This window comes from Poromitra crassiceps (assembly GCF_964638095.1).
Source record: "Poromitra crassiceps genome assembly, chromosome: 13".
NCBI classification, from domain to species: Eukaryota; Metazoa; Chordata; class Actinopteri; order Beryciformes; family Melamphaidae; genus Poromitra; species Poromitra crassiceps.
In genome coordinates this window covers 45,039,103-45,111,191 of record NC_139644.1, presented here as the reverse complement: position 1 = coordinate 45,111,191, position 72,089 = coordinate 45,039,103, and the positions used below count along the sequence as shown (strand labels likewise).

The following is a 72,089-nucleotide window of genomic DNA, read 5'->3' as shown; positions in this document are numbered from 1 at the left end:
CCGGAAAGCTAATGCTTTATTTCCTTAAAAACATAAAATAAATATATTTGACTAAGAGTACAGTACTCCCAACTATAATGTGATGCATACCACCAGTTAATATGGAAAGAAAAAAAGCAGGTAAACAAAGAGGGGAAAAGTATACACTTATGTACACATATACAGCCATATACATTATGCAGAATATCTGTGACAACAGTATGTGGTAATAGGTCTACCCCCCCACCGCCCATGCCCATACGACACACACATACCCACAACACAAACCGTATGGACCGTATTGATAATATGAGGAAGACGGGAAAAAAGGAGGGGAGAAAAAAAATCCCTCAGTGGAGTCCATATCAATCCAATCGTATACAAGGTCAAAGAGCCTAGATGTTGGCCTTATAGTTCAAGCAGGGCTTAAAATTTGCCGCAGGATTGCAGGAATCCCGCACATTTTCCCGAATTCCCGCATATTTTCAATTTATAAAGGGGGAGTAATCCCGCAATGGTTTGCGCTGACCGATCTATGTTTGTGCGGAACGGTGCTTAATGCATTAAAATCACTGGCCAGGAGCACAAAAAGCTTTTGAATGCAGAAAAAGCTTTTGACCGACTAGAGTGGTCTTATTTGTTTAAGGCTGTTGCCTATGCTCAGACTGCTGTCTTCCATGCATGAAGTGCAGCTGTGTGGTCAGTTTTGATTGATTGATTGAAAAGTGTATTTCTATAGGGACAGATACATAAACATAGAGCATTCACAGGAAACAGTCTTTGTTATAGGCTATATCCTGACATTTATAGCCTAAGCTAGTTTGCAATGTTTGTCCCTAGATGTTAAAAGGCAAATATAAAAACAGGGTACAGAATACAGACTATAGAATACAGCTGTTAGGTTACACAAAATATAAAACATAAAACAAATATACATCTGTTATGTACAGTATACAAGATATGTAGTAAATATACATTAGTGTGTTAATGTAATACATTAATAACATCAAGGAAAGCAACATAAGATTAGCAACTTAAAATGGGGAGTTTTATCCACACTCACACCCATCCACTCTCACACTTAATCAATTACACTGGCAACATCCATCTATCCTACATACACACACACACACACACACACACACACACACACACACACACACACACACACACACACATCTAAACAAGACACACGCACACACACTCACACACCCACCCCACACATGCACAGCAGATCAGTTACAAGTACATGACTGCTGGCTCTTCAAATACTGTTTCACATTGAGTTTAAAATTATCCCAGTTGTGGTCTTGTTTAAGATACTGTAATGAGTTCCAGTCCTTAACCCCCTGTACAGAAAAAGCTGTTTGTCCTAAGGAGTATTTTCGGAAAGGGACTTTGCAGTTCCCTGCCACAGCACCCCTAGTGGCTGTGCCAGAAACCCCAAGCAGTACCACCATATCGCCGAGAACACGTGGCGCCTGATTATGGATACATTTATGGATCAATTTTAAGTTAGCACATTTGATGAAATTTTCAAAATTCAAGATATCTAGTTTCTTGATAACCCGGCAATGGTGAAACCTGATTGGCTTTCTGTCCAAGATTTTTATTGCACGATTATAAATCAATTCAAGAGGTCTGGTTACTGCAACTCTGCTCACCCCCTGTATGTGTTTCTCAAATTTTAGATGAGTGTCTAACCTCAATCCGAGGTATTTTACCTCAGATACCTGGTCTATAGGTTGACCATTGACTTTTAGGTTGAGCCTATTTAATTCACTCATGCCATCTGGTGTGGACCGTCTCCTGGATGAGAAGCATATTGACACAGTTTTCTTGATATTCAATGTGAGACAGGAACATTCAAGCCATTCTGATACCGATTCCAAGTGTTCTGTCAGCTGCGCGGTAATTGAAGTAGTGGTCCGACCGGCCACATAAATGACAGTGTCGTCTGCGTACATTTGTAGACCAGCTCCTGGACAGGATGCTGGGAGATCATTTATATATAGACTAAAGAGAATTGGTCCAAGAATGGATCCCTGCGGAATACCTGTTCTACATTCTAGTGAGGTTGATTGTTTGTTATTGATGATGACGCATTGTTCACGGTTGCACAGATAGGATTTAAACCATTGTAATGTTGTGTCTGAGAAGTTATAGTTAGTGAGTTTGGAGATAAGTATGTCATGGTTGATGGTGTCAAAAGCTTTCTTAAGGTCCAGGAAGACGCGGCCCCCACCAGATTACCCTTGTCAATCATTATCTTAAGCTGATCCACAAAGAAACAGTTGGTGCTCTCAGTGGAGTACTTGGAGCGAAAACCAAACTGTAGTGGATGCAGGTAGTTATGTGACTCCAGATGTACCATGAGTTGAGATGCCACTATTTTCTCCAATACTTTGGAGAAAAGAGGAAGGATGCTAATTGGGCTGTAGTTACAGGTTTGGTCATGTGCTCCAGATTTAAAGATTGGTATGACTCTTGCTTTTTTCCACCCATCAGGAAACTTTCCTGTTTTTATAGATAGGTTAGTGAGATGAGTGAGAGGGTCAGCAAGCATTTCACTGTAATTTTTTAGGTGAGCGGTGTCCAAATTAAAGAGGTCTTTAGAGTGGCTATTGGTGAATTTATCTATTATTTTGAGGACTTCTGCACGATTTGTTGGTTGAAGCTCTAACAGAGGGATGGAATCATCACGCAGACTTGCTGGGTCAGGTGTTTTAATATGTTTGACGTTGTTTGCCAGTTCCTCAACTGATTTGATGAAGAACTTAAGTAGTTAGTTATGATACCTACACCACCCGCCTCTTGGAGAAAACGCAAAAATCGAGGGGGCGGAGTTTAGGGAACCTACGTCATCAAAGGGGCGTGGCTTCTTTTTGGGTAAAAGTCATTTTTTCACTAGTTCCTCAAAGGGCACTTCTCCATTTCGCCCTGTGCTTAAAGCCATTTTGAGCAAAAATGCTTTATTTCAGTAGTTCTCCAAAGGGCACTTCTCCATTTCCTCCATATCAGTTAGACCATCTTGTGGGTGTTGCAATGTTGTGCGCATCACACAGACAGCCTGACAGCGTGTATAAAGCCACCGTGTCAGCCAGAGCAAAGACAGCGCAGCCATTGGCAGATCACCGCTGCTGTATTTTAACCTGTGTTTAAAGCCATTTTGAGCAAAGGCTTTAATTCACTACTCTCCAAAAGGGCACTTCTGCATTTCCTCCATATCAGTTAGACCATCTGGTGTGGTGTTGTAATGTTGTGCGCATCACACAGACATCCTGACAGCGTGTATAAAGCCAACGTGTCAGCCAGAGCAAAGACAGCGCAGCCATTGTCAGATCACCGCTACATCAGTCAACTTCAGCATTCATGTGTGTTTGCATACGATGCCGCCATATTTGGGCACAGCCTAGCCCCTGATCCTGTTTTTTATTTTTTCCCACTTATAGCCTATATCCTTTAGACTAGCCATGTGGTGATTAGTCAGCATGTTAACGGATATATTTTACCCTAATACTGTTTGTTTTGTTAGAAATAGATTAATGGATATTTTCCATACATTTGATGATGATACTTTTAAAAATCATATGAATTTTGTACGTTCTAATGCCTGTTGGGATGAGATGCTTATACTGTGTAATAATACAAACATGTCTACAGATGTCATATTTGATTCGTTTTTCTCTGAGGAGGGTAAAGTGTTTGGCATAGGTAATTTAATTGTGATATTTACAATAATGCACGATGTATGCAACAGACATAACATAGATTTGGTTTCGGATTATTTGTGCGATAGACATTTACGTGTCTGTATGGCTTATTTGAGATTGATTGATGAGAAAAGAATGTTTACAATGTCTATGGAATTAAAAAACATTTTAGATAAAAAACGTTTGTTTGTCGGTGTTATAGTCTCGGCATGATATATAGGTGTGTATACTACACTTTCCAAACGTTAACACACATCAAACACAGCAACTCTTTCTCACTACACTTTCCAAACATTAACACACGCCAAACACAACTCTTTCTCACTACACTTTCCAAACATTAACACACATCAAACACAACAACTCTTTCTCACTACACTTTCCAAACATTAACACACATCAAACACAACAACTCTTTCCCACTACACTTTCCAAACATTAACACACGTCAAACACAGCAACTCTTTCTCACTACACTTTCCAAACATTAACACATGTCAAACACAACAACTCTTTCTCACTACACTTTCCAAACGTTAACACACATCAAACACAACAACTCTTTCTCACTACACTTTTCAAACATTAACACATGTCAAACACAACAACTCTTTCTCACTTCACTTTCCAAACGTTAACACACATCAAACACAACAACTCTTTCTCACTACACTTTTCAAACATTAACACATGTCAAACACAACAACTCTTTCTCACTACACTTTCCAAACGTTAACACGCGTCAAACACAACAACTCTTTCAAACATTAACACACGTCAAACACAACAACTCTTTCAAACATTAACACACGTCAAACACAACAACTCTTTCTCACTACACTTTCAAACATTAACACACATCAAACACAACAACTCTTTCTCACTACACTTTCCAAACGTTAACACACATCAAACACAACAACTCTTTCTCACTACACTTTTCAAACATTAACACATGTCAAACACAACAACTCTTTCTCACTTCACTTTCCAAACGTTAACACACATCAAACACAACAACTCTTTCTCACTACACTTTTCAAACATTAACACATGTCAAACACAACAACTCTTTCTCACTACACTTTCCAAACGTTAACACGCGTCAAACACAACAACTCTTTCAAACATTAACACACGTCAAACACAACAACTCTTTCAAACATTAATACACGTCAAACACAACAACTCTTTCTCACTACACTTTCCAAACGTTAACACACATCAAACACAACAACTCTTTCTCACTACACTTTCCAAACGTTAACACACATCAAACACAACAACTCTTTCTCACTACACTTTTCAAACATTAACACATGTCAAACACAACAACTCTTTCTCACTACACTTTCCAAACATTAACACATGTCAAACACAACAACTCTTTCTCACTACACTTTCCAAACGTTAACACACATCAAACACAACAACTCTTTCTCACTACACTTTTCAAACATTAACACATGTCAAACACAACAACTCTTTCTCACTACACTTTCCAAACGTTAACACGCGTCAAACACAACAACTCTTTCAAACATTAACACACGTCAAACACAACAACTCTTTCAAACATTAACACACATCAAACACAGCAACTCTTTCTCACTACACTATCCAAACGTTAACACACATCAAACACAACAACTCTTTCTCACTACACTTTTCAAACATTAACACATGTCAAACACAACAACTCTTTCTCACTTCACTTTCCAAACGTTAACACACATCAAACACAACAACTCTTTCTCACTACACTTTTCAAACATTAACACATGTCAAACACAACAACTCTTTCTCACTACACTTTCCAAACGTTAACACGCGTCAAACACAACAACTCTTTCAAACATTAACACACGTCAAACACAACAACTCTTTCAAACATTAACACACGTCAAACACAACAACTCTTTCTCACTACACTTTCAAACATTAACACATGTCAAACACAACAACTCTTTCTCACTACACTTTCCAAACGTTAACACACATCAAACACAACAACTCTTTCTCACTACACTTTCCAAACGTTAACACACATCAAACACAACAACTCTTTCTCACTACACTTTTCAAACATTAACACATGTCAAACACAACAACTCTTTCTCACTACACTTTCCAAACATTAACACATGTCAAACACAACAACTCTTTCTCACTACACTTTCCAAACGTTAACACGCGTCAAACACAACAACTCTTTCAAACATTAACACACGTCAAACACAACAACTCTTTCAAACATTAACACACGTCAAACACAACAACTCTTTCTCACTACACTTTCAAACATTAACACACATCAAACACAACAACTCTTTCTCACTACACTTTCCAAACGTTAACACACATCAAACACAACAACTCTTTCTCACTACACTTTTCAAACATTAACACATGTCAAACACAACAACTCTTTCTCACTTCACTTTCCAAACGTTAACACACATCAAACACAACAACTCTTTCTCACTACACTTTTCAAACATTAACACATGTCAAACACAACAACTCTTTCTCACTACACTTTCCAATCGTTAACACGCGTCAAACACAACAACTCTTTCAAACATTAACACACGTCAAACACAACAACTCTTTCAAACATTAATACACGTCAAACACAACAACTCTTTCTCACTACACTTTCCAAACGTTAACACACATCAAACACAACAACTCTTTCTCACTACACTTTCCAAACGTTAACACACATCAAACACAACAACTCTTTCTCACTACACTTTTCAAACATTAACACATGTCAAACACAACAACTCTTTCTCACTACACTTTCCAAACATTAACACATGTCAAACACAACAACTCTTTCTCACTACACTTTCCAAACGTTAACACACATCAAACACAACAACTCTTTCTCACTACACTTTTCAAACATTAACACATGTCAAACACAACAACTCTTTCTCACTACACTTTCCAAACGTTAACACGCGTCAAACACAACAACTCTTTCAAACATTAACACACGTCAAACACAACAACTCTTTCAAACATTAACACACATCAAACACAACAACTCTTTCCCACTACACTTTCCAAACATTAACACACGTCAAACACAGCAACTCTTTCTCACTACACTATCCAAACGTTAACACACATCAAACACAACAACTCTTTCTCACTACACTTTTCAAACATTAACACATGTCAAACACAACAACTCTTTCTCACTTCACTTTCCAAACGTTAACACACATCAAACACAACAACTCTTTCTCACTACACTTTTCAAACATTAACACATGTCAAACACAACAACTCTTTCTCACTACACTTTCCAAACGTTAACACGCGTCAAACACAACAACTCTTTCAAACATTAACACACGTCAAACACAACAACTCTTTCAAACATTAACACACGTCAAACACAACAACTCTTTCTCACTACACTTTCAAACATTAACACATGTCAAACACAACAACTCTTTCTCACTACACTTTCCAAACGTTAACACACATCAAACACAACAACTCTTTCTCACTACACTTTCCAAACGTTAACACACATCAAACACAACAACTCTTTCTCACTACACTTTTCAAACATTAACACATGTCAAACACAACAACTCTTTCTCACTACACTTTCCAAACATTAACACATGTCAAACACAACAACTCTTTCTCACTACACTTTCCAAACGTTAACACACATCAAACACAACAACTCTTTCTCACTACACTTTTCAAACATTAACACATGTCAAACACAACAACTCTTTCTCACTACACTTTCCAAAATTTAACACGCGTCAAACACAACAACTCTTTCAAACATTAACACACGTCAAACACAACAACTCTTTCAAACATTAACACACGTCAAACACAACAACTCTTTCTCACTACACTTTCAAACATTAACACATGTCAAACACAACAACTCTTTCTCACTACACTTTCCAAACATTAACACACGTCAAACACAACAACTCTTTCCCACTACACTTTCCAAATGTTAACACACATCAAACACAACAACTCTTTCTCACTACACTTTCCAAACATTAACACATGTCAAACACAACAACTCTTTCTCACTACACTTTCCAAACGTTAACACACATCAAACACAACAACTCTTTCCCACTACACTTTCCAAACATTAACACATGTCAAACACAACAACTCTTTCCCACTACACTTTCCAAACATTAACACACATCAAACACAACAACTCTTTCCCCCTTCACTTTTCAAACATTAGGCATTTTACCATTTCTAACAATTTCTAGACAGTGAATTTACACAAGCACTTGAGTGAAATTCATGTGAATTCAATGTGAACATGCATGAGCTGTGATTGAATAGCAGATTGTCAGATTTGTATACCAAACCCTTATCCTGGTGCCTGCAAGGGTCGTCTGTACCACTAATGTTAGCCACTATGTGTTACAATATTGGGCTGGTTTCATAGACCTGGCCCAAAAGTACATACATCACATATATGTGTGCTGCATATATCCATATATGCCTCCACCGTATGGGTTTATCATAATAGTCAAACATGGTTTTTCATGTTCTGACTTGCTGAAATGTGTGCTGCATATATACATGTTAGTTACTCATAATAGTCAAACATGTTTTTCATGTTCTGACGTGCTGAAATGTTTTACACGTCACGTAAAACAGTTTTTAAAACAGTTAATTAGCCTATACAATGTGTAATTTCAGGTTATTGTAAGTTATTGCGTAGTTGCAATCTTTCATACTTGCATACTTACAAGTGGGTTGTTTTTAATGGCATGTGATTTGCGGTACTAATTACCCAATGTGTAATTTCAGGTCATGCCTAGTGTGTCATACATACATGCAAGCCTACATATCAGTTGGCTGTGTCAATGATTTTCTGTACCTCTTGGTGCGTCATCATTGTCTTTGTCAGGCTTAGAAACAATGTCTAAACAGTAAACAGTTTATGACAAGTGGTGGCAGCATATTATGCTACTACTACACAAGACGTGTTATGGTACATAAATAATATGTAGTGTGTAATAATCTGTAGAACTCTGTCAGAACTCACTACACTTTCCAAACGTTAACACGCGTCAAACACAACAACTCTTTCAAACATTAACACACGTCAAACACAACAACTCTTTCTCACTACACTTTCCAAACATTAACACACGTCAAACACAACTCTTTCTCACTACACTTTCCAAACATTAACACATGTCAAACACAACAACTCTTTCTCACTACACTTTCCAAACATTAACACACGTCAAACACAACAACTCTTTCCCACTACACTTTCCAAACATTAACACACGTCAAACACAACTCTTTCTCACTACACTTTCCAAACATTAACACATGTCAAACACAACAACTCTTTCTCACTACACTTTCCAAACGTTAACACACATCAAACACAACAACTCTTTCCCACTACACTTTCCAAATGTTAACACACATCAAACACAACAACTCTTTCTCACTACACTTTCCAAACGTTAACACACATCAAACACAACAACTCTTTCTCACTACACTTTCCAAACGTTAACACACGTCAAACACAACAACTCTTTCTCACTACACTTTCCAAACATTAACACACGTCAATCACAACAACTCTTTCTCACTACACTTTCCAAACATTAACACACATCAAACACAACAACTCTTTCTCACTACACTTTCCAAATGTTAACACACATCAAACACAACAACTCTTTCTCACTACACTTTCCAAACGTTAACACACATCAAACACAACAACTCTTACCCACTACACTTTCCAAATGTTAACACACGTCAAACACAACAACTCTTTCTCACTACACTTTCCAAATGTTAACACACATCAAACACAACAACTCTTTCTCACTACACTTTCCAAACATTAACACACATCAAACACAACAACTCTTTCCCACTACACTTTCCAAATGTTAACACACGTCAAACACAGCAACTCTTTCTCACTACACTTTCCAAACATTAACACATGTCAAACACAACAACTCTTTCCCACTACACTTTCCAAACATTAACACACATCAAACACAACAACTCTTTCCCACTACACTTTCCAAACATTATGGATCCAGACCCAGTTCCAAATTCGAAAAATAATCAATAATGTAATGTTATGTCTCGAAAGACAAGAGCTATGTAGCCTACTTTAAATCAGATCACTCCGGTGCACAAACATACATTGGTTGTCTAATAAAGTTTTACAAATCAATTAATTTGGTTGTCAACCACCGTTAAACGAAACTTTTGGGAGTAGTCGATGACTACTAAAATGCAGAAGTAGTTGTATCGATAAAGACTCTGATCGTTAAGCAGTCTCGAAAGTGGGGTCAATATCAATCTAGAATCTAGATTGATTTGATTCACTAATTTGGCGTTCTCTTATGCAAAATATCCAACATCCAATATCCAGAAGTAGTGATTACTACACAGAAGTAACTTTAGGTCCACCATTTGCTATTTGCTTCAAACATAATTTGGATCAGTTGTAACTTTAACCATTTCTAACAATTTCTAGACAGTGAATTTACACAAGCACTTGAGTGAAATTCATGTGAATTCAATGTGAACATGCATGAACTGTGATTGAATGAACGCAGATTGTCAGATTTGTATACCAAACCCTTATCCTGGTGCCTGCAAGGGTCGTCTATAACACTAATGTCAGCCACTATGTGTTACAATATTGGGCTGGTCTCATAGACCTGGCACAAAAGTACATACATACATGCTAGTTAGTCATAATAGTCAAACATGTTTTTTCATGTTCTGACTTGCTGAAATGTGTGCTACATATATACATGTTAGTTACACATAATAGTCAAACAGGGGTTTTCATGTTCTGATGTGCTGAAATGTTTTACACGTCACGTAAAACAGTTTTTAAAACAGTTAATTAGCCTACACAATGTGTAATTTCAGGTTATTGTAAGTTATTGCATAGTTGCAATCTTTCATACTTGCATACTTACAAGTGGGTTGTTTTTAATGGCATGTGATTTGCGGTTCTAATTACCCAATGTGTAATTTCAGGTGATTGTAAGTGTGTCATACATACATACAAGCCTTCATATCAGTTGGCTGTGTCAATGATTTTCTGTACCTCTTGGTGCGTCATCATTGTCTTTGTCAGGCTTAGAAGCAATGTTTAAACAGTAAACAGTTTATGTTGTCGGCATGCTATGCTACTACACAAGACGTGTTATGGTACATAAATAATATGTAGCGTGTAATAATCTGTAGAACTCTGTCAGAGTTCTACTCTGTCATTATTTTTACATTTGACTTTGAGAACTATGATGAACTGTTAGTCAGTACTCTGTACTGATGTACAAAAGTAACAAGATTGAGTTTGTGAAATCTTCAACCGGAATAAAAAACTGGATATAATATAACTGAATCAGTTAGGCCAAACTATTATCAGTCAGGTCGGTAATGACCGGGGGAAATTATATGATTATTGTCCATTGTGTGTATGATACAACTTTGTTTATCATTCTGCCCCTCACACTATACAGTCTGTTTTTAACTCAACACACTGTACCTGCCCCTTGACCTCGGAGGGGAAGAATGATAAACAAAGTTGTATCATACACACAATGGACAATAATCATATAATTTCCCCCGGTCATTACCGACCTGACTGATAATAGTTTGGCCTAACTGATTCAGTTATATTATATCCAGTTTTTTATTCCGGTTGAAGATTTCACAAACTCAATCTTGTTACTTTTGTACATCAGTACAGAGTACTGACTAACAGTTCATCATAGTTCTCAAAGTCAAATGTAAAAATAATGACAGAGTAGAACTCTGACAGAGTTCTACAGATTATTACACGCTACATATTATTTATGTACCATAACACGTCTTGTGTAGTAGCATAGCATGCCGACAACATAAACTGTTTACTGTTTAAACATTGCTTCTAAGCCTGACAAAGACAATGATGACGCACCAAGAGGTACAGAAAATCATTGACACAGCCAACTGATATGAAGGCTTGTATGTATGTATGACACACTTACAATCACCTGAAATTACACATTGGGTAATTAGAACCGCAAATCACATGCCATTAAAAACAACCCACTTGTAAGTATGCAAGTATGAAAGATTGCAACTATGCAATAACTTACAATAACCTGAAATTACACATTGTGTAGGCTAATTAACTGTTTTAAAAACTGTTTTACGTGACGTGTAAAACATTTCAGCACATCAGAACATGAAAACCCCTGTTTGACTATTATGTGTAACTAACATGTATATATGTAGCACACATTTCAGCAAGTCAGAACATGAAAAACCATGTTTGACTATTATGACTAACTAGCATGTATGTATGTACTTTTGTGCCAGGTCTATGAGACCAGCCCAATATTGTAACACATAGTGGCTGACATTAGTGTTATAGACGACCCTTGCAGGCACCAGGATAAGGGTTTGGTATACAAATCTGACAATCTGCGTTCATTCAATCACAGTTCATGCATGTTCACATTGAATTCACATGAATTTCACTCAAGTGCTTGTGTAAATTCACTGTCTAGAAATTGTTAGAAATGGTTAAAGTTACAACTGATCCAAATTATGTTTGAAGCAAATAGCAAATGGTGGACCTAAAGTTACTTCTGTGTAGTAATCACTACTTCTGGATATTGGATGTTGGATATTTTGCATAAGAGAACGCCAAATTAGTGAATCAAATCAATCTAGATTCTAGATTGATATTGACCCCACTTTCGAGACTGCTTAACGATCAGAGTCTTTATCGATACAACTACTTCTGCATTTTAGTAGTCATCGACTACTCCCAAAAGTTTCGTTTAACGGTGGTTGACAACCAAATTAATTGATTTGTAAAACTTTATTAGACAACCAATGTATGTTTGTGCACCGGAGTGATCTGATTTAAAGTAGGCTACATAGCTCTTGTCTTTCGAGACATAACATTACATTATTGATTATTTTTCGAATTTGGAACTGGGTCTGGATCCATAATGTTTGGAAAGTGTAGTGGGAAAGAGTTGTTGTGTTTGATGTGTGTTAATGTTTGGAAAGTGTAGTGGGAAAGAGTTGTTGTGTTTGACATGTGTTAATGTTTGGAAAGTGTAGTGAGAAAGAGTTGCTGTGTTTGACGTGTGTTAACATTTGGAAAGTGTAGTGGGAAAGAGTTGTTGTGTTTGATGTGTGTTAATGTTTGGAAAGTGTAGTGAGAAAGAGTTGTTGTGTTTGATGTGTGTTAACATTTGGAAAGTGTAGTGAGAAAGAGTTGTTGTGTTTGACGTGTGTTAACATTTGGAAAGTGTAGTGGGTAAGAGTTGTTGTGTTTGATGTGTGTTAACGTTTGGAAAGTGTAGTGAGAAAGAGTTGTTGTGTTTGATGTGTGTTAACGTTTGGAAAGTGTAGTGAGAAAGAGTTGTTGTGTTTGATGTGTGTTAATGTTTGGAAAGTGTAGTGAGAAAGAGTTGTTGTGATTGACGTGTGTTAATGTTTGGAAAGTGTAGTGAGAAAGAGTTGTTGTGTTTGACGTGTGTTAACGTTTGGAAAGTGTAGTGAGAAAGAGTTGTTGTGTTTGATGTGTGTTAACGTTTGGAAAGTGTAGTGAGAAAGAGTTGTTGTGTTTGATGTGTGTTAACATTTGGAAAGTGTAGTGGGAAAGAGTTGTTGTGTTTGATGTGTGTTAACATTTGGAAAGTGTAGTGAGAAAGAGTTGTTGTGTTTGACATGTGTTAATGTTTGGAAAGTGTAGTGAGAAAGAGTTGTGTTTGACGTGTGTTAATGTTTGGAAAGTGTAGTGGGAAAGAGTTGTTGTGTTTGACGTGTGTTAATGTTTGGAAAGTGTAGTGAGAAAGAGTTGTTGTGTTTGACATGTGTTAATGTTTGGAAAGTGTAGTGAGAAAGAGTTGTGTTTGATGTGTGTTAATGTTTGGAAAGTGTAGTGAGAAAGAGTTGTTGTGTTTGACGTGTGTTAATGTTTGAAAGAGTTGTTGTGTTTGACGCGTGTTAACGTTTGGAAAGTGTAGTGAGTTCTGACAGAGTTCTACAGATTATTACACACTACATATTATTTATGTACCATAACACGTCTTGTGTAGTAGTAGCATAATATGCTGCCACCACTTGTCATAAACTGTTTACTGTTTAGACATTGTTTCTAAGCCTGACAAAGACAATGATGACGCACCAAGAGGTACAGAAAATCATTGACACAGCCAACTGATATGTAGGCTTGCATGTATGTATGACACACTAGGCATGACCTGAAATTACACATTGGGTAATTAGTACCGCAAATCACATGCCATTAAAAACAACCCACTTGTAAGTATGCAAGTATGAAAGATTGCAACTACGCAATAACTTACAATAACCTGAAATTACACATTGTATAGGCTAATTAACTGTTTTAAAAACTGTTTTACGTGACGTGTAAAACATTTCAGCACGTCAGAACATGAAAAACATGTTTGACTATTATGAGTAACTAACATGTATATATGCAGCACACATTTCAGCAAGTCAGAACATGAAAAACCATGTTTGACTATTATGATAAACCCATACGGTGGAGGCATATATGGATATATGCAGCACACATATATGTGATGTATGTACTTTTGGGCCAGGTCTATGAAACCAGCCCAATATTGTAACACATAGTGGCTAACATTAGTGGTACAGACGACCCTTGCAGGCACCAGGATAAGGGTTTGGTATACAAATCTGACAATCTGCGTTCATTCAATCACAGCTCATGCATGTTCACATTGAATTCACATGAATTTCACTCAAGTGCTTGTGTAAATTCACTGTCTAGAAATTGTTAGAAATGGTAAAACGCCTAATGTTTGAAAAGTGAAGGGGGAAAGAGTTGTTGTGTTTGATGTGTGTTAATGTTTGGAAAGTGTAGTGGGAAAGAGTTGTTGTGTTTGACATGTGTTAATGTTTGGAAAGTGTAGTGGGAAAGAGTTGTTGTGTTTGATGTGTGTTAACGTTTGGAAAGTGTAGTGAGAAAGAGTTGTTGTGTTTGACATGTGTTAATGTTTGGAAAGTGTAGTGAGAAAGAGTTGTTGTGTTTGATGTGTGTTAACATTTGGAAAGTGTAGTGGGAAAGAGTTGTTGTGTTTGACGTGTGTTAATGTTTGGAAAGTGTAGTGAGAAAGAGTTGTTGTGTTTGACATGTGTTAATGTTTGAAAGTGTAGTGAGAAAGAGTTGTTGTGTTTGACGTGTGTTAATGTTTGAAAGAGTTGTTGTGTTTGACGTGTGTTAATGTTTGAAAGAGTTGTTGTGTTTGACGCGTGTTAACGTTTGGAAAGTGTAGTGAGAAAGAGTTGTTGTGTTTGACATGTGTTAATGTTTGAAAAGTGTAGTGAGAAAGAGTTGTTGTGTTTGATGTGTGTTAACGTTTGGAAAGTGTAGTGAGAAAGAGTTGTTGTGTTTGACATGTGTTAATGTTTGGAAAGTGTAGTGAGAAAGAGTTGTTGTGTTTGACATGTGTTAATGTTTGAAAAGTGTAGTGAGAAAGAGTTGTTGTGTTTGATGTGTGTTAACGTTTGGAAAGTGTAGTGAGAAAGAGTTGTTGTGTTTGATGTGTGTTAACGTTTGGAAAGTGTAGTGAGAAAGAGTTGTTGTGTTTGACATGTGTTAATGTTTGAAAGTGTAGTGAGAAAGAGTTGTTGTGTTTGACGTGTGTTAATGTTTGAAAGAGTTGTTGTGTTTGACGTGTGTTAATGTTTGAAAGAGTTGTTGTGTTTGACGCGTGTTAACGTTTGGAAAGTGTAGTGAGAAAGAGTTGTTGTGTTTGACATGTGTTAATGTTTGAAAAGTGTAGTGAGAAAGAGTTGTTGTGTTTGATGTGTGTTAACGTTTGGATAGTGTAGTGAGAAAGAGTTGCTGTGTTTGACGTGTGTTAATGTTTGGAAAGTGTAGTGGGAAAGAGTTGTTGTGTTTGATGCGTGTTAATGTTTGAAAGAGTTGTTGTGTTTGATGTGTGTTAATGTTTGAAAGAGTTGTTGTGTTTGACGCGTGTTAACGTTTGGAAAGTGTAGTGAGAAAGAGTTGTTGTGTTTGACATGTGTTAATGTTTGAAAAGTGTAGTGAGAAAGAGTTGTTGTGTTTGATGTGTGTTAACGTTTGGAAAGTGTAGTGAGAAAGAGTTGTTGTGTTTGATGTGTGTTAACGTTTGGAAAGTGTAGTGAGAAAGAGTTGTTGTGTTTGACATGTGTTAATGTTTGAAAGTGTAGTGAGAAAGAGTTGTTGTGTTTGACGTGTGTTAATGTTTGAAAGAGTTGTTGTGTTTGACGTGTGTTAATGTTTGAAAGAGTTGTTGTGTTTGACGCGTGTTAACGTTTGGAAAGTGTAGTGAGAAAGAGTTGTTGTGTTTGACATGTGTTAATGTTTGAAAAGTGTAGTGAGAAAGAGTTGTTGTGTTTGATGTGTGTTAACGTTTGGAAAGTGAAGTGAGAAAGAGTTGTTGTGTTTGACATGTGTTAATGTTTGAAAAGTGTAGTGAGAAAGAGTTGTTGTGTTTGATGTGTGTTAACGTTTGGATAGTGTAGTGAGAAAGAGTTGCTGTGTTTGACGTGTGTTAATGTTTGGAAAGTGTAGTGGGAAAGAGTTGTTGTGTTTGATGCGTGTTAATGTTTGAAAGAGTTGTTGTGTTTGATGTGTGTTAATGTTTGAAAGAGTTGTTGTGTTTGACGCGTGTTAACGTTTGGAAAGTGTAGTGAGAAAGAGTTGTTGTGTTTGACATGTGTTAATGTTTGAAAAGTGTAGTGAGAAAGAGTTGTTGTGTTTGATGTGTGTTAACGTTTGGAAAGTGTAGTGAGAAAGAGTTGTTGTGTTTGACATGTGTTAATGTTTGGAAAGTGTAGTGAGAAAGAGTTGTTGTGTTTGACATGTGTTAATGTTTGAAAAGTGTAGTGAGAAAGAGTTGTTGTGTTTGATGTGTGTTAACGTTTGGAAAGTGTAGTGAGAAAGAGTTGTTGTGTTTGATGTGTGTTAACGTTTGGAAAGTGTAGTGAGAAAGAGTTGTTGTGTTTGACATGTGTTAATGTTTGAAAGTGTAGTGAGAAAGAGTTGTTGTGTTTGACGTGTGTTAATGTTTGAAAGAGTTGTTGTGTTTGACGTGTGTTAATGTTTGAAAGAGTTGTTGTGTTTGACGCGTGTTAACGTTTGGAAAGTGTAGTGAGAAAGAGTTGTTGTGTTTGACATGTGTTAATGTTTGAAAAGTGTAGTGAGAAAGAGTTGTTGTGTTTGATGTGTGTTAACGTTTGGAAAGTGAAGTGAGAAAGAGTTGTTGTGTTTGACATGTGTTAATGTTTGAAAAGTGTAGTGAGAAAGAGTTGTTGTGTTTGATGTGTGTTAACGTTTGGAAAGTGTAGTGAGAAAGAGTTGTTGTGTTTGACATGTGTTAATGTTTGGAAAGTGTAGTGAGAAAGAGTTGCTGTGTTTGACGTGTGTTAATGTTTGGAAAGTGTAGTGGGAAAGAGTTGTTGTGTTTGATGTGTGTTAATGTTTGGAAAGTGTAGTGAGAAAGAGTTGTTGTGTTTGATGTGTGTTAATGTTTGGAAAGTGTAGTGAGAAAGAGTTGTGTTTGGCGTGTGTTAATGTTTGGAAAGTGTAGTGAGAAAGAGTTGCTGTGTTTGATGTGTGTTAACGTTTGGAAAGTGTAGTATACACACCTATATATCATGCCGAGACTATAACACCGACAAACAAACGTTTTTTATCTAAAATGTTTTTTAATTCCATAGACATTGTAAACATTCTTTTCTCATCAATCAATCTCAAATAAGCCATACAGACACGTAAATGTCTATCGCACAAATAATCCAAAACCAAATCTATGTTATGTCTGTTGCATACATCGTGCATTATTGTAAATATCACAATTAAATTACCTATGCCAAACACTTTACCCTCCTCAGAGAAAAACGAATCAAATATGACATCTGTAGACATGTTTGTATTATTACACAGTATAAGCATCTCATCCCAACAGGCATTAGAACGTACAAAATTCATATGATTTTTAAAAGTATCATCATCAAATGTATGGAAAATATCCATTAATCTATTTCTAACAAAACAAACAGTATTAGGGTAAAATATATCCGTTAACATGCTGACTAATCACCAAATGGCTAGTCTAAAGGATATAGGCTATAAGTGGGAAAAAATAAAAAACAGGATCAGGGGCTAGGCTGTGCCCAAATATGGCGGCATCGTATGCAAACACACATGAATGCTGAAGTTGACTGATGTAGCGGTGATCTGACAATGGCTGCGCTGTCTTTGCTCTGGCTGACACGTTGGCTTTATACACGCTGTCAGGATGTCTGTGTGATGCGCACAACATTACAACACCACACCAGATGGTCTAACTGATATGGAGGAAATGCAGAAGTGCCCTTTTGGAGAGTAGTGAATTAAAGCCTTTGCTCAAAATGGCTTTAAACACAGGTTAAAATACAGCAGCGGTGATCTGCCAATGGCTGCGCTGTCTTTGCTCTGGCTGACACGGTGGCTTTATACACGCTGTCAGGCTGTCTGTGTGATGCGCACAACATTGCAACACCCACAAGATGGTCTAACTGATATGGAGGAAATGGAGAAGTGCCCTTTGGAGAACTACTGAAATAAAGCATTTTTGCTCAAAATGGCTTTAAGCACAGGGCGAAATGGAGAAGTGCCCTTTGAGGAACTAGTGAAAAAATGACTTTTACCCAAAAAGAAGCCACGCCCCTTTGATGACGTAGGTGCCCTAAACTCCGCCCCCTCGATTTTTGCGTTTTCTCCAAGAGGCGGGTGGTGTAGGTATCATAACTAACTACTAACTTATTAAATTCCTCTGCGATTTCTCCGCTATCTGTAATTAATTTCTTGTTCATTTTTAGTTAACTAATTATCTCTCTTTTACATGGTTTAAATAGACTATTGATTTGCTTCCAGATTGATGAGGTGTTGCCTCTCGCGTTGGTAATAGCCGAGATGTAGTATTCGGCTTTCGCGGTTCTCAATTCCTTGGTTACTCGATTTCTAAGTCCCTTATACAGGGCCATGTCAATGTTCCGCGAGCTTTTAAGGGCAGTTTTAAGAGCAAGGTCTCTTTGTTTCATGAGTTTTCGAATAGATGTATTTACCCAGGGTAGTGATTGTTTTCTATTGGAGCACTTGTGTTTTGAGGAATTTGCCCATAATGGCACCGATTATACGCATCAATTCATTACAGCATTCACTGAAATCATTGTCAGACAAAAGATTGTCCCACTGCACTCTACCTAGTTCGTGTTCCAGGTTTTCCAGCTCACACTTAGGAATTGTCAGGAGATCAGATTTTAGGTTGTTACGGTCAGGGAAACGGTTTTTCGTTAGTTTCCTCACAGCTAATGTTAGGTTGTGGTCGGACAGGCCTGTGATAAGATTAAACACCTTTGTTATTCTTTCTTCCTTATTTGAGAAAATTAAATCGAACTGGGATTTAGTGGATTTTGTAATCCGTGTATAGCACCTGTAACTTTCTGACTAAAATCAAATTTTCCCATTATCGTTTTGTTTCTTTCTCTTACATTTGTTTGACCAATCAATATTCCAATCACCAAAAATCAATACTTCCGATTTATAGGAGACAATTTCAAGCAATTTCTGAAGGTTTTCATAAAATGCATTGTCAAAGGAGGGGGGGTTGTATATAACCATAATCCTAAAGTGCATGCGTGTGGAAAGACTGATGTTAACGCATAGATGTTCTAATGGTGAGTCATAATCCGACTCCATTTCTGTGCACTTAAGTGAGTCCCTAATATAAATTACAAATCCTCCTCCCCTGCCAGTGCTCATATCCTTTCTAAAACATTTAAAACCAGCAGTGTTGGGAAGTAACGAGTTACTAGTTACTCGTTACTGTAATAATATTACTTTTTCCAAGTAACGAGTAGTGTAACGAATTACTATAGAATATAAGTAATAATATTACCGTTACTTCAAGATAAAACAACTCATTACATCTTTTGTTGAGTCCATTCTGTGATGCCGCTGCGCTGCAAAACGACATGCAGTCGGCATTCACTGATCACAAGCAGCATGGCTTTTAACGCTCCCAAAACAAGGTGACGTCACCGCAGAGCACATTCAGAGCACCCTCTCTGCCCTGCTGAGCCAAGGAGGAAAATCCGTGGCTGGATATATTCCGATGACTTTGTTTTTGTCAGGAAGAAAGGTGACACGGACATCAAAGTCAAATGTAAACGGTGTCCAGGACAGGTAGGCTACTAACACTCTTTCCATTGTGAAAAACATGAGCTCAAACTTCCTAACGTTAACGTTACGAGACGAGAGGACAGCACAACAGAAACCGGAAAACTGTTAAAATACAGAGATAACGTAAAAACCATTGACAGTAAATATATGGACCACCTTAGCTATATGTTTTTGACACGGCAAAATGAAGCTCATTTCCCGATATTGTTTGATTTCGTTTGATTGCATGAATGGATTTTCCTGTTGCATTGTGGGAAATCTGTTCAAACCTGGAGCCGGGAAAACAGGAAAGGGCGTGAGCGTGGACGGGACTCGGGAGAGGGTTTCCTCCGCCACGGCATCCATCTTGTTCATGTTATTTTCCCTGCTAGTCGTTAGCTTGGCTAACAAATGTTGCTAACGTTAGTTGCTATTGCTAGCCTTGCTCCATTGCTCTCACAGTGAATACAGTAGCCCGAAGAAAAACAAGAGTATTATTTCCTCCAGACCTCTCGCGGCGTCACCAGCCTGCCGCTTGCATCTTCCACAAAATCGAGGTAATCTTATTTTCTAACGTAACGCTAATTGCATAGCATGACATTAACGCTAGCTACATGTCCATTTGTCATTACAGGAGGATGTTAGACTAGAGTAGCATAAGTTAACGTTATACAACGTTAAACAGTATTGCATGCTGCACAGATTCGGACGTAGACAGAAAACAAACGCAGTTCTGTTTACCTAGGTTACCTCTTTGAGATGAGGCAGACTCAAAGCATACTCATATGATCTACCAGCTATAGCGTTATATATCTAGCTAACGTTAGATAACTATCAATCAATGAGGGGGAACAAGGGGGTTCAACTCCTCTGGATAGTTTATCCACCTCTGCATTTACAGTATTTACCAATCGCACGTAGTGTTGGGTAAGCAAACGTTAACGTTATACAGTGATTAACAGTGTCTAATTCGTTTCTTCCAGGGGTAGCTGCTGTCCAGTACCAGATGGGACACACAACAGAGGATCATGATTTGTGAAGATCAAAGCTATAATATTGTGATAAAACCTTTAACTAAGGCAGTGAAATGCTGCCGCCACCTGGATAAAACCAGTCTTTGGCTTAATGTCACAATCAAGAGGCTGAAAGAATCCCACACAGGAAACAGGGGGGCAATACAAAAAGGACACTTTATTAGCTAAAATAAGTTAAGGCATAGCAACCAGGTCATGATCAAACATGATCAAACAGGAGGAAAGCTGACACAGCCAATGGGCTAGGACGTTGTGGTTTAATAACACTGCACACTTTATAGCACGGCAAACACTAGGTAGGTAGGTAGGTAGGTAGATACTTTATTTATCCCGAAGGATAAAGGCTAGGCTAAAACTAGGCTAGATATACAACCGTCTAGCTTACACTGCACACTGGATAGCACTGCAAACACTAGGCTAGATATACAACCATCTAGCTCTGCACACTGGACAGTTAAGGCAACTGTAGAACACCCCACACATTAGAGCTAGATATAGAACGGACTAGCTTTAAGCACTGCAAGCACTGCACTGGAAACAGGCAGACACACGTGACGTCACTGCACACTTTGAGCCCGTGGGCTAATAAGAAGACCACACACCCCAATCCCACCAACAGGCTGGCCCTCCCCACTACTTCCAAATAGACAGCTGGCTGCGTATGCAATTCATAAAACCCTAAGAACGTAGCTAAGATGAAATAATACAGAGACAGGACATACACATCAACATTAAAACATGTAAGTTAAAGTGTGTGGGCTGCTACTCAACTCGCCGGGTGTGGCGAGACCCTCCCCGGGGTCTACGCTTGTGGCGCCGGCCGACTCCCCGGGGAACCACGGCTTACATTTGATTGTTTTAAGTGTTACACGTTATATTTTTAACTGAGCTTTGCGGAATTACCTCAACACAATTGTGTATCAGCTTTAAATGTCCAAAATATACAGCATTAAACAAACGACCAGCAGCATTCAAATGTGCAAAAACGTTATATTTATTGAAATGTGGTGATCATGTCCCAAGTCACATTACATAACGATATAGCGTTAGGTGTTCTTTTGATCAACAGACCTCATAACGGGGATCTATACTGTTACTACGTTGCTAGCTAGCTAGCCGCAGATCAGCTCTGAAGCCCCAACTTGTATGGTCGCTGCCCGTCCACTAAAACCCCATTTCGATATAGCGTTTAGGTGTTCTTTTGATCAACAGACCTCATAACGGGGATCTATACTGTTACGTGTGTCTACTAACATCATTAAAATATCATAAAGGTTTTACTTTTTTACTTTTAATCTCTGGCTACGTTGCTAGCTAGCTAGCTAGCCTGCCTTGGCAACTGGTTGGGATCATCTGGTTTCCTGTGGCTGGTGTCAATCAAAGAAAATCCCGCCCCCAAAGTTATCATTTTTATTGGCTCTTTTACTCGAAATGGGACCATAATTTAGAAAACGGAGCCCAGGAGAGCATGAAAAAGACTTGAAATTGTTTATTCAGACCATAAGCTTATTCGGAAAATGTTTATTTAAGACACAGAACGAGAGAGAAGTCGGCTCATTTTTACATTGGAGCCAATGTACGTGTCGTCACTTCCGGACCTGACGTGCGCCCCCCTGCGGACTTTTCGAATTAATGGAATTTCAGGACTGGCCTCATACATTCCCTAATTCTGTTGCCCACTGGTAAAAACTCACAAGCAGCCTGCTGGTGGACATCAAACATTGTTGTTATTATTGTCAGGTTAATGTTAATGTTGCAGAGCTAACGTTATTTGTGACACAAACTTGTTACGCAAAGATGTAGCCTATACATATTGAGTTTGCATTGGCAGTGCATACTGCATTCTATAAAACAGAAGCTGTTTAAAAGATTGTATCTTGTCATCACTTTGAGCCAGGTGTGCTCTTCATCAAGCATCTCTGTAGGAAGCTGTGCTCTGGCAAAGCGATTAGTTTAAATGGAACGGCACATAATAGACCTAGTTCACACATTCACACCGCAAAGTCTGCATTTTGATGAGAAAAACGCTATGGGCCTTTGTGGAGGAAAAAATCCACTGCAATGCTCTGCTGATTCATCAATAATTAGATATCCGTTTTAAATGTTCATAGGAGGTTTTTTATTTCCACAATCATCTCTCCGTGCACGGAGGTCTCCTCTCATCTACATTTGACGATACAAGAGCCCCGAATTATTGTTTACATCACATCATATACTGAAACTATCGATGCCCGCCCCTCTCCGTGGAGGGCAGTTCTTTCCATTCATCCATGTAGCTAATCTGATGTTCAGAAGAATACATAACAAGTCCAGTCTAGAGCCACAACAAGACACAGGTTCTCACAGAAACTCACATGTTCTCTAGACACTTCCCAAAACAAGACACAGGTTCCCACAGGAACTTACATGTTCTCACAGAAACTATTCTGTACAGCAATCTCCGGCAATGACTGAAGAACAGAGTTCACAAAATACATCTTAGAATTGTCATACTTAATAATTAATCAATCAATACACACTTGATCAATAATTTTCCATTACACCTTTTTCACAACGGTCATTTGTGTCTAGAAGACAGAGTATACACAGGTGCAACCAACTAACTAATTAGGGCTCCGGCACTGGAACACCTAAATGGACTGGAAGTTGGAAGCCCTAATTAACATATTGGTGCACCTGTGTTACCTCCTGCCTTTTAGACACAAAATCGCTGCAGTGAAAAAGGCCTATTGCCATTTGTGTGGAATGTAACGGAAAAGTAATATAACGAGTATGTAACAAATTACTTTTGGCATGGAGTAATAAGTAAAGTAATAATATTACTTTTGAAAATAGTAACGAGTAATACCGTATTTCCTCTATTAGTGGCCTCTATTCCATTACAGGCCTCTGCTCTAATATAGGACGGCGGCACGGCCTGCACAGACAAATAAAGGCCCCTCCCTCAATACAGGTCGGGTCCAAAAAAAATAAAACGAAGGAGCAAAAACTACGGTGATTACGGTACTGTAAATTTCCCATAACACAACGCACCGTGTGACGTAACCGGACGTAACGCAGACAAGAGAAATAAAAACAAACATGGCACCGACCAAACGAACCAGACGAAAGTTTGACGTTAAGTTTAAAGAGAGCGTTGTGCAATATGCAGCGGAAAATTCGGTACAGTGTGATGTGGAATCAGCCCTTCAAGCAGAGCCTGCACGATGCCTATGACCAGTGGATGGCTGGGGACGCAGATAAGCAGTACACAGCTGGAGGTGGAAACCTAAAAGCGCCTGCCCGACGCCTGCTTGTGGACTGGGTGATCGCCGCCTGGGACAAGCTGGACAAGGATCTGATCAAAAAGTCCTTCCAAGTTTGTGGACAGTCTGTGAAAACTGACGGGAGTGAAGACAACCTCATCCACTGCTTCAAGCAGGGACAGCCCTGCGCCGCTGGACGGGAGGCTCTCGCCCAGCTGCGTCAGCGGGACCAGGAGAACAGACAGGCAGCCGAGGATGAGGAAGATGAAGAGGAACTGGTCAACAATGAACTTGTTGTTCTGGATGATGTTGATGATGATGAGGACGCGGAGGATACCGACATACTAGATGAGGAGGAGGAGGATACTGAGTGAGTGAGTGACCACCAATATTTATTTGCGTTTGGTTTTATGCAATATTTTGCAATAAAAGTCATGCAAATAAAGGAGTATGTCCATGAGAGTTTAATATTAAGAAATAAAGGCCTCACTCGAATACAGGCCTGTGCTCTAATATAGGACGGGGGCTCTCTGCGGCTCAGTAAATAAAGGCCCCGGTTACTATTAGAGGAAATACGGTATGTAATATATTACTTTTTTTAAATAACGTGCCACACTGAAAACCAGGCACATCAATCAGACCAGACTGGATTATACTATGAAGCCAACTTTCAGTGAGGCAAAGATAGTCCAGATTTGAGTCCATCAGCAAGGCTTTGATTTCTTCATGTTTTGGCATTAGACTTCTGATGTTTAAGTGACATCATCATGGGGTTCAACGGTTCTGAACAGGAATTGAGAGCATTTACTGACTATATTAATAGTACCTACCCCACTTTACACTTCACTATTGAATTTAGTTGTGAAAAAAATCATTTCCTGGATCTTTTGATTTCTATTAACTCATTGAGTGCCAATGACGACAATCGTCGTCAATTGCTTTAGTGACGTAGAGTGCCAATGACGACGATTGTCGTCAATTGCGTTTTTTGACGGTGGGACGTGGATCAAAGCCTAATATATCTCCTGTAAAATTTTGGGGTATGTTGAATGTGTATAACCTATTTTACCGACCCATTAGGTGGCGACAGTGCTCTCCAGATTAGAGAAAGTTGAGTAAAAACAGCAGAAAAAGCCGTGATGAAACCATTCTCATGTCATGCTTTTCGCTGTCGCGCTGGGAGCCGGCGCACAACGGTGGGGGGCTCCGAAAATAGACTCTGGGTGCAGCACACTTTAAAACGTGCAGCAGAAAGCCCAGAAAGCCCAGAATCGGACGCAGCTTCATCCCAGCTCACAACCGAAACCCCAGAAACGAGCGAGCCTGATCCAGACTGCCCCGACGAGCGGCCGCCATCCAGGCAGCAGAGACTTGCCTGACACAAGCAGCACTCAGAGCGAGCAGACTCAGCAGAGCCACCAGAGACACACCCACGGAGGAGGAGTTTGCAGTAGAGAGGGGTGGGGGTGCTGTTATATTGAAGGAAATTACTGTTCAGATGTTTCAGGTCAGAAAATATTAGCTTCAGAGTCAGTGATTTGCTTGAAATGCTATATTTCACAAAAGGCTCAATATCTCAGCTTTCTAGATGGAAACCTGTATTTGCTGTTTTTGACCTTTCTTCTCCGACTGATAACTAAAGAACAGAAAATTATATCAATAAACTTTTTTTTGCTGCTGATACAATAGAGTCTCATCGTTCTTTGTGCGTGTTCGGTGTTTACATAGTAATATCACACAATATTCTGTGGGCCTCGAGAAATCACTGAAAACGCTCTGAAACTCTGGCACTGGGAGCGTCCGTTCTCCAAAAGTGGCTGGCACTCAATGAGTTAATGAAAGGAGACAATTGGAGACATCTATTTATAGAAAGGAAACCGATAGAAACACTCTTTTGCACTCCACCAGTTTCCATCCTGACCATATGATTAACAACATCCCTTATGGTCAGTTTGTGAGACTGAGGAGGATTTGCAGTAAGGAGGACGATTTTCAAATTAAGGCTAAAGAAATGGCTCAACGTTTCAGACAAAGAGGATATGACCAAACACTTATTGACAAAGCTATTGAAAAAGTGAATGGCAGAGATCGGGAGGAGCTCTTCAATCCCCCGCCCCAACACACTGAAAGCAGAACCACTTTTGTGTCTGAATACTGCACTGCCTCCAAGCAAGTCAAACACATTATAAACAAGCATTGGCATATCTTGGAATGTGACCCTGGCCTGAACCACCTGTCCTCTTCGAGACCCCGGTTCAGCTTTAGAAGGGGCAGAAATATAAGAGATGTTGTTGTTTCCTCCATGTATAAAGAGCCCATACAAACGAACTGGCTCGCTCAACAAGTGTATGGGAACTACTGTGGGAAATGTGCACACTGTTCAAATACATTTGATACAAAGAAATGTAATCATCCCCATTCAGGAAAGAAATATGTTATTAAGGATTTTATTAATTGCCTCTCAACCCATGTGATTTATGCCTTACTTTGCCCATGTGGATCTATGTACATAGGCCAGACAAAACGCCTTCTCAAGCTGAGAATACTAGCAGAACATAAAGCCGCCATTAGGAACGGCAACCTGGATTACTCCATCGCCAGGCATTACAAAGAAATAAATCATGGTTCAGCCTCCTCTCTCAAATTTATAGGAATTGAAAAAATACAACCCAATCCAAGATGGGGTAACATAGTCAACCAACTTCTCAGACGAGAGTCTTTCTGGATCCATGAACTCAATACAATTGAACCGTTTGGCCTGAACGAAACCCAGGATTTGAGTTGTTTTCTGTAACTGTATAACTTTGTGATTGTATATTAATTCCTGTCTCTCTTCAGATCGGTGTCCTAGGGAGAGATGAGCCACTGAGCCACTATGCCCCCTGACACTCACCCCCTCCCCTTTAGCAATTGAGGGAGATACAGGTCCTCTACTTCTATACTAAAGTGGAGCTTAACCTTCTTTATTGCCAATTGCTGTAATTCTTATTATTGTCCTTTTCTAAATAGAATTTGAACTTATCTTTGTAATTGTTTGCATTGCTGTAATGCTAAGATTAATGTTAGGTACTCCCTTTCTAAATAGAATTTGAGCTTAACCTTGTAACTGTTTGCATTGCTGTAACTCTTAGATTAATGTTGTGGGTCCTCATTTTCTAAATATAATTTGAGCTTAACCTTGCATTGCTGTAACTCTTATTGTATAGGTCCTCCTATTCTTTATAGATTTTGAGCTCAACCTTCGAATGTGCTCATTTCTGTAACTCTGACAGTGCTGCATATTAATGCTAGCTTATGTCCTTGCTTTTTAACTTGAACAATATTATTATATATCGCCATTCCTTTTGTGATATTGTATTTACTTTGTTGTCTATTATATTATGTATTTTTCTGCAACCTGTAAACTTAGGCTCACCTGGGCCCTCATGGTTGTATGAGCAAACCTGATGAAGCTGCTACAGCGAAACGCGTTGTTTGCTGAATAAATCACAGTAAAGCTATACTTCAGTGTGCGGTGGTACCTTCTTTTGTTTTGTAACTCTGAACCATATTTAAGTCCTACTCATTCAAGAAATGTATTACAACAGTGCAAACAACAATGTTACATATCAGTAGCGTAGCCAGACTTGGCTCATTGGGTGTGCCACAGAAAGCCAGGGTATGCCAGGGGGCGGACAATTTGGTGGCGGCCGCAAGCCCGCCGCCAAAAAAAATGTGGGTCTTTTCAAACCAGATTTAGAGGAATATTTTGTGTGTTGTTTGCTCCTTTTCGCACTCATTATTAGCAGGTAGAAGCAGTCAATTAAATTGTATTTTTTGGCAACATGTAAAACCACTTTGTTTGGTATCTCAAAAAAGTCTCACCTACTTTTTCCAATGAGTGTTCTAGTCGGGAAAGAAGCAAGTTTGGTTGGCATGCACGTTTGTCTACTGCAGAGAGATCTGTAGCGTTCTCAGTGTCCTCTGACTGCTGCTGCACAAACCATCAGTGTGTTTTTGGCTGTGTCCCCCCGCTGTTATTAAAGTCATTGTTTTGGCTGCATCATCTTCATCATCGTCTGTCTCTCCACTGTCCACCACCAAGCGTTCACCCCAAAGCGCTTTTTTCAGTCAGAACGCTATGAAAATCATGTTGAGAGCGCTTCCATTGTGCACAAACACAGCGCACAGAGTGTTTTTTTGTGCTCCGTTTGTTTTCCCCTGTAGTCGCGTGCAGTACAGATCAGAACACAACGACCACAAGGATGGTAGCCAGCTAGTTTTGTCTGTTTGATGTTGTTCACTGTCCACATGAAGCCAGATTATTGCTAATTCTGGCAGCAACAGAGGTTGAAAATCCCTCGGGAGGAGAAAAGGTAGGCTACAGTAGGAAGAGTGAAAAAGACGATCAGGGCGCTTTTCCTCAATGTTCAACTTTTTCAGCTTAAAAAGTAAACGCCCAGAGCGCTCCTCCAAAAACAACAGACGCCACCAGCTCTGAAATGCCAGGTGCGTTCAAGAGGAGCACGTCTAGCGCGTCCTTACATAGAGAATGAATTGCAGAAAGACGTTGGCAGCTCCAAAAACGCTATTGGTCTGAATGAACAAACACAACTTAATTTTTCCCCCTTTCCGTTTGGGTGCGCCAGCTGTCTGTGTGGGTGGCATTTGCACACCCCAGCGCACCCGTGCCTACGCGCATGTTACATATTGTAACGAATCAGGTATTCGTCCAGGAACCGGAGACTTATAGTTGGTACAGGCTTTTATTCTTGGCTCACACTCATAGATCCTAGCGGTAGCTGCACTGCTAGCTATACACACGTCTACTCCAGCTTCTCAAATATACAGACTGGCATCACAACGAGACAGGAAGTGCCACTTACACACTGTTCTCCCCAGGAACCACCCCACACATCAGTTCCTAGCTACACCCCCGAATCACCACATTACATGTAAAACCCCGGGTCGCTACATACTCCCCCCGAACAAAAAGCCAGCTCCCACACTGGCACCCACAACCCACACATCCCCCTCTACCAAAACACAACAATAACACCCCAACCTTTTTTCCCATCAACCCCCACAGACCTTTTCAATTTCCCCACAACATTCCCATTCAAATAATCCCTTCTTTTTTCAACACACCCCTTAATTTTGCATTCCATTCCACCACCACCATTTTGTTACTGACATTTCCCCCCTTTCCTTTTACACTCATTTTCACCCACATTTCAATTCAACACAAGCCCGTCCCCTTCACATTATTTCTCTTCTTTTTTTACACACATTTCAATTTAACAGTAACCCCCAAGATTTACATTATTTCTTTTCTCCTTTTACCTTTCCTTTAAACAACCACCATTTCCATCCCCCCTTTCAAAGCTTCTGTCCCACCTGAAGCACATTACACCCTCTCCCCAGTGGGGTCAGTCCTTCGCAGGGTGACTCTCTTCGGCCCCCCCTCTGTGCCCCACAGTCATCACACACCCTGCAGTATCTCCGCACATCCTCCTTTTTTTTTTTTTTTTTTTATACTTTATTGCAGGTATATCATTGACATTCAACATGTTTTCATTGTTCCATTCATCCTGCGGCATTTATAATTTGTATATATTTTGTGTACTTCACCAAAAATGTGAAAAAAGAAAGAGAAACTATAAAATAAAAAATAAAAAATAAAAAATAAAAAAATAAAAAAAATAAAGGAGGAAAATAACATAAAAGAAATAAACATTTAATTACCAACACACACGCACGCACACACACACACACACACACACACACACACACACACACACACACACACACACACACCAAAGTAAATATAGGGGCGGGGGGGAGGGGGGGGGGGGGAACCTGCAGCACTCATTACCCTAATCACCTTTCATCCACACTTGGTCTCCAAGCGCGACCAGCACCCAGAGAAGACCTCTGGATACTGGTCGCGCCCACAGGCCCAGCGTGAACGGGTGGAGGAATCCAGCCACCTCCAGACCCGAAATGAGCAACGTTTTGTTTTAATTTTCCACTCCTATTTCCTATTTCTTTCAAATTCATCTTCTCTATTCCTCAATTTGTATGTGATTTCTTCCATTTTTTTTATCTCTTCAACTGTTAGTTTCCATTTATTAATAGTTGGTGGTTTAGTTTCCAGCCAGTTCCGTGTAATTTGTTTTAGTGCTGCTATACGAATTATTGTATATAGGTACTTATCTCCTTCGATCTCTATCTCTAGTGGTATGATACCTAATATTATGTTGAGTGGTTGTAGCGGCTTCTTTAAGTGGAAGATATCTATGAGCTTTTCCTGAACTGTCCCCCAAAAGGTTCTCAACACTGGGCAGAAATAAAAGATGTGTGCATGATTTGCTTCCTGTTCCGTGCATTTCCTCCAGCACTCTGCACTACCTGATATACTATATTTTGAAGTAATTTTTGGTGTTAAGAAGAATCTCATAATAACTTTCCAAGCAAATTCTTTCCAATATTTTGATTGTGTTGTCTTAAATATTCTTTTACATGCATTTGTCCAATCATCCTCCAAAATTAGTATTGCCAATTCTGTTTCCCATTTCTCTTTGGTATTATCTTCATCTATCTTTGTTTCCTGTAAGATTTTATATAGTTTTGAAATTTTGCTACTTTTACTGATTCTATTTTTATTTATAAATTGTAATAGCTTGTGTATTATCTGACCCTGTGCTTGTCTGTGATGTTTCATGAGATACTTGTAGATACTTAAAAAAAATATTATTATCTATATTAAATTTTATTGTTAATATATCAAATGAGTCCATTATGTTATTTGTGATCAGCTGTGAATATATTTCTAAGCCTTTGCCTGCCCATACATCCAAAACATTATCCATTTTATTAGCCAAAAAATCTGGATCTTTCGCAATTTCTCTCAAATATATGCAATCTTTATCTAATTTATATGTTTTGCGAATATATTTCCAGTTTATTAATGTATTTTCTAAGCATATATTATTTCCACTGTATTTTTGCATTTCATTTCGATTTATGTAGGGTAGTGTTCCAATTGCTATTAATGCTGATTGTTCTTCGATTAATTTCCATTTAGTCGTTACTCCTTTATTCATCCATTTCATTATAATATCTACTTGAGTAGCTTGAAAATAAGTCTTTAAGTCTGGAAAACTGAGGCCGCCTTTTTCTTTAGGTTGGGTTAATAAGGTGATTTTTTTCCTTTTTCTTTTGTAGTTCCAGATATAATTTGAGAGCACTGTATTCCATATATTAAAGCTATTGTGTGGTATAGGTATTGGTAAAGTTTGAAATAGGAACAAAAATTGTGGAAGAATCATCATTTTGATGGTTTCTACTCTACTCAATATTGATTCAGGCATCATTTTCCATCGATTAAGATCATGTTTTATTTTATTTTCCAAAACTTGATAATTATCTTTATACAATGTGTGTATGTCTCCAGTAAGATATATTCCCAGATATTTAATCTTCTTTAGGTCCCATTTTAACTTATATCTATCTTTAAGTTCTGGTGGTATCTGTTTTTTAACTCATTCACCGCCAATGACGTCTTTGACGTGTTATCAGAAATAGCCCTCCCCGCCAATGACGTGTTTGACGTGTTTTTGTTTTTATTACTGCAGGGCGTAGTTTAAACACTTCCCCAGCCTGTCACATGGTATCAGGTCCCTATCATCTAAGACAACACGTGAACAAACACATACCGCAGCTGTTGTTTTGAAATTGAGCAGGAGGAAAAGCAGAAAACTGGTAACGCTTCCTTGTGCAGACAGGAGAAACGCCATTGAAACGCGCCTCGGCGCGCTGCACGAGCTGGAGTCGACTTCCTCTGTGCCAGCCGGGAGAAAGTAATCAAGAGATGTGTTTGATCATCGGAGGAATAAGGAAATGATCGATCAGTTTGCGAGGGCGGTGAGGACGTGTTGAATAGCCGAGGGGAAAACGGGAACGATCAGATAGCAGGGAAGATATGACAGGGAGACATGGACGAGGACGGGTGCAAAATAAACACACAACAGCAAGGCACAAGGCAGAAGCGGGAGTCAGAGCAGCCCGCTGTCCTTTCTCAAGAGCTATTCAGTTGGTTCATGTAATCGCTGGGCTGCGTGCCCTCCAGTGTTGCTCCTGGCCAATCCCAGCGCCACAGGGCGTGGTTATTGCTTATCCTATGGGGTTAGAAATCTAAAAGGGGGATCATGTGTGTGTGTGTGTGTGTGTGTGTGTGTGTCTGTTTGTCTGTCTGTCTGTCTGTCGGTGTGTCTGTCTGTCTGTCTGTCTGTCTGTCTGTCTGCACACTCACTCACACCGAGTAAACTGTATTGTTGAATGTAAAAAAAAAGCACTTCATGTGTATATATATATATATATATATTTTTTTTTTTTGTCATTTGTGTCCTAACAAATAATATTTACATGTCTGATGTCAATACAGTTCAAAATAAAATAATTGAGAGCGAGTTCTGCATGAGATTGTGTGCATAAATACATAAATGCCATTTTCTGCAATTTCTTTTCTCAGAGAGACATTTTGGGGGAAAACAGGGTGTATATAAATGGCTATAAGTAGAGTACAGAACATGCTAAAAGCTCACTTTTTTTTTTCCTGGTGAACCCAGAGACGTACATCTTCATTTTGAGGTATTGCAAATCACTCTGGTGCTAATAGATAATTTACTGTGGGTCTTGAAAGATGACCAACAATTATGAAAATCTTTGGCCTGTGCTAAATATTGGCAGTCCTAAACTGGCGGTGAATGAGTTAAGTGTTAGTGCTTCACATTTATTTTCATTTAATTTATAACCTGAATGCTTGCTGTATTCTGAGATTGATTCCATTAAGTTTGGCAGGGATTGATCTGGGGATGTTAAGTAAATGATCACATCATCTGCATACAATGCTAATTTGTGTTGTTGTTCTTTTATCTTCACGCCTTTAATATTATCATTTTTCCGTATACTTTCAGCAAGTGCTTCTATACAAATAGCAAATATAATAGGTGAGAGAGGATCTCCCTGTCTTGTCCCTTTATGGATTAAGAATCTCCTAGATAATGTGCCATTCACCTTTACTCTGGACATTGGGTTTTTCTACATTCCTTGGAGCCACATATTGAATTTTTCATGAAAGCCAAAATACCTTATAATTAAAAATAAAAAGGGCCACAAGACCCGGTCAAAGGCTTTCTCTGCGTCTAATGTTAAAAGTAAAAGATTCATGTCATTGTTCTGAGCATAATCTATTATATTTAAAGTCCTTCTAATATTGTCTGACAGCAGCCTACCTGATATGAAGCCACATTGATCATTATCTATTATATGAGGTACTATGTCCTTTAATCTATTGGCTATAATTGAAGTTATGATTTTATGATCAGTGTTCAATAATGATATTGGCCTGTAAGAGGAGCATTCTGTAGCGTCTTTGCCTTCCTTATAAATCACTGTTATTATAGATGAGTTCCACGTATTTGCCCATGTTCCAGTCTGTAGTGCGAAGTTATAAGCCCGTAAAAGTAATGGTGTCAACTGTTTTATAAATGTTTTGTAAAATTCATTGGTATACCCATCATCTCCCGGTGTTTTGCTAATTTTTAATTTCTTTATTTGTTGTAATATTTCCTCTGCTGTAATTTCTTTGAGTAATTCATCATTCATACTTTCAGTTACCTGTTTTAAATTAAGTTTATCAAGAAATATTTTCATTTGTTCTAAATTTAATTGGTTTGATTCATCTTTATAAAGTTTTTCATAGTATTTAGCAAATTCCTCTGCTATTTCTTCTTTTCCGGTCACTATTTCCGGGCTGTTTCCCATCTTTAATTTAGAAATACAGGTCCCTATCGTTGCATCGGCGCTGTTTCTAGGCCGAGCGGCTGGCGCAGCTCAAATCAGTGGGCGTGGACCAGTGCACTTGATATCGTCGTGCTGGCGCTAGACGCAGCCTCAACCATTACAACCACGCCTTTTAAGCGTAAAATTATGCACCGTCATGCTCATTGGATAACTGCAATAAACGAATCGCACGCTTGCCTTTTTAGCTCCAATTCCAGTGATCCCGCAAAACCAGACGAAAGCCAAACGCTCTGCCCCCCCCCCCTCCCTTCATCCAGTCTGTCTGTCTGCATTATAGGCTATTATTCCATATTATTATGCTTCTCAAACCAATCTAACTGCAGTTTCAATACTGCAAGCATGTAAATACGCTACACTATAGCAAGATCAATCAAATATAGCCTATTAGATTGGTGAAAGTTTGTCCAGAAAGATATCGTTTTCTCTCCCCTGCTGCAGGTAGAATGATGCACATAAATATACCCTACATTATGTAAAGTCATTGCATAAATGTGTTTTTATTGTAAAACTAAATGTCAAGTAGGGCCAAGTTATTGGAGCGGACATCACAGTATAGCACATCACAGAAGCGCGTTCCGCTGTCACTTATCTAAATCACGTTAAACCCACAAGGGGTATATATAGGCTCAAGAAGACATATATGTTTCACATAGGGTGGTGTTTCATTTCGATGTTTTATTTGGTCCAATATTGAAATGTTCTACAATTGCAGGTTGTCTTACCATTACACATTATTTTAGATCTACCTTTTATATCTATTTCGGCTCATTTTGTTGCTATTTAGTAGCGAAATAGAGGACCCAATTGCATGCTGGGAGTGGACATTCACAGGCAGTAAACTTACAACTGCTATTTCCTATGGGAAGCTGGGTGCTGCTATGTGTTGTGTATGTTTGAGCGAGGGAGTCAGAGAGAGAGAGAGAAGGGTGACTCAGAGGCAGAAGAGCACTGGCGCACTGAATAGGCCTGGTTTCAGAGAGAGACAGAGAAGGGTGACAGGGGAGAGGCACAAGTGCACTGGCGCACTGAATAGGCCTGGTTTTCAAAGGCGCAAAGCGCTAAATTTACGGCAGGTGCGAAGATAGCAGTACGCCGGTATTTAAGGCCGACACGCCCACTTTGGCCCATTCTGGGACTGCGCCACGCCCATTCGGCCTAAAGCGCATTTGGCAGCGTAAAGCCATATTGATATCGTCCCAAAACAGGCGCAAGGCACGTTTTTTTGCGTTTAAGGCCCGTTTTAGCGCCGAAGGCTTGTGGGAGAATAGGGCCCATAGGCTTTCTGACTTTGTTTCTTAAGTCTATATGCTAAAAGTTTTAATGAGTTTGGTCCTCCATCATAATATTTCTGTTTTGCATATGTCATTAGCTTTTCCACCTCCTCTGTCCGAATTCCATCCAACTCTTTGTATTTCTTTTTCAATTCAATTTTAACCTCTAATTCATCTGTCTTTTCATATTCTTCTTCCAAAAGCTGTATTTGTTGTTCCAGTATCTTCTGTTTTTGTTGTTTCAGTCTTTTCTTATATGAGGAATATGCTATTATGTGTCCCCGTAGCACTGCTTTGGCTCCCTCCCATGTAATGATCGGGTTAGTGTCCCCAGTATCATTCATTTCTATATATTCCTTAAGTGTATTGTTAATCTTTTCTACAAATGTTTTATCTCGTAAAAGCGAATTATTAAGCCTCCAGATTTTTTCTCCTTCCTTTATATCAAGATTAATTTTTATAGTCACTGTTGCATGATCTGATAGGTCCCTTGTGCCTATTTTACATGTTTCAATTAATTCTACATCTTTTTTGAACATAAAAAAATAGTCTAGTCTGTTATAAGTTGAAAATCTCCCTGAATAGTATGTATAGGCTTTTTTGGTTGGATTTAGCATCCGCCATACGTCTACTAATCCGAATTCTGAGATTGCCCCCCTTAAAATTGACGATGCTTTATCAGCTCTATGTGGTTTATTATTTGATGAGTCCAATCTGGAATTTAATGTGAGATTCATATCTCCTCCCATTATGATAATTCCTTTACATTTTGTCATTAACAGTTCAATTATTTTGGACATGAATTCTGGGCCTATTTCTGGTGGGTAATATATATTAAAAAAAGAAACCTTAATTGACTCTATTTTACCAACTACTAAAATGAACCTACCCTCTTTATCTACAATGTGACTTTCTTCTTCAAATGCTATGTGTGGTTGTATGATTATGGCTACTCCCCTCTTTTTTGAACCGTATGAACTGGAGTAAATTGGTCCCTTACCTAGTTTGTCATGCTCCTTTTTTTCCAGGTGGGTTTCTTGGAGGAACAGGACATCCGATTTAGCTTTCTTCATCTGGAGAATAATCTTCTTCCTCTTTATTTGATTATTTAGCCCATTAACATTCAATGAGATAATTTTCAACTTTGTCATATTTCCTGTCTGGAGGTTAGCTGGTTCTCATTTAGAATTTTCTTAGGGAATGAGTACATACCAGGTCGGGGAAGGGGTGGGAAGACATTAAGGAAGGCAAAAGGGGATAAAAAAACAAGAAGTAAAATTTCAATTTCAAAACCTTTAGTCACAAAAAAACATACATACCAGAATCTTCCTGTGCAAGAAAAGAAACCCAAACAACAAAAGACATACAGTGTTGGACTTCCAATTCCTGTAACCTCTATATTGTTACAGAGAGTATTCCACATTTTAACAGTTATGTGGAATAAGGGGTTATTATTTAACCCTTGCCACAAGATGGAAAACATGGCTATAATTATGGGATCAAAAGTTACCCATAATTGCATGGTGGACAGCGTGTGAGAGTGTATAGTACTCCCTACCAATATGTCTCTCTAGTTAATATATACACACATTCAACTTAATCTACTTCTCCTTATTATGTATTTATTCATTTATTTCCCCCTCTCTCCCACCTAATTTAAAGCTCTATTCAATTAAATCAGTTAGAAATATCTCTCTTGGAAATTAGTTTGTGAATTTGAAAACTATTAGTTATTAATCAACTCTGGGAGATTCAATAAAACCCTTAACCCCCCCTCATTCGAGCAGATTTCGAATAAAGTCACACAATTTAGGGTGAAATTAATTATAAGATGAGGAGGAGGGAGAGGGGAGATCAAATGTTAGATTTTGATACGCCCCTTCCCCAGCGACACAAAATTGCCACTGCGAAATGGGTCCACCACTCAAAAGAGAGAAAGAAAAAACAAAAAACAAAAACAAATATATATACACACATATATATATATACATATACGCGTACATATACATATATATACACACCCATGCAAATACATAAACATAACAACACCAGCCAATCTCCCCCCCCCCCAACATCATACAAGACTGATGGGGTGGTATAGTAACACTGATTACACACGCACATCCTCCTTGTGCTTGTCCCAGTAGTAAACTCTACGGATGCGGCTGAGTGTCTCTTCAGGCCCAAAATGACTGGATCCAGGGCCCTCGTGCGCCACCCTCAGTGCCAATTCTCGCAGGCAAATAGGTACAAGCCACTGGAACCCCGCGCTTCCGCACCCCTTTCTCTTCAAAATCCCCTCATCCAGACGCAGGTCCGAAAACATGTTCCACAGTCCCTTCGTGGCACCGGAACACTTGTGAATCTCCTCCACAGGGGGCCGGCTTCCGGCCGCCACCCATGCGAACACCGGACCGATATCCGCGTCCTCCTCCTGTCTGCGTATCCACTCACCCACGTTGACATCCCAGATGACCCTGTCGTCGTCCTCCAGCTCTTGCACTCGCTCGTCCTCCCGTCCCGCTCCCCCAGGGGGCGGCGTGTTCAGGACAGCAGGGCGAACACCACCAGCATCGATCGCCACCTCGGCTTCCTGCACAGCAACTGTGGGGGGTGTGGAGCAGCTAGGCTGGGTCGGCTACTCCGGCGTTAACCCCTCTCGCTCATCCGGAGACACGAGCGTCGCTCTCCCGACTGTAACAGCGTTGCAGATGATGTCTCTCTCTTCCCTCTGGCTGTTCAACACGATCCTCGCTCTCCTGATGGTCTCATCGCTGATGATGATGTCTCCCTCTACCGGCTGGTATGCAGAGCAGCTAGCCTGGGCCGGCTCCTCCGGCGTTAGCAACACCCGCCCATCTGGACACACAGCCCACACACTCCTGACCTGAATAACCGGCTCTGCACTGCTCCGCTGCTCTGCTGTTCCGCTGCCTGTGGCTCCGGCTGCTCCACTGCTCCACTGTTCCGCTGCCTGTTGCTCAGGCTGCTCCACTGCTCCGCTGTTCCACTGCTCCGCTCTGGCTGCTCCGCTGCTCCGCTCCGGCTGTGTGTCTCCTCCGTTCCCCAAAGTCTCAGTGCACTCTCTGGCTAAGTGCTCAGGCGAACGGCAAGTCAAACAGAGTCTCACCTGCCCGCCGCCTGCACGTCTCTCTTCTCCCGCTGTCCTCCGGTCTCCGACAGCCTCTCGACACTCCCTGGCTAGGTGTCCAAACTCAATGTTTATTCAGTGTGATATCCATGCAAATGTAATCAGATATGCTCTAAATAGAATTTCCCCACATTTTCTCCCTTAACGCCTTGGTGGACTGGTGGCTTCAGATGTTTGAGGTGTGGAGACTGTTCAGATGTTTGAGGTGTGGAGACTGTTCAGATGTTGGAGGTGTGGAGACTGTTCAGATGTTGGAGGTGTGGAGACTGTTCAGATGTTTGAGGTGTGGAGACTGTTCAGATGTTTGAGGTGTGGAGACTGTTCAGATGTTGGAGGTGTGGAGACTGTTCAGATGTTGGAGGTGTGGAGACTGTTCAGATGTTTGAGGTGTGGAGACTGTTCAGATGTTGGAGGTGTGGAGACTGTTCAGATGTTGGCAGGGCCGCGGGAAGTACACAAGCTTATTCAAACGCGAACCTGTGTTCAGCAGGATAATCTTCACACGTGAGGTCCACTTATTCGCGTTTGAATAAGACCCAATTTTAAGCATCGCGCCAAAAACCCATTCAAAAATCCCATAGGCAGAAACAGTGACTTCCGGGACTACAAAAATACGTCATCCATGCAGTACTCTATTGTGAATGAAAGTTTATGAGAAAAATGTTGCTCTTACTTTCGTCCTGACCCCGCCTCCTCTCTCTCTCTCCCTCCCTGTGTATTTCTTTAATGCAAAGTCAGTCAAACTCTGAGTCGGAAATAGTTATATATGATAACCCCCCCGACCGCCCCCCGCCCCCGGTCTCCCATGCAATCTCTCCAGTCCTCAGGAGAGATGAGACAGAAGCTGGAGGTTGACGTTTTGACTATGAAAATCAATCTAGACCACATAGCAAGCTTGTAGTGAAAACTATCTTTATTGCTGGCATGTCCTCCAACCCTGTGTGTGTGTGTGTGTGTGTGTGTGTGTGTGTGTGTGAGAGAGAGAGAGAGAGGGAGAGAGAGAGAAAGGGAGAGAGAGAGAGAGAGAGAGAGAGAGAGAGAGAGAGAGAGAGAGAGAGAGAGCCCTCTCTTTGGTGGGCAGGTAGGAGGATGAAAGCATCTTTTAGATGCAGGCAGCTAAGATTTTTCTGCAGGCGGCTCCCATACCTTTACCACCTCGCTTTGTAATATCACACACACGCACGCACGCACATACACACACAGACAGACACACACACGCACATACAAACAAACACACACACACACACACACACACACACATACACACACAGACACACACACGGACACACACACACACGCACATACAAACAAACAAACACACACACACATACACACACACACAGAGACACACACACACATACACACACACACACACACACACACACACACACACACACGCACATACATACAAACACACACACACACACACACCTCTGCAGCTCTCAGGGGTTAACCTCATAGCGGACTGTCTATGTCTTATCTCCCTTTCCTATCTACCAGCAGAAAGCTGAATTCAGGAAACAGACCTACAGCATAGAGACACTGCATGAAATAGGCCACGCCCATCACGGGGGAAAGCTCTCCATTCACTCCGATACAACAGCGTCATTTTCCTTGAATTAAACATAGCTAAAAGCTGTTGTGTGGTGGGCTGCACAGACAACAATTGTTTTTTTGTTTTGTTTTTGTACTCCCGAGCAAAACAAGGAAGCCATTGAGAATTGGCGAGAAGAAAAATGTGGATCTAGCTGTCAAGGAAGTAAGTTGGAGTGTTCATCTTCCGTATATATGATCTTTGTGTGCAACACGTGACATAGAGACACTGCATGAAATAGGCCACACCCATCACGGGGGAAATAGCTCCGTTCACTCCCATAGACCAGCATAATTTTCGTTGAATTAAACATAGCTAAAAGCTGTTGTGTGGTGGGCTGCGCACACAACAAATGTAAAAAATCACCAATTTAAGTTTTTTTGTACTCCCGAGCAAAACAAGGAAGCCATTGAGAAGAAAAATGTGGATCTAGCTGTCAATGAAGTAAGTTGGAGTGTTCATCTTCCGTGTATAAGATCTTTGTGTGCAGCACGCGACATATGAGAATGCCAGGATTGGGGGGGAGTTTCAGGAAGCACAAAGTCAGCAGACAAACGTTGTGATCAGCTCGTCTCCTTCGCAGTTCAAATGAATGAAGTAAACGCACACAACGTCTCATTATTTGACAGTAGCCAGTGCCTCCTAGATATCTGCAAAGCTATCTGTATCTAACGAGAGTTCCTTTGTTTGCCCGGTTAGCCACGGTTTGTTTTGCTAGAAGTTGGCATGATAGTTGGTGCCGTCTAGTCCTTTGTGCTTTCCCCCGTGTGGGGCGTGGTTTCTGAATGATGACGCACCCTGCAGTGTCTCTATGGTCTGTGTTTTTAGCCTCCCTGCTGACTTGGCTTTAAGCAGCTGTTTGCTGTCAAACACAAATCCCAAAACAAGAGTTTTCTCTTTCGACATGCCAACATCTATTTGATGGATATGTCATGTATTGCCTACTTTTGGGGGAAAACTCTAAATCATTCATAAACACATGGTGCTTATTATGAATGATTTAGATGCAGGCTGCCAGCTGATAAGACATACTGTACATTATGTTGTAACGGAGTCTACAGCACAAGAATTTCACACGTGATACTTGTACTACGGAGTGACAATAAAAATCTTGAATCTTGAATCTTGAAGATAGTCACTGGACAGGTTAGTCATGGTTTTAGTAGGGATTCTACACCAGGATTGGTAGATGAGACTGTGGCAGAGAACGCTGCTTTGGTGTTTCACTCCCTTGTTGTTTGTCCTCTCTTCAGATGCATTATTGAACACATCATCTGACTGTATTCATCTGCCTTGTACATCTGCCTGTATCATCTGCAGTGTTGGGACTAACGCGTTATTAAGTAACGCGTTACAGTAACTAAGTTACTTTTTGCGGTAACGAGTACTGTAACGAATTACTTCATCAGTAACGTAACGTACTTACAATTATTGCGGTTTAAACAGACTCGTTACTCGTTACTTCACGATTCTGTGCGGGACCTACAGCAGCGAGGGTAGAGAGGAAAATGCGAGTCTGACGGCGGTCTGATGAGGAAGTAGGCTAATCGTGCGGCACTTCTATACTTTCTAATGTTACTGGACCAAATTCTGATAGTGAAACGGGTAATTGTGCGTGAGCTGTATTGTGTACGGTAGCGGTGTTCACTTCACACCGCTCGGGCAGCTCGGCGAGTAAACAGCATGGAGCCCTCTCCTCCTCGCTCCTCGCTTCTCTCCCAGGCTCTCTGTCATCAGTGCCCTGCACCAGGCAAGCACGGGTCTCTCACTCACAGATTCCCCTCGCGTTGTGGCATTGGAGGGTGTTCACAGTGTGTTTCACGTTGTTTGGTCATGAAATGGGGAAACAAAATGCCTGCAAGTCTGTTGCCTTTTGGAGATTAACTATGGGGCAGCATAAGGGACAAAATTAAGACTACTGAGAAGCCGTCGGAGGCTATATCCTTGCCAAAGCCAGCTATGGATCTGGCCAATGATATGCCGGCACCGGCAACTGAGAGACCGTCGGTGAGAAATGAGAAGCCGACTATTCATTTGTCTTACCAAGCAATCCACTGGATCGGCTATTGGATCGGCTGGTCATTAGCTTGTCTAGGCTAGCTACTAGCTTGGAGAGGCTGGCAACCCACTGAATCAGCTATTGGATTGGCTGGTCATTAGCTTGTCTAGGCTAGCTACTAGCTTGGAGGGGCTGGCAACCCACTGGATCAGCTATTGGATCGGCTGGTCATTAGCTTGTCTAAGCTGGCTACTAGCTTGGAGAGGCTAGCAACCCACTGGATTAGTTATTGGATGGGCTGGTCATTCATTGGCTTTCCTAGGCTAGCTAACATTATATTAGCTTCTGAATTCTCTCATGTTTATTAGCAAACAAGCTGAGGTGGACAGTTGGATTTTTCTTTTCATTCCATCTTTCCTAGATTTCGTCTTCTATAGATGTGACCACTATGCTGCATATTGTATAAACTTTATTCCAGACTCAGGTCCATATAAAATACGTACAAAAACACAGACAGTACAATAAAAACAACACAACAAATAGGTTTAAAACACATACAGGCAGCTATTCCAGTGCTTCCAGAAGTGTGACATATATTTTGTGTCACTTTGTGCAGGCACCGCTAGGGCCATAATAACTCCATTCTTTGACTGGCTAAGTCGACACATAAAACTATAAATAAACTTTCTCAGAACAGCATGGAAAGTGGGCACATTACTGCTTACAAACATATGGCTAGCACTTGTCCATCTTGGATGCCTGAGTAAAATCCTAAATGCATCATTATATGCCACCTGGAGTTTTTTCATTTTTGCAACACTACTGTACCCACACCACAGTTGTGCTGTATACAATGAAGTACAATATGACCTAAACAAAGCAATCTTGACATCATCAGTACACTTATTCAATTTTCGTGCAAGCATGTTGGCTTGTGCATAGAGTTTACAGCATGTTGGCTTGTGCATAGAGTTTACAGCACTGACACAAGCATGTTGGCTTGTGCATAGAGTTTACAGCACTGACGCTGAATGTCATCATCATCACATAAATCATCTCTGATTATGTGGCCAAGATATCTGAATTTGTTCACAACACCAAGCACTTGGCCTGCTAGCACAAAAGAAGGAACCTTTGACTTCTTATCCTCCTTGGTTTTCACAATTAAAGTAACACTTTTTCAAATTAAACATATCATACTGCACACCGTAGCAGGAACAGATTCTAAGCAATTGCTGCAAACCAACACTAGAGAGGGACATGACCAGATCGTCCTATACCAGGTGATTAATTAGCCTCTCTCCCACCCTACATCCAGTTCTACACTGGTTTAACTGTCGAGACAGATCATGCAAATACAGATTAAGAAGTACAGGTGATAAAATTCCTCCTTGCTTCACCCCATACTTAGACAAAGTAAATTTCTTCGTATGTAATCGATTACTTACTGTGTAACTGTCAGTAGATGTCACCAACAAATAGCAGCACAGCTGCTGAGCTGAGAATTTAGTTTTCTTATTAGAATTTCCTCATTTCACTGGGCTGATTTACAACTGGTCATATCCCACCCATACATGTATTACATGGTCAATAAATACATAATTAACTATTTAAGTTGGCTCTGTATTTCCTTCTTTAATGCAACTGAAAAGATTGCATGACCTTCAGATTGATGACTGATTAGTATAGCCAAGTACAGGTGTTTTTCCTTCAGTGTAATTTTGTTACCTTTATAAAAATCTCACAATTCAATACCTTTACTTAATTGAGCACAGAACCTAAAAAACAACCTTTGGAAATGAGACTCGACTAGTCAACATGCTGGTGATACAATGAAAGCTAGGTCAGACTGTAAAACACAAGATGTGGTTTAAAATCATACAATACACTTCAGTACCATCTTGATTTGATGGCCCTTGAAGTTAAACTGCCTAATGTAGCTCTTCGCCGGCATAATTAGGTATGGAACCAAACAGCGTAGTAATACCTTGGTGTAACTGAGCGCTTTGCTGCAGTCATTCAGGTGACATTTCATGTTTCCAACTTGTCATGTCATTTTGAACTTCCACCTTAAAGGAGAATTTCGTTTTTTTTGAACCTGGACCCATCTCCTGCCATTAATTATGATTTGTCCACTCACCCGGCGATCCCCGTGGCGTATCTGGGCGTCCTAGCGTTGTTTTGAGATAAATAACGTCCAAGTCAGTCGTAAAGTGGAGTTGATTTGGGGCCAAGTGTGAGCCTGTATTTCCTGCATCTAAATAGCTATTTTTCTTCCCTTTTTCGCCAAATATCGCCATAATCTGATCCGTCAACATCCAGCAGAGTGTTATTTCCCCCCAGGCTGTTTCCTGAAGTCGCACAGGGATCAAATTACCTCAAACGTGATCTCTGTCACCAAGTCTCGTGAAGTCCCGCGATACTTTCCTGTCGACTGGCCAAATACAGGTACATGCTTTGCGGTGGTGGTTTTAGCGTAACCTATGTGGGGTTTGGCGTAACCTATGTGGGATTCGAAATAACGAAGGTTATGCCAAACCCCACATAGGTTATGCTAAAACCACCACCGCAAAGCGTGTACCTGTATTTGGCCAGTCGACAGGAAAGTATCGCGGGACTTCACGAGACTTGGTGACAGAGATCACGTTTGAGGTAATTTGATCCCTGTGCGACTTCAGGAAACAGCCTGGGGGGAAATAACACTCTGCTGGATGTTGACGGATCAGATTATGGTGAGATTTGGCGAAAAAGGGAAGAAAAATAGTTATTTAGATGCAGGAAATACAGGCTCACACTTGGCCCCAAATCAACTCCACTTTACGACTGACTTGGACGTTATTGATCTCAAAACAACGCTAGGATGCCCAGATACGCCGCGGGGATCGCCGGGTGAGTGGACAAATCATAATTAATGGCAGGAGATGGGTCCAGGTTAAAAAAAAACCGAAATTCTCCTTTAAAGTGTACCATCAGTGGCCTATATGAGACAATGGTAATTCCTTAGAGCAAATCTAGGGTGGGCAATGTAGGCTGAGGGTAATGAATGAGACCATACCAAGGTAGTTTTATTAAGTAGTCAGCATTCATAACCAGAGATGGGGAGTTGAATTGCATCTAAGTTGCACATGGTGACTTTTATACTTGACCACTTGTCCTCAAATAATTGATACATGACTTGAGGTCTTGGCCTTGATGAGCAATCTTTAATTTTCAATTTCATGTTTGGTATGACAATGAGATGTTGGATGCAGAGGAGATTGTGGTCCAGGTATTTGCTGCCTGGTAGTATCCATGGCAGCAGGACAAGTGCCACTTGGTAGTAGAGTGATGTGTGTGCTTGGCCACTTCCGGCTCACTGGGAACCTGAGAAAAGGCAAGAGAGGAGGGAGAAATGTGTTTTGAGGGTAGAAAAACATAGCTTGGGTGATGGTACAAGGAGGAATGCCTGGTGACCACTGGCTGTGAACCAAGAAAAAGGCATGAGGAAGGAATAAATCACATATCCCAAACTGAGAAAGGAACCTATTTGTGAAAATCGCCCACAGATCAGACAAATAAGAAGGGGGGTGGTGGGGGGGGGGGGGGGGGGGGGGGGGCATAATGTTTAGTACAAGACAAAAGCTAAATGGAACAAGGCTGTATAATATCTATTAGGGCTAACCCCAAAGCTTCAATCATTGCCATGGTAATTGCCTTTCAAATCAGTATTTGGATACCTTGTGTGTGTTTTTCAAAAAAATAATTATAATACATTATTTATTATGAATCAACATTCATTATTATTACTTTTTCTGTCTGACCTCACACAAGGACATTTAACATTAGTAATAGTTTTGTGCATCACAGCTGACATCTAACGTTACCCAATGTCACTGGAGGGGGGTGGGCTCTGCACCCTGGGAACTGAAGTGACAAGTAGAGAGGACAATGTAAATACTCATAGAGAATATACTGTAAGAATCAAACAAGCACAATGCTAAAAGAGCCATCCATTCAATCCTCATCCATTCATACCTGGCCCTGTTAACCTGCAGCTCCTGGTGGCACCCCAGTGTGAGAGCCTCTGGATCTGGAGGGGCAACAGCACCTGAGGGACAAACTGCAACACCTTCACCAGAGCTGGATACAGGTCTCTGAGGGAAGAAACCCACAAGTTGAGAGGATTAGAGGTTTACATAATGCCAGCTCATATTTTATATCTTGACTTGAAAATTGATAACTCTAGTAAATTAGTGGGTAACCCTTTATTTTACAGGTACCCTAGTTACATATGAACTATTTGTAATTACACATGAACACCAAATGTAATTACACAATTATAAATGATGTTCATATGTAGTTACATTGTAACAGACCTGTAAAATTGAGTGAGTCTGTTCAACTGTAGTTCATATGTAGTTACATTGTAACGGACCTGTAAAATGGAGTGAGTCTGTTCAACTGTAGTTCATATGTAGTTACATGATAACAGACCTGTAAAGTGGAGTGAGTATATTCAACTGTAGTTCATATGTAGTTACATTGTAATGGACCTGTAAAGTGGAGTGAGTCTATTCAACTGTAGTTCATATGTAGTTACATGGTAACGGACCTGTAAAGTGGAGTGAGTCTATTCAACTGTAGTTCATATGTAGTTACATGGTACCGGACCTGTAAAGTGGAGTGAGTCTATTCAACTGTAGTTCATATGTAGTTACATGGTAACGGACCTGTAAAGTGGAGTGAGTCTATTTAACTGTAGTTCATATGTAGTTACATGGCACTGGACCTGTAAAGAAGCTCTGGCCTGGGACAGAGATTGCTAAAAGCTAGTGGGGGATTTAAACCACTGAACTTCAGATTGCAAAGCAGGCGGTTTTAACCACTCAGCCACGAGGGCTTTCCAACTTTCTTAGTGGAGTTTGGGAGGATAACTGTATGTCAGTCAGATGTAGTTGTCACTTCCTAGCTTTGTTATTATAAGCATAGACTTGGGGAAAAATGTTGATACTTTGTTAGTTGTAGCTTGAAAGACAGGCAATATTGATTAATGTGAATGCATTTCTGCAGTGTGACTGTGCCAGCCCCCCCCATGAGCTGTAAATGGCTCATGGGACAATTTACACCACAATTCAGAAAATTATTAGAATGTATTTTTTTATTTAAAATCTTTAAATATAACTAAATGTTTCTAGAGCACAGTGCATACAATTTATTTAGCAAATAGGGGGAGTTCCCCCCTTATGCGGATTAGGGGATTTATAGACTTGGGGGGGGGGGGTATAGACTTTGAGGAGAGATGATTTGGGGGTCTGCTGACCAAAGGGGTCTTTGAGGGGCTTCGACTGGGTCCCCAACAAATTGAGAAATTGGGAAATTGATGGGGAAATGACTCATTTACAATAAGCTAACAATTAGAATGTAGAAGAATGGCTATTTTGATTATAGTTTCACTGTTACCTCTATACCTACAATACTTTTATTAGAATTTTTGTATTGGAATTCTGGACAAAATCATACCTACAACTAAATAAAGTATCAATATTTTCCCCCAAGTCTCTGTGTATAATAACAAAGCTATGAAGTGACAGCAACTACATCTGACTGACATACAGTTATCCTCTTAAACTCCACCATGAAATTTGGAAAGCCCTCGTGGCTGAGTGGTTAAAGCCGCTTGCTTTGCAATCAGAAGTTCAGTGGTTCGAATCCACCACTGGGTTTTAGCAATCTCTGTCCCAGCCGGGAGCTTCTTTACAGGTCCAGTACCATGTAACTACATATGACCTACAGTTGAAAAGACTCACTCCACTTTACAGGTCCGGTACCATGTAACTACATATGAAATACAGTTGAACAGACTCACTCCACTTTACAGGTCCGGTACCATGTAACTACATATGAACTACAGTTGAACAGTCTCACTCCACTTTACAGGTCCGGTACCATGTAACTACATATGAACTACAGTTGAACGGTCTCACTCCACTTTACAGGTCCGGTACCATGTAACTATGAACTACAGTTGAACGGTCTCACTCCATTTTACAGGTCTGTTACAATGTAACTACATATGAACTACAGTTGAACAGACTCACTCCATTTTACAGGTCTGTTACAATGTAACTACATATGAACGTAATTTAGAACAATTGGTAATAACTGTGTAATTACATTTGGTGTTCATGTGTAATTACAAATAGTTCATATGTAACTAGTGTACCTGTAAAATAAAGGGTTACTGTAGGGGCTTAGCCACAATCTCCAGGTGGCAGGAAGATCCTAGTCCTGCTCAACTAACCTACACTGTACTCCAAGCTAGTAGCCAGCTTAGACAATCTAATGACCAGCCAATCCAATAGCTGATCCAGTGGGTTGCCAGCCCCTCCAAGCTAGTAGCTAGTCTAGACAAGCTAATGACCAGCCGATCCAATAGCTGATTCAGTGGGTTGCCAGCCTCTCCAAGCTAGTAGCTAGCCTAGACAAGCTAATTACCAGCCGATCCAATAGCCGATCCAGTGGATTGCTTGGTAAGACAAATTAATAGTCGGCTTCTCATTTCTCACCGATGGTCTCTCAGTTGCCGGTGCCGGCATATCATTGGCCAGATCCATAGCTGGCTTTGGCAAAGATATAGCCTCCGACGGCTTCTCAGTAGTCTTAATTTTGTCCCTTATGCTGCCCCATAATTAACTGCTATTAAAGGCAGCCGCGACGAGCAGCTGCTTTGGGGCTCTGCTCTGTCCCTATAATATCTGCAGCGCTGGGCTCTGCTGCTCACTGTCACTCTGCTGTTACAAAGGGTAACCACAGTCAGTGTTTATGTTGTTCAGTCAGGATATTATAGACTACTACTGATACAGGTGTTAATTATACACTGCCAAAAGTGTACTGGCTACTTTTTGAAGGCAACAATAAATATGCCTCAATGCCTAAATGTTGTGTTTTCTTGTTCCACTACTTTTCGTCGTAGTGATAATGGGTACAATGATCAAATTTGACAGTTGTCTACACTGTGCTACAGCAACCCCAAAATAATGTGTGCATTATTAAGAGAATTGAGAGTTTAAAAAAAGTAACTCAAAAGTTACTTTCCTAGTAACTAGTTACCTGGAAAGTAACGAGTAACTTAAAGTAACTAAGTTACTTTTCAGAGCAGTAACTAGTAACTGTAACTAAGTTACTAATTTAAAGTAACTTGCCCAACACTGATCATCTGTCATGAGCATAACATCCTGTTTGTCCTGCAACATCAACATCAAGGGATTCAAACTTTTAATAAACCCCCTGGAAAGTTCCTCTGGTCTTCACTCTAATCGGTGTCCCACTTGCTGAGGCTAAAAGAGTTAACCACATTTAGTAGTTTTTAGAATTAGGCTATTGGGTGATTAACGTTCATGCATATAAATAATTTGTGCATATAAATTAATTAAACAACAAATCTCCCGGCCAGATGCATAGATTTCCTCAAGTGCAAAGTGCACATTTGAATGTTTTTTTTCCCTCCCGGTACCTGTCTGTTTTGTATTGTGAAAATGATTAGATAAAAATGATGAGGATGAGAGTGTTCTATTATATATTCAAGAGATTGTCAACCTGGCTGTAAATAGCCTTTCCCAGCGTTTAATATTACCTCGATCACAATTTGACAGATTACTTTTGTGTGATGTGCAAACAGGGCAGGCATTCACTATTTGGCACAGCGCCACCCCATGTTATAATGCTGTGATTTTTCAAGGAGTGGAGAATTGCTTTCTGAAATAATGTAGCCTGCCTTGCATGAACACTGTGGTTCCTGCTAGGGCATTCACAGACTAGTCGACTAGTCGACTAGTAAAACCACTAGTCGACACTGTGCTTAGTAGTCGACTAGTCGTTTTATTAAAAAAGAAAAAAAAAAAAAAAAAAATCTTTAAGAAAGAACATGAGGTATTTACATGATATACATGGACTATCATATCCGTATCCCATATCCCCCACAAAGAACATCAAAACACAACAAAACAAAACAAGAAAACTGCATAAGATACACAATAATCCAAGAACAAACAAGACTATTGGACAAACAACCCAACAAAAACAATTCACTAGTCGTGAATGCCCTCGTTCCTGCAGCACACTACAGCGTCAGCACACCACAACATATCCACCTCCCCCTCTCCCCCGTCACCCCCCACCACACACACGTGTGTCGGGTTGTCTGAAAGGGTACACTCCAGGTCATGTCTGTCCAGGGAATGCTTTGCCTCAACTACCCTGAGATAATAATGTCTGTCCGGGGAATGCTTTGCCTCAACTACCCTGAGATAATCCAGAGTTTGTGTCTGAAAGTGACTCATGATGCTCTCTTTCTCTGCCAGCAGCAGCCTTTAGGCTGGACTGTCTGCCTGGCAACAGGTGATGCAGGTCATGTGAGCAGTGTGTAGCTCCTACATTGTTCCTTTTCAGTTTAGTGTCTCGCAACCCAACAGAGGAACATGGCTTCATATTTTCTGCTCTTCTTCATCAGTCTGTATGGAGCAGGTAGGATTAATACATCAAAACCTGATCAAGATCATACGGGGGATTATATTCTTTAGTTTGAATGAAAATTTCAAATGCTATTATATTTACTGTATATCTGTGACACTTAGAACATTCATTTTGTATTTGATCTCCAGATGCATTTGAGGAATTGTGGGTGGACCGCTGTGTGTTCAACTCCTCTGAGTTGAAGGACATCGAGTATACAGCATCAACATATTACAACAAGGTTGAGCTCGCCAGGTTCAGCAGCAGTGTGGGGAAATTTGTTGGGTACAACAAGCAAGGGATGGAGATGGCAGAGTACTTTAACAACAATACTGAAAATCTGTTGCATTTGGCGATGGAAAAGTTCACCTTGTGCAAAACCAACATTGATGTTATATATGCTTATTATATGACAGGTGAGCTGCTCTTCTCTATAAATACACAATGCATTAAACCTAAATGCATTAATAAAAGACACATCACTAATTGAATCATTACCACAGAGCTCTGAGTCTTTGACTTTTAATTTCAAGATAAATTAATCCAATTGGAAATATATTCTGGCAGATTTTAATGTTTCTACTAAATCGAGTTTATGTATACGTAGATACATTTAGAATAGAGTGATTACTTATAGGTATGCTGTCAACCTGTTTCCTTCTATGAAATATCTACTGTATATTGATTGATACATCTGTTGATCAGTCAAATCATTCCATGTAAAAAAAAATATTGAGAACATTGTTAGTCAAGTATGTTAATAGTTTCTCACACATATTACTTCACCTAAAAAAAACTTTAAATACAATTGCAGGAAAATAACATTTACATGAAAGGTCTTTCATTATTATGTTATGTATTATGTATTATTATGATGATATTTTTCTCATTCAAATTTGTTGTCTATAAACTCTGAACCAGACTGAAGTAAGTGATGACATCTGGTGGCAAGACACTGATATTGCAACTAGTAGTACTATAATTACTGTAACCATAGACTGTACAGTGTAACCAGTGATGGGCAAGCTACTCGGAAAATGTAATACCAGTTACTCCAGTTTCAATCTGGGAACCCAGAGTCTATTTTTATTTGAAAAAAGAGCTCTACCGTTTTCCCCAGCTTCCTGTAAAGCGCGCCTCTCCTGCCACCATCACTTTCTTTTCTGCATCTGTGCTCCACTGTCTGTCAGTCAACAGACTAGAGCATTGCGGTTGTCGTTGTGGCATTATTTTCTCCTTTCTGTTCACTTGGCCCGCTTTATACTTGCAAAAGTTGCCATTCTCGTCTTTCCTTTTCCTCTCCTTGCAGACCCCGAGGTGACTGCCCAGTGCCCGGTCAATAGTTATTGTTATTTTTTTGTTTTTGCTCCAAGTGAAATGTTGTATGGTCACTCATGATTCAGTAGGTCACAGGTTTGGTTGGTCCCAGCCTTAAAACTTGTTATATAAGGATAATGTATATTAGTAATGCCTGGGAAAGAAGAAAAAATATGCAGTTTGTATAGGTTTGTAACGAATATGTTCTATTTTTCTATATGACACCGTGTGTCCTTTTGTTTGCTATCTTGCATTCTGAAATATGGAAGCTGAAGTTCTGTAAACCACAGTTTTGTATCTGTTTTTGTCGTGTCTCATAAGCCCATACGGGCTGGGCACCATTGGTGTGTGACACGTAAATAAAGAAATCAATCAATCAAAAATATAGAGGTGAGCCTGTGAAATTGCACACATTGAGACCTTTCAGAGAGGTAGTTTACAAACCAGCCCACAGATATACCAAATCAACGTATGTTTCAGAATAAGCTGGTCAACAGTATCAACATCAGATGTGGAACAACCAAAGGGATAAAGAGGAAGTTATTTTGATTCTAGGACATACAGATCAGAAGTTTTCAGCGTTGCTTGTTATAGTGCCAATACACATGGGTTTCGTACACTCAGTAGCGGATCAGATTTAAAAAAAAAGAGTTTCTGGAACCTAATTATAATAACACTGTGTCCTCCAGTGAAACCTTCCATCAGGCTGACCTCAGTGGCACCCTCTGGTGTGAAACACACGGCCATGTTGATGTGCAGCGCCTATGACTTCTACCCCAGACTGATCAATGTGACCTGGCTGAGAGATGGACAGGAAGTCACCTCTGATGTCACTTCCTCTGAGGAGATGTCGGATGGGGATTGGTTCTACCAGTTCCACTCCTACCTGGAGTACACGCCCAGGTGAGTCCAAATCACCTGGAGTACATGCCCAGTTAAGTCCAAATCCACCTGGAGTGCACACCCGTCAAGACCCACCTGGAGTACACACTCAGGTGAGTCCAGATCCACCTGGATTACACCAACCAGGTGAGTCCAGTTTCACCTGGAGTACACACCAACCAGGTGAGTCCAGTTTCACCTGGAGTACACCCCCAGGTGAGTTCTGATCCACCTGGAGTACACCCGCAGGTGAGTCCAGATTCATTTCAGTTCCCTTTATTTTACAATTAATTAAAATGAATTGAAACATTGTACATCATGATAAAACAACATCTATCTAAAATCAAGTTGACAATCAGATCCACCTGCACACACCTAGGTGACTCCGGATCCACACAGTTTAGTCCAGTCCTGAAATGTGACACTAAACAAAACTGTCTGTGTTGAACAGATATGGAGAAAATATCTCCTGCATGGTGGAGCATGCCAGCCTGTCCGCTCCTCTGATCGAGGACTGGGGTAACTACCTGTCTTCCTGTCTGTCTCCCTGTCTGTCTGCCTGCCTGCCTGCCTGCCTGTCTGTCTGTCTGTCTGTCTGTCTGTCTGTCTGCCCGTCTGTTGACATGTCTCTCTCAACAGATCCATCAATGCCTGAGTCTGAGAGAAACAAGATAGCCATCGGAGCCTCGGGGCTGGTTCTGGGTCTGATCTTTTTTCTGGCTGGATTCATCTACTACAGGAGGAAGGCCCAAGGTGAGTCTACTAGACCAGTTTAGAACAGTCTAAACCAGTTCAGACCAGTTCTGAACATTTCAGACCAGGGCTCCATCCGAATAGTCACTCCTCCTAACTCCTTTTCCTACCATTTCTTTGACCTTGTCGGAAGTAAAACACGCAGTAGTAGAATGCACAAGGTAGGTGTAGGTGCTGTAGGTAACACATTGACTATACATAAGTACCTCATACAACCATCTACTGTAGGTAATACACTGACTATCCATAAGTACCTCATACAACTACCTACTGTAGGTAATACACTGACTATCCATAAGTACCTCATATAACTATCTACTGCAGGTAATACACTGACTATCCATAAGTACCTCATACAACTACCTACTGTAGGTAACATATTGACTATCCATAAGTACCTCATATAACTATCTACTGCAGGTAATACACTGACTATCCATAAGTACCTCATACAACTACCTACTGTAGGTAACACATTGACTATCCATAAGTACCTCATATAACTATCTACTGTAGGTATAAGGCACTGAGTATCCATAAGTACCTCATACAACCATCTACTGTAGGTAAGGCACCGACTATCCATAATTATACCATGGTCTGGGTGAATACTCGATTCTGATTGGCTGCAGGGTGTCCATTAAAAAGTGATAATGTACAGTTGGTAAAGTCGTTCAGCCAAATGGTCTGCTCACCATTCATATCAATATTAAGTATTTATTATTAAGTATTTAAATCACCCCTGTGTGCTCAGTTTATCAAAAATAACTATTATTTACAATTTTGATTTTCGTTTCGGAGATTTCCCTCCTGACAGAATCTTCATTGCGAGCAGAGCGATCTATAATGGAGAGTTCCGACATATCCATTCACTCCAAGGACCCGTTTTTTTACCTCACAAAGTTACAAGAAGTAAGGTTCTGGATTAAGCAGGGCTATCAAGTTACAGCAAAATGGACCCTTTGTGATGTACTTTGAAAGGGTCAGACGTTTAAAAAATTCTAATTGTATATTATCAGCTTTATTTATGCATCCAAACGTAGCGCAAGCCCCCTTCCTGGCTAGTCATTTGGCTACATGGTTAATCATTTTCGACCTCCGCTGACGCAACTCTCCGACTTAATCGCTCTGCTCCCCCTGACTGCTTTCACTTCCTGAAATATCTTCGCCTGTAAATGTTAATATACTTGGCCAATACGTACGTAACATACAAAATAAAGCAAGCGCCCAAACAGCAAACAGTAATGTCTTAATTTAATGTAGAATGCAAAACACCCGCATTCCTGTGTCGGCTTTAAAAAGGAAGGTGCTGCCTGGTTCCCTGTTACCAGGAAGGTAGGAGGCACTATTTTATTTCGCGGAAGACTTTGACTTATGAATAAGCCATTTAAACAGCCATTTAGATTGCTTTATTTATTACACATGGAAATATAAATGACTGGTCTTGTTTTGTTGGCAAGTGACCATGGTATAAGCGGGTCAATGCCCTTCGAGGTGTCCATTATCACTTTTTAAGGGACTTCGCTGAAGCAACCGGTCCTCGGCTGTGCCTCGGCCCGGTTCTCGCTTCAGCGTCGTCCCTTAAATTAACCCGCTTATATCATGGTCACTTGCCAACAAAACAAGACCAGTCATTTATATTTCCAATGTACACCTCGTCGGGCATTAACCCTTATGTACCTCATACAACTATCTACTGTATAGAGGGTATGGATGTGATGTCACAGAGGCAGAAGTCACTGTGCCCACTGAGTCAGAGCAAGACTGAGCTTGAATGCAGTAATCAGCCTAGATAACTGACACCTGCTGCTCAGGGAGGAACTTGACACTCATTTTGACACTCATTCCCGATTGAGGGGGCGTGTTCCAGTGGGTGTGCATACCCTCTATAGGTAAGGCACTGACTATCCATAAGTACCTCATACAACTATCTACTGTAGGTAACACACTGACTATCCATAAGTACCTCATACAACCATCTACTGTAGTACAAACATAAAAGTCCAAAAGCATTGGAGTAAAAACAACACAACAAAAATAAATAAAAACAAACAAGTGAGTCAAGGCTCACTCAATATTCATGTCAATCAAATTAACAGTATCAACTCTTCTCATAAACAAAATAAATGTATCGGTCTTCCTGAGTAATTGCACCAGCAAAAACACTTATCCTGACCTTATTTTTACCATACTCACAATAAACCATCATATTATAATTGAAATACTTGATTACAATATATAATACATAATACATACCATAATACAAATTCCTTACATGTTGCACAATTAACAAATCAGTAAATCAAAGACCAAAATCTATCTTATTATTCATAACTGCAATTTTTAACTTTTTTTTAAACATACATTTTGTTCCTTACCATAGTTATATTTCTCTGTATTTTATTCCAGTAAGCAACTGCTCTATACATTACCGTCTTTTTCAGTGCATTTGTTTTTGGTAGAGGTAGAGTAAACCGTGAATCTAATGCTTGCCTTGTGGTATATCCATGTCTAGACTTAGTTGGGTCCAGTTGTGCGTACAAGCCCTCTGGTTTCCCAGTATTCCAGATGTTAAATAATACAGTTACAAGGCTACATGCTATCCTTCGTTCCACTGTCATCCAGGACAGAGCGGCATGCATCCCACCAACACCGCTCCTGCAGAGCAGCGTAGAGCGAGGCGTGCCGCCCTGTTCTGAGCGAGCTGGAGTCTGTTCAGGTCAAGCTTAGAGGCATTTGACCATATGGCTGGACAGTAGTCCAAGCGTGATAAGACCAAAGATTGTAGTACAAGCCTCGCTGTACTATTAGTCAACAGATTTCTACACCTTCTGATCATTGAGGTACAACAGCTCATTTTAGACACCATGTTATTGATGTGTTTCGACCAAGAAATTGTTTCTTGAATTACCACACCCAACAGCTTGGCCTCTCTGACCTGTTCGATATCTACACAGTTGAGAACGATTTAGTTTTGGATTTGATCTAGATGCATATCTGGAGACTATCATTATACTTTTAGTTTTTGTAACATTTCATTTTAATTTATTTTCACTTACCCAGTTGGAAACAAGCATCAATTCATCTTGCAGCAGTCTATTAACAGACTCTGATTTATCCGCAGCGACATACATGGTGGTGTCATCTGCAAAGATTTCCATTCATGCATTTTTAAGTACAAATGGCAAGTCATTAACAAAAATTGCATATAATAAAGGACCGAGGCAGCTTCCTTGGGGTACTCCCACGGAAGTCCCTCATTTCAGACATTGTGCCATTAAACATAACGCATTGTCGTCTGTTAACTAAATAGTTTTTTAACAGTTTAATTGAAGATTCTTTGAATTTATATGCCGATAGTTTCGTTAGTAGGAGATCATGATCTATAATATCAAATGCTGCGCTAAAATCCAGAATAAGAATAAGTACCTCATACAACCATCTACTTGTAAGGCACTGACTATCCATAGGTACCTCATACAACCATCTACTGTAGGTAATACACTGCCTATCCATAGGTACCTCATACAACCATCTAATAGGTAATACTGTACACTGGCTATCCATAAGTACCTCATACAACTATCTAGGTATAAGGCACTGACTATTCATAAGTACCAACCATCTACTGTAGGTAAGGCACCGACTATCCATAAGTACCTCATACAACTATATACTGTATAGGTAAGGCACTGACTATCCATAAGTACCTCATACAACTATCTCCACTCCGTCCCTAAAATAAAATAAAAATCAGCAGGTGCAGAGAGCTGGCTCCATTGAAATCTTCAAAACTAGACTCAAAACCCATTTATTTTCCCAATCATATGGTTGTGCTTGATGGTTGTGTTTGATGATGTCATTCTCTGGAAATATTTATTAGCTGTTGAGTATATACAATCCTGAATTGCTGAGCGTGCTGTCTCAAGCCAGCAATATCAGTATAAACTTAGGACTTGACCTAATTTAATAATATGGCATGAGTCGACCCAGGAGCTTAGATAGAAAATCTAATAGCTGGTGAATAAACTTAGTCCTGAACTGCTGAGGGGCCTATCACAAGCCAGCAGTATCAGTCTAAACTTAGACCTAGACTACCTAGACCTGAATTAGCAGTATAGTATTAGTCATCCTAGTACAGTGATCCTCACTATTTCTTCGATGAGAGCCGCACTGGCAGGACAAAGTCAATAGGAGAGCCACTTTTACCGCATAACACCAAAAGCCACCCCAACCAAGCACATCTGCCTACCATTTTTTTGTTTTATTGTTTTCCACACACACACACACACACACACACACACACACACACACACACACACACACACACACACACACACACACCTACACACACACACACACACACACACACACACACACACACACACACACACACACACACACACACACACACCAGTTTCCCCTAGAAAATCTTTCAGGCCTGGAGGGATTTCGAAACGTACCCCGACCACAACGGTGGGGGCCGTCGGTGGGGGCCGTCGCTGCGACGCTGAGTTTTAGCTAACCTGTTCACATCTATGTTCGCAATGGCATCCCAAGTATCATCATACTATTATGGGATGCGATGCGAACAGTTGTATTATGGGATGTGCGTTTCCCAGGCAACAGCACTGGTGGCGTTGCCTGGGAAACGCACATCCCATAATACAACTGTTCACATCGCATCCCATAATAGTATGATATAGTTTTGGAACAACACAGCTGGCACAATACTCCTAAAAGCAAAATGCTTATTGTTTTGAATGATTTGGCACCTTCTATTACTGTCAACACCAGTATTGTTGTATTGTAATAATATGCCATAAAGGTTTATTGAAATTTTGGGGAGAGCAGGGGAGATTTTTTTTTTTTTTTTTTTTTGCAATTTCTTAGAGCCGCCAACTAAAGCTTCGAGAGCCGCCAGCGTCTCGCGAGCCGCGCAATGAGGGACTAGGTCCTAGTAGCATGGACAGAATATCTATAATATCCGCTGAATAAACCTAGTCCTGAACTGCTGAGCGGGCTGTCACAAGCCAGCAGTATCAGTATAAATCTAGACTTGACCTTGTAGTATAGTATCAGTTGTCCCAGCAGTATAGACAGGAAATTATTAGCTGCCAAACTTAGTTCCACCTCTGCGCAGATTCCTCCGTACTGGCTCTCCCCTCTTCTCTCTCTCCGCCTCAGGTGTCCTTCATTGGCCTGACATACACCCCCGCCACCGCAGCCCTCGATCCGATCATCATCGTCCTGGCCACCTGTCGTCACTCTGGCCCATCTACCCACTACTCCTCCCCCCCTTCCTCATCATCACCACCGACCCCTATCCTCATGATCCTGGCCACCTGTCGTCACTCTGGCCCACCTACCCACTACTCCTTCGCCTGCCTGATGCCTTCCCGCCACTTCCCCGACCTCATCATCACCACCGACCCCTATCCTCTCTTCTTGGTCGATGCCACCAATGTGGACACATGATCCCTCAGATCACCCTTTTCACCTAGCTAATTAGCTAGTATCCCTTTGAACTTACAAACACTTACAGACTCACAGTCTCAGACTTACAGACTAAATTTTGGTCTCTACATTTTTACATTTTCAACTTTCTTCCCTGATCTTAGGATCATTTCAAGACACAATTATTGTATTCCTTTTGTTGGACTCCTACTTACATTTCCATTTTCTGTTCCTTTGTAAATTTTATCTCTATAATCTGAAACTCTGTAAATGGTTTAGCCCGGCATCTTCTTGGCCTATCCCGGAGGGGGGTCCCCAGATGGAGTCCGTAGTTGGGCCCCTACAGTATCGGCCCTCACAAGGTTCCTCCTCAGCCAACAAGTCACTGAGGCAATCCATGTGGTGGAAAGGTTTCCTTGCGCGCACTGGGGGTGGAGGGGGCTCCGCTGTGTCCCGGCCTGGCCTTCTCTCGGGGGCCGGGGTGGGGGGCATCGGTGCTCTCAACACTGGTCGAGGGATGCCGGTAGGTTAGAATAGCTTAGCGATCGATTAGCTATAGCCTAACTATAGGCTGTAGACCTGTAGTGTCCAGGCTAAAATCGGACTAGAGCAGAATAGGACAGGGCAGACTAGACTGTAGATTAGCTAGATTCCTAGTTCTAGTTCTAGATAGCTCCGATTAATGGCTAGAGTACCGTAAAATACCAATTAGAAGCCGACTTCCAAATTGCCGCGGGTCCCAATTTGACGCCCGGTTAGTTTTTTCAATGTTTTCTTTTTACCTTTGCGACATCCTGTTGAATGCATCTCCCAAACACAACGATGAAGAAAAATCGGATGAAGAAGACGAACAACGAGGAAACGGGAACAACGAGGAAAAAAAACACATGCACGAAACTTGCTGATCAAAATTCGTTTTCCGTCAACATCTGATGATTCTGAAAATTGTGTAGGCATTTCCTGAAGATTTTTATACACTAAAACCGACATCTCTGGTGTAATAATTATTTTGAGAAATGTGCCTATGGTATATTTCCCGCATGCAACAAATAATCTGCTCACATGATGATCATGTTCTCTCACCTTCAGCGGAGAAAGTTTAGTGGTAAATACCGGTAGGTCACAGTTCAGCTCAAATTTTATTTGATTTCATGTACAGGCCAGAACTGGCATGCAATGTGCTCTGCTGCGCTGAGAGGGGGGCGCGGCTCTCCCCATAGACAATTCAATCGTGTGGGGTGCTGTAGCCAACTCATTAAAATAAATGGTTTAAATAAACAATTTCATACTATTTACAATCTTTGCTGAGCAATATTTTTGTACAAAAATAATTAAAGCAGGTCCCAAACTGCCGCAGGTCCCATATTGACACGGGGTCTGGCTACATATTTTGTCAATTAACGCCCGGGCTAATAATTGGTATTTTACGGTAGTCAGATTTTCTGATTTGCTCCCCCCCTTTTTCCTGCTTTCTCCTCTCTCACACTCTAAAGCATGGCACTCATTCTACTCTAAAGCATGGCATCCCCTCCTTTCCTGTTCTCTCCTCTTACTCTCTCTCATACTCCCCCTGCTCTCCCTCCCCACCTCCTCCCCATTCTCTTTCTCTTTCCCCCTCCCCTGCTCCTTTCCCACCTCTCCTTCCCTGCTCTATCCTCCCCCACATTTCCCATTCCCTCCCCACCTCCTCCCTTTCCCTGCTCTCTCCTCCCCCACATCCCCACGCTCTCCCTCCCTTCTCCCTTCTCTTTCCCCCTTCCCCTGCTCCTTCCCCACCTCCCCCCCTTCCTGAACTCTCCTTCCCCACTATTCTAAAGCATGGCACCCATTATCTTTATCTTTCCCCACCTCTCCTTCCCTGCTCTCTCCTCGTCCACATTTCCCCTTCCCTCCCCACCTCCTCCCTTTCCCTGCTCTCTCCTCCCCCACACCCCCCCGCTCTCCCTCCCTCCTCCCTCATCCTCCTCCCTCTTTCCCCCTTCCCCTGCTCCTTCCCCACCTCCTTCCCTTCCCTGCTCTCTCCTCCCCCACATTCCCCATTCCCTCCCCACCTAATTACTTTCCTGCTCTCTCCTCTCTCACATTCCCCCTGCTCTCCCGCCCTGCTCCCTCCCCACCTCCTCCCTTTCCTGTTCTCCTCCCCCACTATTCTAAAGCATGGCACCCATTCTACCCTAAAGCATGGCACCCATTATATTCTATATTTCTATATTTTCTATATTTCTTTATCATTGTTCAATGTATTATTATTACTACTGTAATTGCGACTGTTCTGTCAGCTATAATTAGCTAGACATATTTTCTGTGAAGTCCTCTGAGACATGCTTGTGAATTAGGGCTATACAAATAAACTTGACTTGATCTGCTGGCCACTGAGCAGCTCCATTTTAGGCAACAATGCGGTTAATTTACAACTTTTTCAGGGGAGGTTTTGCTAGCATAGAAAGGTTAGCAGAGTAGCCAGCGAGCGTTTTCCGGTCACGTCATGCTAAATGGTGAAATTATTGAAATTACCCAAAATTATTTTTAGGTTTTTGCCTGGAACAGCTGTGAGATCCATAATAATCAGTGTTGGGGGTAACTTATTACAAAAGTAACATATTACATGTAATATATTACTTTTAGCAGTAACTCACCCACATGGAAAGAATCTATATGTACCCTATATGTTTTAATATAGGGCCACATATAGTTTTCCCATATATGGTGCATACATAAAATTGGCCGTTTTCCTATATTATATGTACATATAGGTACCTATATGTATAGGTACATATATGTACCTATATGTACATATAATATAGGAAATCGGCCAATTTTATGTATGCACCATATATGGGAAACCTATATGTACATATATGTACCTATATGTAGGATTAAAAAAAATAAAAATAGCAGCGCACACAGAATTCGAACCCCGTTCTCCAAGGTTCAAGCCGTGCGCTCTAGTGCTGAGCTATACATTTTCTTATACTAACCAGAGAGCCGGGCACATTATATACTCTCTCGCACACAACGTAGACCACAATTGTCAGCGATCGGGAAGTTATTTTATGTGATGCGTACGATCGTAACAGACTAAAATTATGTTGTGTGTGTGTGTGCATCTATAGTCTGTAGGCTGTACGGCTTCAGAGGTTAACTTCATTTAACACCAGAGACTCAGGAGGTAGGCCTACACAGAGCCTCGTATAGTCTGTTACAATAACATAGTGTGCCCAGAGCACCTCGTTCCGCACTTGGTGCAGACCGGTGCAGACTTGCTTTGGTCTAGTCAGTCACAGCTAGTAAGTACTTGCGCATGCTCGTTGCTGCAGGAACTGAATTCATTATTTTATAGTATTGCGCTAAACTATTAACCATAGTTGTGTCCTGGAAGCTTTTTGCTGGCACCACATAGCCTATAGTCCCATATTTATGATATTTCATGTGACATAAAATGCGTTGAAATGTAGTTTTCGTGTAGATCAGATTTCAACTCTCAGTTACACAATAAAAGACAATAAAATGCCAATTCACACACTATCAATATTGTCTCTATTCCAAACTACAACAAATGTTTTAACAATATGATGAACCAAATTGTGTTTTTTTACACGTTTACGTTGTAACCGCATTTTAGCCGGTTGAAAAGAGGGTGAAATTAGGTCTTAGACGTTCAAACCCAATATCACCCAGATTTAAACTAAAAATCAACGTTGAAAAAACGTTTTGTGCTCGCTGGGTATATATGGATTATGACACAGTGTATACAAACAGATTTGTAAATGACCTATATAGGAGGCATATACCTTGTATTGTGTACATATATGGCCTATATGTGGATATAAAGAAGTGAGACCTATATGACCTGTATTATGAACATATAGGGCCTTTATGTGTATATAAAGAAGCTATATAGGAGACATATATGCCCTGTATGTGCACATATAGTACCTATATGTTGATATAAAGAAGCTATTGGAGACCTATATGCCCGGTATATGCACTTATATGCACCTGAATCTGGCCTATATGCAACCTATATGCGGCATAAATGTGGCCTATATGCGCATATATGCACCTAAATCTGGCCTATATGCAACCTATATGCGGCATATATATGGCCTATATGCTCCTATATGCGCATATATGCACCTAAATCTGGCCTATATGCAACCTATATGCGGCATATATATGGCCTATATGCTCCTATATGCGCATATATGCACCTAAATCTGGCCTATATGCAACCTATATGCGGCATATATATGGCCTATATGCTCCTATATGCGCATATATGCACCTAAATCTGGCCTATATGCAACCTATATGCAGCATATATATGGCCTATATGCTCATATATGCTGCATATAGGTTGCATATAGGTTGCATATAGTTGCATATATGTTCATATAGATTATTTCCATGTGGGCAGTAATATCAATTATTACTTATAGGAGTTACTTTGTCAAGTAACTCAAGTTACAAATTGAGCCATTTTTTTTTAATCAAAGCACATATTGAAATAATTTCCTAATCAAACTGTGTTTTGAAAAGGATAACATTTCGAATTTTGGATTGTTTACACTAACTTTAAGACGGTTTATGTCATTCTGCTACTGCTGTTATTACAGTGAAAGTAATGCAAAAGTAGTGCAATAAGTAATGAGTTACTCTACACAGACAGTGATATTGGAAAGTAACTTATTACTAGGTAACTAGTAATATGTAGTATATTACATTTTGAAAGTAACTTGGCCAACACTGATAATAATACATGAATAACAACAGTTTCTTCTTCTTTTGTATTTATATGAGTAAATAACAGCAATGTCTTCTTCTCTTGTGTTAAATTAGGTATTCTGGTTCCTGCTAACTGAGGTAAGAATCCTAAACATTGTCTGTCTGTTGTCTGTCTGTCTTCTGGAAGGAAGCATTATTAAGGAACCCACCGCGGTTCCGGCAAAACCACGCCCTGTGCCCGCCTACGCAGCAGTCAAGTGCCGGGATTGGTCAGAAACAAGTATTTTGTTCCCCTTTTGACAGCTCTTGCCTCTTGACAGCTTGAATCTGCCACACCACAAACACTGAGCCCAGCCCAGCGATTTCATTGACCAACTGAATTGCTCTTGATAGCGGACATTGAAATAAATTATGGTCACATATGTTCCTTAGTTTAATAATTAATGCTAATGAAAACGTAACACACAAGCTTTTAACACACAATAGCTTTTTAAACTCGTTTATTTTTAAACATGATTTTAAATGTCATGGGCTTTAGCCAAAGTTTCAACAATAGAGCAGACATATTTTATTATTATTCAAATGTTTTTATTGGTTTTTCACAGCACTCCGTTCTCCAAATTAACACAGACAGAACAAGACAAAACAAAAACAAACCCACAGCAATACCAACACTACTCAATAAATCAAAACCAATACAATAAATTAAATTAAACCGGTCAGGACAAGAACACAAATACATACACAAGATACACTTGACGAATAAACAAAACAAAACAAAATGTAGGATAGGATGGGGGGGGGGAGCAGCTACGCTTCTGTAACCTGTGGGAACTCCGTCTCGAAGTAGGACAGAAACGGTTGCCAGATCTTAAGGTACTTCTGGGTGGAGCCTCGGGCAGTGTGTTAAGCTGTTCTAGTTTGAGATGGGACATTACCTCTTCTACCCAGTGCTTGTGGGATGGTGCCCTAACCTTCTTCCAGCTGAAGAGTATTAGACATCTAGCCAGTAATGTAGAGAATGCTATAGCTTCAGCTTGGTGAGTTGGAATTGATGTCTTCTGTGGGACTACACCAAACAGAGCGGTCAATGGATCGGGATCAATGACTCTGTCGCACATTAACGAAAATGTGTTAAATACACCTGTCCAGAGTGGGGTACAGTTTGGGGCACAGCCAGAACATGTGACTGAGGGTAGCTGGGTCTCGACTGCACCTAATACAGTTTGGGTCCAAACCAGGATATAACTTGGCCAGCTTGCTCGCCGATAAGTGAAGCCTATGTAGAACTTTAAACTGTACCAACCCGTGCCTAATACATATTGATGATGAGTGCACCAGTGAGACCGCCTCTTGCCAATCTGTTTCCGACAACTCAATTCCCAACTCTTCTTTCCATTTCTCTGTCAGGTGTGTGAGTGATGGGGAGGCGACGCTCTGGATAATATCATACAGTCTAGACACCACGCGAGCAGACATATTTTAACTTGCTCTACAATGAAAAATAGAAAATTAAAAATAGTCCGAACAAAAAACTGCAATCTACAAAAATGTGCAATGATAGAACATCATAGAAGTTGAATCACACACAATCACACATCACAACCAATAAAACCAAAAGTAAAATATATAATTATAAATACTCATAAAACCCAAATGGAATAGTTAAACATGCAACTGTTGGGATCAGGTGAATATAAACACTGGCTGGTACTGCAGGCTGTATGAATTTGAAAGCTGCATAAAACATTTTAAAATAATCTAAAGAGAAAATAATAAGTAAACAGAATAAAGAACCATGGTTGGCATTCAACAGTTGCTTGCTTCTCAAAGTTGGCTTCACCTCTGAAGCCAAACCTCTCGACAAGGGTCAGATCAGAGCAATTTAGAGAGAGGGGGGCGTCAGCGGAGGACTAAAATGCGCAACTCATTAGCCAATGAACAGTCAGGAACAGCTACGGTGGCGCAGTCGGTAGCGCTGCCGCCTCACAGCTAGAAGGTCCCGAGTTCGATTCTCGCCTGGGATGCTGTGGGCGCTGGGGTCAGAGTCCTGCGCGGGTCTGATTTTCAAGACCCGGTTCCGCCCGGCCCCGCGACGTGCAGTACCGACCCCGCTCCGCGAACCCGCTCATATGATCAATCAGTACCGCAACCCACCCCGCCCCGCAGACATGAGACCCGCGCCCCGCTCTGCTTCCGCATAATATAATTTTTTTTGAAGTGAACATAACCAAAGTAACTGCGATCGTTTCACAATTCACACAGGAAGCGAATATCCGTCTTTTCTGGCCGAGTCACTGACGAGAGCCAACAACGGTGGTCGGTGCAGTCGGACTCGGCAGGCATTGCATAACGTTATTTACAATTAAGCACATTGACGGTGTTTTGTCACTGGTGCCACTGTGCCAGCAGGCCAGCCAGGGCCAGGCAGCAGCTAAACTGGAAACATGCTAGCCTTGCTGGCGCTAGCTGTCATGCAATGCAACAAGCTAGCTAGCATAGGTCTAGGTCATTTCTGTTTATACCTGACCGGAGCGAGGGAGAGCTGACCCGGAAGGAAAGGACCAGCGGAAATGATTGAGGTCAGACTCAGACAAAGTTACACACTGACTGAATTATTATCGTTATATAAAAAGTAAATAAAAATACATATATTATACAACACCCGCGACCCGGGCCGCATGTTGTTTATTCTACCCAGATCCGAACCCGCAAATAAAATACCCGGCGGGGCCCCGTCATCGTCATCCGACCAGTGACGACAACATCCGAAGTTGGTCCCCGGGCGCTGGAAAGAAAAAGCGACCACTGCTCTTGGCCTGCCCCCCGGAGGAAAGGACAAGCCTGGATGGGTTAAATGCAGAGGACAAATTTCACCGGCCACCGTTAGCATGAGTGTGTGTTTGTGGCCGCATGCATGTGTTGGGTGTGTTCGTGTGACAATAAAAGACGGGCTTGTCCGTCTATTAACTGTTTAACTGTCTCACGCTACTTTTGAATGCTAAAATAAAGCTGATAATGTACAATTTGATAAAAAACAAAAAAAAACAAACTTACAACACAAACTGTCCATTTTGCTGCAACTCGACAGTGCTGCTTAATCCAGGACCTTACTTCCTGGAACTCTTGAGAGTAAAAAACTGGTCCATTGGAGTGAATGGAGATGTCGCGACTCTTCTATATACACGACTCTGGGTCAGATCAGCGAAATATTCATCCCATTGGCTCACGTGAGCATGGGTGCCTGGCCAATCCCAGCGCTTGACTGCTGCGTTAGGCGGGCACAGGGTGTGTTTTTTCCGGAACTCGGTGGGTTCCATAAAAAAAAGGGGGAAAAAGAACGCTGGAAGGAAAAGTCAGCAGTAATTAAACATGCTTTCTTGTGTTTGCAGTGCTGCCACCTGCTGCTGGAGAGGAGGAGCTGCTGTGTCTGCTTCAACACTGCTGTGATACACATGTTGCACATGTGCTCTGATATCAGTGATGTATGGCGGAGATATCATCATCATGATCATTTTTTGCAAGTCCAAGTCAAGTCTCAAGTATTTGTCCAAGCAAAGTCTCAAGTATCGTATGTCTAATGTTACTCGGGTAAACAGGAAAATAGATTAACTACCAAGTAACAAAACTTCTCCAGTCAAATGATACCGGCATTCGATCATTTTTGTGCACAAATCTAGAAACAAGTGTATTTTAACTTGTATGGTTTTGCTCGCAGCCAATCACCACAATTGTTCTTCAATTTAAAGTGATTGGCCGACTACCACAGCAGCTACAAACATGTGGGTCCCTATCGTTGCATCGGCGCTGTTTCTAGGCCGAACGCCTGGCGCAGCGCAAATCAGTGGGCGTGGACCAGCGCACTTGATATCGTCGTGCTGGCGCTAGACGCAGCCTCAACCATTACAACCACGCCTTTTAAGCGTAAAATTATGCACCGTCATGCTCATTGGATAACTGCAATAAACGAATCCCACGCTTGCCTTTTTAGCTCCAATTCCAGTGATCCCGCAAAACCAGACTAAAGCCCTTCATCCAGTCTGTCTGTCATTATAGGCTATTATTCTGCAGTTTAAATACTGCAAGCATGTAAATACGCTACACTATAGCAAGATCAAAGTGAAAAGAATGTTCTAAATGCATCAGCTAGAAAAATATAGCCTATCCCTATATGATGAGATTCATTTTATATTGGTGAAAGTTTGTCCAGAACGATATCGTTTTCTCTCCCCTGCTGCAGGTAGAATGATGTACATAAATATACCCTACATTATGTAAAGTCATTGCATAAATGTGTTTTTATTGTAAAACTAAATGTGAGGTTGGGCCAAGTTATTGGAGCGGACATCACAGTATAGCACATGTTCCGCTGTCACTTATCTAAATCACGTTAAATCCACACAGGGTATATATAGGCTCAAGAGGACATATATGTTTCACATAGGGTGGTGTTTCATTTCGATGTTTTATTTGGTCCAATATTGAAATGTGTACAATTGCAGGTTGTGTTACCATTACACATTAATTTAGATCGACCTTTTATATCTATTTCGCCTCATTTGGTTGCTATTTAGTAGCGAAATATAGAAGCACAATGCATGCTGGGACAGGCCAGACAACTTACAATTTATTTTTCCTATATGGGAAGTGTGTTGTGCCTGTCTAAGCTAGGGAGTCAGAGAGAGAGAGAGAAGGGTGACAGAGAAGAGGAAGAAGAGCACTGGCGCACTGAATAGGCCTGGTTTCAGAGAGAGACAGAGAAGGGTGACAGGGGAGAGGCAGCAGAAGAGCACTGGCGCACTGAATAGGCCTGGTTTTCAAAGGCGCAAAGCGCTAAATTTAAGGCAGGTGCCAAGATATCAGTACGCCGAGATTTAAGGCCGACACGCCCACTTTGGCCCATTCTGGGACTGCGCCACGCCCATTCGGCCTAAAGCGCATTTGGCAGCGTAAAGCCATATTGATATCGTCCCAAAACAGGCGCAAGGCACGTTTTTTTGCGGTTAAGGCCCGTTTTAGTGCCGAAGGCCTGTGGGAGAATAGGGCCCACAGTCTGTGGGGGTGAAGTGGGGGTGAAGTGGTATATGTGACGGAGGGTTAACCCGTTCAGTGTGCCGAGATGAACAAAAATGTATAGAATGATGTACTCTATTGTTTGTTCTATTGCTATCACTTTAAGGGTACTGCTTTTGGCATTGTGCTACCCCCAGGGCAACTTTTAAGGTGGAATGTTTTCTTGCACGTCTTCAATGCATGAGTTGACGCCGTGAATCAATCAACTCACCTTAAATGTCGCTATGACAACTTAATCCATTCCATTAGCTTATTGGCTCATTTGCATGCGCTAGGCCTATGCTTTAGTGATGATTGGCTCTCCAAACGTTTAATAACGAGCAGGAATTTTGGGAAGAAAAGACAAAACTTGGAGAAAGTCTGGCTGATCCGTGGCTCTTGCCCTAGTCTCGCTGGACAGCCTCCCCTCCCTTCCGCGAGAGTCGTCTGGCTGCACGGAAACAGGCAACTGGGATAAGCCCTCCCCTGCACTACAGCTGCTCCCCATTGGAGCGACTGTTTCAGTCGCTGCCGGATGTCCGCTCCCGGCTTATTACACGCTCTGTCATTGGCTCCGACCATGTCAATCAGAGCGGCTTCCGCTCCCTCCTCCCTGTGTGTCGCTGTAAATAGCGCCCTGCCGCCTCAGTGAAAACAATTGGATTGTTGGAAACTATTTTCCAAGGGCACTGCCGCTAAGCGCCGCCCATCGCAATTCCACAATGGAGACCTGCGCCGCGAGACTCATCTCACGGTAGGGAGGGGAGCCTGGCCAGCGAGACTACTCTTGCCCACATGTTGCCACTAGGCTACAGCCTAGGTCAGCCTGTGCATTAATCCCTGCCTGGTAGCATGACATACAGCACATGTGGCTACTGTCTGCCTTTCCGAAGCCCTGCCACTCCGAACGTTAACTTCCATTATTCGGACTGGCGGTCGTTCACCTTAGAAGCCGCAATGCCGACCTTAGGTTTAGGCGTGGGGGTGGGAGAGGTTAGGTTTTGGGTTAGGGTCTGGGGGAGGTTAGGTTTAGGCATGGGGGGAGGTTAGGTTTGGCGTGAAAAACGGGGAATATAGAACCCGGGGAACATAGACATGATCCCTTTCTGAGTGCCGATATTTCGGAGTGGCAGATCGTCGAAGTGGCAGCACGTCGGAGTGGAAGCATGTAACCAGCACATGTAGCATGGAGTGTATCTGAGTGTCACTCTGATGTATTTGCGATGTGGCTTCCCCTTCCTCCGTGACATCATTCTTTTCCAGAGACTAACTTCCTCAAACTGATATTTAAAGCAGCGGTTTTTAAAGTGTGAAGCGCGCCTCCCTTGGGGTGTGCAAGCCAACTCCAGGGGAGGCGCGACGTGGCGCGGGAAAATCAGAGAGAAGAAACCACCGGACGGGTCACAAAAGTAGCCTACGTAGTTGTCTGCAGTTCCATCTGATGATGGAATTTACGTCACACGGACCAACTCGCGGATCTGCAAAACTAGGGGTGCGTTCGGAAATAGCACTCCGAGCACCCAGAGCGCGTTTATGCTACGCATATTAAGTCTTGGCTATAGAGACACTGCAAAATGCGTCATCATTCAGAAGCCACGGCCAAGACGGGGGAAAATACAAGGAAGCACTGCCTGACGACTGCAGCTAGCAAAACAAACCGCGGCTAACCCGGGCGAACGGAGGAAATCTCGTCAGCTACAAATAGTTTTGGGGGGTTTTACAGGGATTTGGACAGGTTTATTTTTAGATAATTGAAGGAGAAGGAGAGCCAGCACACAAAATTTATTTTCTTTGTGTTTATTCCAGTTTCACCAGGTACAGACACAAACGTTTCAGCCTAACGGCCTTCTTCAGCGTGTTGCTGTGTCAGGCGGAAATTACGCTTAAATACAATGAGACCGGAAGTCCGTTCAATAAACAAAATATCAAAATTCAGTTACAGTATATAAAGAATTAAAGAACCAAGCAATGCACAAGTTCCATTATCAAAGAAAAACAAAAATGTCTACATACAGTACAACAATGGGTGACCACTAGGGGTGTCACGATATTTCGTTGCACGATATATCGCGATATTGAAACGTCACGATATGCGTATCGTCAGAAGAAAATGATATCGTAAAAAATAAAAAATAAATAAAATAAAAATTAGCAGAATCAAGACGCATGAGTGAGGGGGTAGACTACTACTGGCATGGCAAAACAGCTCAAGGGGTACATAAGATTACATAAGTTTAGGGACCATTGAGCATGAGTTATTTAAGAAATAGATTGTATAATTTATTTTTCTTTCACCATGCAACAAACATTTAGTTTGTGACAGTGTGACACATTCTATTGCAAGAGAAGCATTATCTTCCATGTTGTTTTCTAGTTATTATAATAACAATTTCCAAAAACAGCATTTGTTTTGTATTTTGTGTATTTCAAATGAAACCCTATTTTTCCAGTATTTTCCCAGGGCTCCCTTGAAAAGAGGTTTCGATTTCAACGGGACTCACATGGTTAAATAAATGATAAATAAATACATACAAATGATTTACTTTTGTTAAAAAAAATATTGTTAAAATATTGTATCGTATCGTTATCGTGAACCCAATATCGTGTATTGTATCGTATCGTGCAATTAGTGTATCGTGACACCCCTAGTGACCACAAACCAAAACACAGCAGGACCTCTTTCTAGGCCATTACAGTGGAAAAATGTGCAATTATCTAAGCATAATTCCTTTAAAAAAATTCTATTGTATTTTGTATTGTATCAATCTGTAGTCCAGACCTGGCTTACTCCCCCCTACCTGTCACTTTGAACACAGCAGGGCCTCTACCTAGGCCTGGTTCTGCTCTCCCACACAGTGGGGCTGACCAAACTAGTATTATTTGTAAATGTATACAATATGAATGAATTTTTGTGGTCACCCATTGTTGTACTGTATGTAGACATTTTTGTTTTTTTCTGATTGGTGGCCTGCACTAATTTTCTCTCTCTGGCTGTTCTCTCTCTAGCTAGGCTACGAACGTGTATGTTAAAGCTTGCTGAATAAAAAGGTTCAAACCGCCACTGAGTGACTGAAAGTATAATTTATCCAAGATATTATGAGCCATGCTGTTCCAACGTTGGCACCCATTTTTAAATCTGTTAACCGGTTCTTTCACATTAATGCACAGAAATGCGCATATCTGTGATAACGCTATAGCCATTGAGCTAAAAGTCTACTCTAATGGCAGCCGCTCAGACAGCGGGGCCCGCCCACTTCCGCTCAGAGTGCTCTCCCATTGGCTGAAACTCTGGATGGATTATGGGA

General features: G+C 40.9%; 1 protein-coding gene across 1 annotated transcript; it reads left to right on the top strand.

Annotated features, from left to right (window-relative positions):
- Positions 1-38,711: 38,711 nt before the first annotated feature.
- Positions 38,712-63,869, top strand: LOC310788584 (H-2 class II histocompatibility antigen, A-F beta chain-like; the record flags this gene model as incomplete). The annotated part of the gene is made up of 7 exons (XM_083650115.1): positions 38,712-38,966; positions 50,448-50,484; positions 50,748-50,913; positions 52,621-52,818; positions 53,249-53,316; positions 53,437-53,550; positions 63,847-63,869. The coding sequence occupies 7 exons, from the start codon at positions 38,712-38,714 to the stop codon at positions 63,867-63,869; spliced, it is 861 nt and encodes a 286-aa protein (XP_083506241.1).
- Positions 63,870-72,089: the final 8,220 nt, after the last annotated feature.